Raw genomic sequence first — 68,349 nt, forward strand, 5'->3', positions numbered from 1 at the left:
TGAACAAAAACATAAATAAAACTAAATAAAAATTATTAAAGTAATTAAAATACTAAAAATTCCAATAAAAATTATATTAAAAATACTATAAAGTAACACCTATCAAATATCATAATCTCTACCATTTAGTGTTATATGCATCGTTAGTTATATATTGATTTTATATTTTAACTCTCTCTATTTTACAAATTAATAGCAAAGCTTTTACTTATATTTCTTGTAGGAAGATGAATGTGAAGGATTTCTCATATCAGCAGTTAGAGAAATCTTTATTTTAAAGGTATTTGGACCACCCAAACATTGTTAGGTGACTCTCTCAACTGAGGATGAATATTTTCGGCATATGCTGATTTATCCTTTTTTAATAAAATTTTTCTCGGCTATCTTCATGTTGAATTTGGATTCGTTAATTAGTTAACGGCTAACAAACAAAATTAAAGGAAAAGTGTCTTTTTTTTTTTATTAAAAGAAATTTAAAAAAAGTAAATTAATTTCACATGCAATCTTTATTTCGAGAAATAGAATTACTTAGTAAAATTAGAAGTAAACACAAGTACTTCTTTATCACCAATTAATACATCCAAGTAGATAAGATCAACTACATGCTTAAAAGATTGTCTTGGAAAAAAAATATAGTCTCAATTTAATTTTGATTGATAGAAAAATAGAGTAATTTAATTTTGATTGGTTATATTGATTTTCCTATTTAAATCTAATTTTTTTATTATTGTATGAATTCCTAAATTATTTTTGAGGGATTTTTTTTAATTGGTGGAAAAAATAAAGGTAATTTAATTTTAATTGTTTATAATAGTTTTCTATTTAAATCTAAATTCTTTGATTAGTATATTATTTGATGTAATTTAATTTTGATTGTTTATATTAATTTTTTATTTGAATTTAAATTCTTTGATTAGTATATTAATCGATTAGTTATATTAATTTTTCTATTTAAATTTAAATTTTTTGATTAGTATGTAAAATTCCTATCACATTTGTACTTCATTGCATATCACTATAAATTTACAATGTGTTGCATATCACGGTTATTATATTATTACTTTCATTGAATTTTCTTTGTTTTTATAAATTGATAGTTTATTATATTTATTACTAATATAAAATTATTTAATAAGAATTCACATGAACGCACGTTGCGAAATACTATATATATTGACTGATAAAACTAATTAGATGATATCAAGAGTATAAAAATATATATGAATGAGATGGAAACATTGAGATCACCAAAAACATCCCTATTAGTTTACGTTAAAGATTTTAATTTTATTTATTGAAAGTTAATGATAATTTAATTTTTATTAGTTATATTAATTTTCTATTTAAGTCTAAATTCTATTAGATAAATTAATAAATTATATTATACACCGAATAAAGTATATAATTATATTAGCAATTCATATAATAATGATATCAAAATTATAAACGTTGCTCTAAAATAATGATTAATATAATAATTATTATACTAGCTATCTATCTATAATATATAAATATAATAAGTTAAGTCAATCTAATCCTCGCTTTAAGAAATTTTATTATTTTGTTAGTTTATTATTTCATAAAATATTTTATTTTCTACTTTGTTAAGGTTGTTCATAATATTATAATTTATAACAAAAATTAATATAAAATTATATACAAATTAAATTATATATATAAATTAAATTACATCTATACTTGCAAGGAGTAAAAGTTAACGATTGCAAACGTGCAACGGACGTTGAGGAAAAACTAGTAAATCTAGATATACAATCATATTTCCGTATTTTTTTTTTCAAAATCTGTAATTTATTATTATTATTATTATTAAATATTTATTATTTCAATAATGAAAAATTGAAAATCTATATATGTATTTCCAATTACAATTTACAACCGTTGTCATAATTAATTGCTTTTTTATTTAATATTAAGTTTGGTTTTTTTATTCTTTTTAACAATTGTTTTTATTTATAAATCTTATATTTTTAATTGTGTTTAATAAACATATATAAAAATTCGACTCAACTATATTGAATCCGGTCAAATATTCCAAATTTAGTGAAATCATATTTTCACTAGTCAATAGCCAATTTGATTCTTAGAATATTAATTCTAACTACTTATGAGACGGGATAAAAGGTAGGTAGAGTACAGTAAGGTATGGTAATGGTCTCTTTCTTTTTCTTTTTCTTTTTCTTTTTATTTTTTTATTTTTTTATTTTTAGGGAGAAAGGCAAAGTAAATGAAAATTTCATAACTTAAGGATGTTTGGTGTGAAATATTGGAAGGAAATGTTAGATATTAAGACTATAAAAATATTCCACATAAAAGGTATTATTTTATTTAAATTAATTAGAATTATTTTTTTTAATGTTAAAACGGAAAAAAACTGCAGAATTTAGCCCATTCTTGAAATAAACAATTAACACATGCCCCTTTGCGAAAGAAAAAAAATATTTAGATAGTAATTATAATATAAAAATTTATTGAGAATTAATTAAAATTTATAATTGTTACAATATTTTATTTAAAAAAACTGTCTCGAATTTCTATCAAAGACGTTAATTCTTGTTTTGCTTGATTTCATTGGTTACTATATGAAATGTTGAACAAATTATCCATTAATGTGCTATTTTATCAAATAATAAAAATTTGGGGAGGAAATGAAGCACTTGATAGAACCTTCCACCTCAACGGACACTTCAAAATCATGACTAAAAACTCTAGGATCTTTTTCATGCTGCCCGGTCTTGTTCCAAACAGTGGCAAAAGAATCCTGGTTATTGGTCTTTCTTTATTAAAAAAATCATCCCGTCAACTGGTCTTTCTTTAGTTCTTAAATTATATATATATATATATATATATGATCTTCTCTCTCGATATACTCACATCAAATGGGCCTTTCCAACATGAATTTATCCTTTTCTTTCTCCACTTACGCTACCGTTGTCGTTCTCATATTCTTTGGCTCAATCATCGATTCTATTGGCAGTAGCAATACGAGTGACTTTCATGCCTTGCTCGAATTCAAAGCCAAAATAACCAATGACCCTTTTAGCGTTATGAGATCATGGAATAACACCATCCACTTTTGTCAATGGCGTGGTGTCACCTGCAATGCTAGACAAGGGAGGGTTGCTGTGTTGAAGCTGAATTCCCTAAACCTTGCAGGCTCTATATCACCTTCCATTGGCAACTTGAGCTTTCTAAAGGAATTAAACCTTCGAAACAATTATTTCACCGATGAAATCCCACAAGAAATCACCCATTTGAAAAGTTTAGAGAAACTCCTATTGACCAACAATTCAATATGTGGGAGAATTCCGACCAATATATCAAACTGCTCCAGTCTTATAGAGTTTGAACTTGGTCTTAACCAGATAGAAGGTGATATTCCTGTGGATATTGGCAAGTTGTCCAAGCTACAATATCTTCAAGTTTCTAGAAACAAACTAACAGGAAATATTCCTTATTCTATTGGGAACTTATCAAACTTGGATGCTTTATCGCTGGCCGACAATAAGTTGGTTGGAAAAGTACCTGAGACTATAGGACAGCTGCAGAAGCTTTTTTTCTTGAGTTTTGGTACAAATAGGCTTTCAGGTAGCATTCCTCTCTCTTTCTTCAATCTATCTTCCATTGTCACTTTAGACATTTCAGAAAACCAATTTGAAGGCAATTTCCCTTCGGATTTAAGCATTTCTTTTCCAAGCATAAAATACTTTGTTGTTGCTAATAACAGCTTCACTGGAAAATTTCCTTCTTCATTGTCCAATGCCTCAAACCTAGTGGAGCTTGAAATGCCTGTAAACAAACTTACTGGAACTGTGCCTTCTCTTGAGAAGTTGTCGAAACTCAAGTCATTATCCCTTACTAGAAACCATCTAGGAACTGGTGGCGAAGCCGATGACTTGAGCTTTCTCTACTCTTTGACCAACATCACTTCATTACAACTGTTGGCCATAAATGATAATAACTTCGGAGGTATTTTACCTGAAACTATAAGCAATTTTTCAACAGAGCTCAAAATGTTGTCAGTAGCTCAAAATCAGTTACTAGGAACCATACCAAGCAGAATAGGGAATCTTGTTAACTTGCAGAATTTTGATGTTTCAGTCAACCAACTTTCGGGTGTCATTCCGTACGATATAGGAAGGCTTCAAAATCTAGGGGAATTAGGCTTTGAAATAAACAAGTTCTGTGGGCACCTTCCACCCTCTTTAGGAAACTTAACAAAATTAGTTAAGCTCTATGCAGGGGCAAATAATTTTGTGGGTAAAATCCCTGCAAGTCTTGGAACTTTCAAATACTTGGCTTATTTGGACCTTTCTCAAAACAATCTCAGTGGTTCTATACCCCCACAACTTCTAAGTCTCTCTTCATTATCAATCCTCCTCGATCTATCTGAAAACAATTTGACTGGAACCCTACCCATGGAAGTTGGAAACCTAAAAAGCCTGGGCAGATTTTCTGTTTCTGGGAACAAGTTATCAGGAGAGATTCCAAGCACTCTTGGCAGTTGTTCAAGTATAGAAGCACTAGACATGAGAGGAAACATTTTTCAAGGGCACATACCTGCATCTTTGAGTAACTTAAAAGCTCTACAATTTTTAGATTTATCTCATAACAATTTGTCAGGTGAAGTTCCAGAATTTTTGTCACGCCTTCTCTTGTTGCTATATTTGAACTTGTCTTACAATAATTTTGAGGGTGTTGTGCCTAGTAAAGGTGTCTTTAGGAATATGAGTGTTACTTCAATTGAAGGAAACAATAAAATTTGCGGGGGCACGCCTGAACTCCATTTGCCTACATGTGTAACCAAACTGCCTAAGAAGAGTGGATTGGGTCTTAGATTGAAATTTTTGGTTGCTATCATCATATCTACCCTATGGGGAGTCATATTGGTTTTGTTTATTCTGCCTCTTTGTGTTTCCAAGTTTAGGCAGAAGAAGAGAAGGGTATCATCCACTTTGAACTTCTCAGAGGAGAAAATGTTAGAACTATCTTATGGCACTCTGTATAAAGCTACTAATAAATTTTCTGCAGCTAATTTGATTGGGATGGGTGGTTTTGGGTCTGTTTATAAGGGAACACTTGACATGGAAGAAAGTTTAATAGCTATCAAGGTGTTTAACCTTATGGACCGTGGAGCTTTAGAAAGTTTCTTAGCAGAGTGTGAAACTTTAAGAAACATCAGACACCGAAACCTTGTAAAGGTGCTAACTGTTTGCTCCAGTGTTGATTATCATGGCAATGATTTTAAGGCTTTAGTTTATCAGTTCATGGCTAATGGAAGTCTAGAGGAGTGGTTGCATCCAGTTGTTGGTGCAGATGAGATAAATGTAGCATCAAGGAGCTTAAACATTCTGCAAAGATTAAATATCGCCATTGATGTAGCTTGTGCACTTGATTATCTACATCATCATTGTGCAGAAAAACCAATCATTCATTGTGATCTCAAGCCAAGCAATATTCTTCTCGATGAAGAAATGATAGGGCATGTAGGAGACTTTGGTTTAGCTAAATTCTATATCGCGCCAAGCCATGCCGAAATGTCCAATCAATTGAGTTCTATTGGAATAAGAGGAACTATCGGCTATGCTCCTCCAGGTAATATTATTATTTTCAGTAGAGACAGTATTTCCATACGACTTTCCAATAAATCTAACACTTTCAAAGCCATTTTGTGCGTAAAGCAGAGTATGGCACGGGCAATGAGGTGTCAAGAACTGGTGATGTCTATAGTTATGGTATTCTGCTGTTGGAAATGTTCACTGGGAGGAGGCCTGTGGATGGAACTTTCAACCAAGGTTTTAACCTTCATGATTATGTCAAGACTGCTTTGCCAGAACAAGCAGAAGAAATATTAGATCCTAGTCTTCTAAAGGAAGCAGCAGAGGAAATAAGCATGAAGAATGCTCAGAGCGGTAGACTAATGGAATTCTTGATTTCAATATTTGAAATAGGAGTAGCTTGTTCTGCTGAATCACCAAGGGAAAGAATAAGCATTGAAAAAGCCACGAGTCAGCTAGTTTTGATTAGAGACGAACTTGTCAAGACTAGCGCATGGAGCTACGAATCAACTTCAAGTAACATAGACATTCATGAGGTAATACAATTAATTACACTTGCAGCCATGCTTTTTCTTTGCATAGCAATTAACGGTTCAAGGTGCACTGCTGGAGCCTAGGCACACATCTGAGTGGGGTGAGATGCAAAAATTAAAAAGACATATAATAACTTCAAATTTGAACAAAAAAGTTCTCATTAATAACGTGAAACATATTACCAACAAAAGTTAGTCCGAATGGAAAGGACTCGAGTCTCCTAAATAAGAGGTTGAGTATTTGATCCTTGGTTGGGCGACTCGAATAGAATAAAGCTTAAATCCATTGGCCCGGAGACACCTGTAATATCAATGAAAATAAAAAATAAAAAATATACAAAACCTTAAACAACAAATATAAATTATCAGTTCCTCCTAATAACTAGTTGCATTAATTATATTGCAAATATTATTTTCTATTTTTTTTAATTGCAATTTTGCAAATCCGAAAAACTTTTGGCCCATATAACCTTTATTTTTAAGGTATTGAATTTAAATAACAGAGAATAGAACAGAAGGGAGAGAAATAACAAAAAAAAAAAAAAGGTTGCATAACACCTTTGTTTGCACCTTGCGCCGACGCCTAAAAGCACTTGCCTCACTATTCTCACCCACCTTTGAGTGTTTAAAGGTTCCAGCCTTGCGTCCTAAGTAAGGCGCGCATTTAATAATTATGCTTTGTCAACTTTTTTTTTTTTTTTTTTCACTCATGTAGCGTTCCATGTTGTAGCTGTGTATTTACACAGAAAGTCTAGTTTTACTTACAGGTCAACACTCAGCATATCTTGACCATCGACCGAGACCGATCACTTAAGGACTGCAACATAGCTTCCTTTCATTGTTTTCCATTAAGCACTTCAATTATGTTAACAATGGTAAAATGATATCATACAAAATTAAAATGTTGTTCTTCGCCTAATATTCACTGCATGTATTAAGATCTTAATGCATTTTTAAGCATTTAAGGCGAAAAGAAGATCTAATACAACAATTAAATCATGAGCATTTAGAATTTTTGTGGGCATTTACACATAGTTTTGGGCCATTTAGGTAGATTTAATTACAATTTTTATAGTATATTGTGTAAACAATACTACATTTTGCCAACTGCACCATATTCTTGTAATCCTAGACTTGTTTATTATGAATAGGTAAAAAATGGAGCATTTAGGGCTAAAAAGAGGCAGAATAAAGCAAATCTCCTCACCTGCAGCGAAAGAGAACTTGACGGGTCGATTGGCGACCATTGGAGCACTAATAAATCGTCACTAAGAGGCCTGTCCTAAGGCACAAATTGACGACATAGCGGACGGGCACTGAAAGAACAAACTCACAGCCGGCATCTCAAGTGTACATTTCAACCTAGACGCTAAGGGTTAAAGAGCATATCAACGATACTCCTGACATGTATAGAAGAAATGAATCCACTCCAGTCCATTAAGTCGTTGAAGCATCTCTCTTTCTTCAAGCATTTCTACAATAATGTAGTTGTAAATATTTATTTTGATTTCAATGTATGGTTGGTAGCTCTTAATTAAACTGTAGTGAGTTCAATGCTTGTGAATGTAAATGTCAGACTTCTGCATGAATTTATATGAGCAAGTGAAGTATCAGAAGATGAAATATACCATTGGAAAGACTAAATATTTAACCAGAAGTTTAGACTTAGGAATACGCTAGATCCATTAAGGATTAAAGAGAATCAATAAACTTAGTGAACTATAATCATCATTAGACCATAAAAGTAGGTAATTTATATTTTAAGCACGCCTTCTTGGAAAAGAGTCTAGGATAGTGTTGGACTAATCCTCCTTCAAGTGTGCCAATATATGTTGAGAATGAGTAAACTTTATTAAGTTGCTAAAGTCAAAAGAGGTTAACTCGAATGACTTTGCAAGTTGCAACTCTTTTCTGCCCTTTTTCAATTTTAAGTTAAGATCTTTAAGTTTAAACTTTATTAAACTTTAGACAATTGCTAGTAATTTAATGCCCAATCCTACCATTCTTTGAGGAAAATAACTTTATCTATATTACTCGAATAACCAGTATACTTGCAAAGTTCTATCAAGTAGAAGACGACATTCACGCTTTAAATTCCATTTAGATTGACTCAAATTGTTAATAATATTTAAAATATACTCCTTAGATTGACCAACATGACAACTCCCATGTTGGCTCAAGGCCAATTTTCTTGTCCTAAAATTTTGATAATTATGCAAACCAAAATCAAGCTACTACAAACCAAGATTTTTTATTGAAGACCATGAAGTTTAACGAAGACATTTTTTTTTTGTTGGTATTTTATTAAGTTTTAGGAATTATTGTATGAAACGCCCCGGAAATTTACAATTAAATTTTTAAATGAAAAATTTTGAAAAGATTTTCCGGTTCGTTTCACTACTACTCTCTGCTCTTCAATCTTGCTAAGCTCTCTCATTTATAATTGTCCAAATTATTGTCAAATAATTTCTCTAAAGTCCAATGTCTGATTATAGTCCAAGCTCTTTCTTTTTTTTTTTTTTTTTAAAGTTCAAGCCATTTTTTAATTTTTTTTTTCTTAAAATTTTTTAAATTATTTCATAAATATTTAAATTTTAAATTTTCAACAAAAAAAATATTCCTTAATTTTTAATTTTATAATTATGCGATTCGCTGGAAAATCGATCAGCGAATCGGCAGAACTGTCATTTTGAAACTGTTAAGAAACTGTAACCGTTCGATTCCAAACTATATCCGGAACCGTCAATTTTCGATTTCACATTTTTTGAAACTAAAACCGTGGATTTTAGAATCAAAACCGTCAGTTTTGTAACGGAACCATGGACACCCCTACATGGCTGTGCTGTTACAAAATTTTCGTGTCTGGTTTCTCGTCCGTTGTGCTTGCTTTTCAATGGCCTTTATGTTTCTTTTTTCTTTTATCGATAATTTGTAATTCAAATTATTAAAATTTCTTTTCTCTTTATTTCTTTGATTAAGATGAGATCATTCAAAAATCTAAGCAAAGTTGAAGGTCTGCACATTTTTGTTTGTTTGATTGTTTTGTTTCTTTAATTCACTTTTGTAGAGAGAGAGAGAGTAAAGTGAAGAAGAAAAAAATAGGGAGGAGGGAGATAAACCCTAACTTGGTGACGTGGATTAAAAAATTTTCTGATAGGATTAACGTCAACTTTTTGGTAAGGATTGGACCGGATTCTGGTTCTAATAATTATAAAATTAAAAGTTGGATTATTTTAAAATTTAAAGAACGATAACTTATCCATCACAGTCTTAGGTGGGCAACCAACTACAACAATTATTATAACTTTTAATTAAAGTTTCAACAGGTATGATGTTCCATTCATCCCTTCGAAAAAAAAAAAAAAAAAAAAAAAACGTTCCATTCATGAAAAGGGACATTTGGCCCCTCTTCTATTAAAAAAAAAAAAAGGTTTAAAATTGCCATAAAGATTCAAAGTTGGAACATTGTTTTTATAACATTCAAATCACTTTCCCCCTTAATTTCCATCCTTTATAATTTACCCTACTCGTATTCTTTCTAATCCTGATTTCGTCCCTCAGTTTGAATAATATATACTAAAATAATTTTTATTTGTCACTTTTTTGTTTTTGAAATACTTTACTAGTTAAATTATAATAAAATATAGTAAAGTCAAAAGTATGTGACCCAAAACTTCTGTCACTCCTGCTCTCATTTATCTAATACTTGAAAAAAATATAATTTATTACTCATTAAAATATTCAAAATAATTTATATTTTTTGACAAAATAATCACCTTAAAATGACTTTTATTTTGAGACCGAAAGAGTTTGAGATGAAAATATGAAGTTATATTAAAATAATGCATTACATTTTGCAAAAAATTTTTAGGAGCTAATCAATATGACTTGCAATGCTCAGCTGACTCTGCCGTTTGTATTAATTTCAATAACTTGTAACCTTACGTAAATTTACTTAATCTACTTCAAGTTATAATAATAACCCACACAGCCCTTTTCTACGTCCATTACCTCCTATTTACCTTACCTCGGGTCAAAGTCAATAATATACACAACATTTCATATGTCCAAAGACCGTTAAAATTGAATCCAGTGTATCTTTAACCTAATATATAAATTTGACCTTAATGATCTATTTTATTATAACTCTCACAATTTTATAAGAGTTCAATCGGTTACGGAATTTTAAAATATTTTAAAATTTTAATTTCATTTGATAAACATATGATATTTAATTATTCAATAAATAGATTTAATATTATAATTCATGATTTTATTTTATATTTTTTAAAAAACAACATGAAATTAAATTGATTAAATTTTAAATTTATTCAAAGTTGTTTTTTTATCTTTTACTATAAATGATAGCGTATGATGTATTTTTATATTTTCATTTATTTTAGTAAATATTTAAAAATAGTATTTTAAAATTTTAAAAATTAAAGAAATAATTATTTTAATAATATTTAAATAAAATTATCAAACGACTTAAACACTATATAATTAAAATTAATATCTTTAAAAGTTATGGTAAATTATCACTTCATCTTGTTTTAATACAAGAAATGTTTTTTTCTATGGAAACTTATTATTTAAATCAAATATTTTTATTATCTTATAATTATTTATTTTATTTTTATTAAAAAGTATTGCCCATATCTAATATTACCTTTCTTCCATAATACTTGCATATTTGAAATTTTATATTTTTTAAGAAAATTATTAAATTTAATAAGTTACCATAAATTATTGAATAAATTGACTATATTATCCTTAATTAAAAACTAATTCTATAAAAAAAAATTATTAAATTGAAGCAATAATTATTAGTCATAAAGGGTAAACAAGAAAAAAAATGAATTTATTACTTTTTAAAACCATATATTTGATAAACATTTGGAATAAACTATTTTCTTAAATACGATAAGTATTATAAAACGGAGGTAATATATATTTGTTTATATATTTATTTATATAAATAAATATGTTTTTATTCTCCTAAAATAAATTTCTAACTTCTCACTCGTCATGTCATTTTACTTTTATATTCAATAAAAACTATGTTTCTATGATTGAAAAGTAAAAATGAAAAGTAGAAAATTTGGAACACCCGCAAAAAAAATTCAAAGGATTTATCTTTAGTTAGCTGAACTAACGGTAGTCTCGACAAAATTTAATTAAATAAAAGTGGGCCCATGTTCGCCCTTTGAAACTTTAACAGCCTTCATTTGTCCACTTTCAACGATGCTGACTTTGTTCCTACTCCTAATAATTTCCTCAAATGTGGGTCCCACATTATTCCAAACTTCAACGTTTTTCATGTGTAATATTGTTGTTAACTTTAGTCCTACGATGCATCGTTTTTTATATTTGTTGACTTGACACCGTCAAACAATTACGGCGAAAGGGATGCAAGAATTTTCAGTCTATCAATTAAACATTTAAAATGAATAAATGCGTGGACTTGATATTTTAACCCAATATTATTTTTTATTTATACGTCTGTTTCGTAAAATTAATTATTTTAATTGAGTAGTTAGAAACTATTTAAATAGCTTTTATAAAATTTAAAAAATTAAATATTATAAAATTAATTTTTTTATAAAATATTATTTTAACCTTTAAAAGTTACTTTAAATTTTATATTACTGCGCATCATAAAAAACAACATTTATTATTTTAATGGGTCAAAACATTAAAATTATAAATTGTTTTCGAATTGCTTAAGTAAATGCTTTAATGATTATTTAAAAAAAATAAAATGGACAGTATAAAAAATGTAACTTGTATGTAGGTGGAGATTAAAATTGACTCATATAATGAAAATAATAATGATAGAGAATAACAATGCTTAAAATGTAAAAAAGAGATGTGATAGGCTTTTTCTTAAGTGTATAAAACCCCAAACAAGTAATAAAGAGTGAGTATAATATCGTTCCTACAATAATTATTTATTAAGTATCAAAATTGTATTAACTGATAATAAGAAGAAAATAATCCAGAAATTTAAATTGAAGGAAATAAAAGAGAATAAAAAGAAATCAAGCAAGAATAATGAACAAAAGTAAAAAAATCCCACAAAGAAATCAAGTATGAGAGTTTAGTTCGATATAATAATTCAATCAAACTCAATTAAACTTGTAAATAATTTTATAAAGAATAATAAACAAAAAGAGAGTTTAGAAACAAAAACTAGTCAACGAAAAAATAAAAATTTAGCCACTACAGTGGAAAAAAAAATTTATAATTTTCTACCAAAAGCAACTAAAAGTTTTCTAACATGCGCCCACGGTAAATGGTGGAATTAGCTTAGAAATAAAATATAATATATACTTGATAGTACTAGAGGTTTGAACAACTTTAAGCAAAAAGTACGTTAGGTTGTATCGGGCAATTTGAGTAGTTTCTAGTGAAAACGCTAAACGTAAGGTGTTTGATAACATAACGTTTAAACTAACTTTTAGAGATTAAAAAGTAGCATTTTATAAAAAATTAACTCATATAACACTTAGTTTTTAACATTTCATAAAAAGCTACTCAAATAGCTAATACAGTTAAACGCTACTAAAATAAATAACAACTAGCAAAACATCTAATTTTGCCGAACAAGCCACTTAATCAACTACTACATCACATGATTTTAAGAGTTCTACTTTTTTACACCAAATGATTGATATATTTAATCATAGCTTAATTTAAACCAAAAATATCTAAGAGCTAAAAAAATAAATTGGTCCCTAATTCATAATCAAATAAGTTGTGGACATCATAATTAGATTTTAAAAATAGAAGTTTTCATGTATTAATTTGACTATAATTTAGGATCTAATTTCAATTTTTCTTAACTGAGAAATATATTATAGTAACATAGAAAAACCTTAGGACTCCTCCTTAAGACTCAAATTTGTTCTTGGAAAAAGCTTTAGCGGAAATATCACTTATGGCCAAAAAAATAAAAAATAAAAATTATGGCTTTCTAAATTTTGGAATGACCTGTTACGCCCACAAATTTAAAATTTTTGATAACATTACATACGTGCAATAAAAGTTTCTCAGTTTTTGACTTTTAGATTCAATTGAGCCTAGTTATGGTGGATTATATATGAATCTTTTATCATTACAATAGCTAGAATAAGCAAAACACTATATATATATATATATATATATATATATATATATATATATATATATTAGTTCTTTTTATGACGTGCAATGCATGCTAACTATACTCGTTATATATCGATTTTTTTTTTATACTCGTTTAACTTTTTTTATTTATATAATTAAAGTATAAATTCTTATTTATATTGCAATAAATAAAGTGATTTTTATATATACAGTAAAATATTTTTTTTAGTTACATGTCTTGCACTGTAATATCTCATTAAAAGAAATGATATATTTATTTCTCTCTTTAAAATATCAATTTAAATATGAAATATGTCATTTATATTCTTTTCAACATACACTACAAAAAAATTGTGTTTTTGCGACTGATAATTGCGACCGACACAAATCGATTGCAATTTTGCGACTGATTTGCGACCAATTGCGATGATTGTGATCGTGTATATATTGCGACCAAATTGTGACCAAACAGCGACAGAATTTGTGACCGATTTGCGACTGATACTCAAGCAGTTGCTAATTGTAGCGCTAATAATTTCCGCCAGTTTGTTTTCCATTTTGCGACTAGTTTAAGACAGATTTACGACCGATTTGCGACTATGTATTATTCCGTCGCAAAATTGCGCTCTTCAAATTCAGGACGAAATTTCTGCGAAGGATTTGCGACCGATTTGCTACTAATACGTTGCGACCGACCACTTTGGTCGCAAATCGGTCGCAATTTTGGTGCAAAGTAAAACTACGTTGTAGAGTTAAAAATTGATACCGATTTTAACAAAATTTGTGACCGATAGGTCGATCCCAAATATTAGGGCTTTAAACGCCAATGAGTGCCCTCCTTCTTCTTTCTTTTTCTTCTTTCTTCTCCTCTTCTCTTCTCCTCCTCCATTCGCAGCGCCGTCCCAACCTCTTGCCGCGCCGGTTGACACCTCCTTCTCCGCTCCATTGCAACGCCAGTCGCCAGAGGATCCCTTCTCCTCGTCGTTCGCGGTCATCAGTTCATGTACGTTTGTATTTTTTTTTTTTCCGTTTTCGTTTTTTTTTTTTTGGGAACTTCTATTTCTTTTGTTGTTCTTGTAGAAATAAGTTATTATTTAGTTGTTTTAGTTGTTGTAGTTGTGATTTAGTTGGTATTGTGCATTGTGTGTGTTATTGAAAAGAATGATAAAATTGGAAAAAAAAAGAAAATGTGATATTGTAATGATAATTTAGAATTTTTTATAATTTAGGCAAAATTATATATGTAATTTAATCAATGTAATTTTATGTAATGCAATTTTAAAAGTTTAGTTGGTGTTGAATTGATTGAAAAATAAAAAATTACATGTTATTAATTAATGTTAAAAAAAGAACTAATTCAATTAATATATGTGTAAGTAAATAAATATAATTGTGTAACTAAAATAAATGACAAATAAACATAATTGTGTAACTAAAATAAATGAGAAATAAACATAATTGTGAAACTAAAATAAATGACAAATAAACTTATTCATTTTTTTGTAATTATGAAATAATACATTTTATTCTATTTGTTATTATTGTTGTTATTATTCATATATATATATATTTTTTTGTTATGAAATGAATGATGCATTTGCGTTGGAGGCCTAGTAGTGGCTATTTTGCTTTTGGAGAATGTTGGTATAATATAGAAATATTTATTGAAGTGTGTTTTGATTTGAGATTTGATTGTGTTGTGCCGAAGTGCCGCCAATTTTTTTTTTTAAAATTTGAAATATATCTACATAATAAAAGAAACATAATAAAAAATTCTCATGTTATTTTCTACTTATTTCTAAACACTTTCCAAATTCTTAGTAAAATTAAAGTTGAAGAACATCCTTTTGTATCGTTAGTGAAAGTAAAGTGAAAAATTACATCTTATTAATTAATGTTCGAAAAAGAACTAAATCTATTAATATATGTGTAAGCAAATAAATATAATTGTGTAACTAAAATAAATGACAAATAAATATAATTGTGTAACTAAAATAAATGACAAATAAACATTAGTGAGTCAACTAGTCATAGTATGTGAAACTGATGTTTAATGAAAGGATACTATATTAATATATCATGCATAAAAATTAATTACAGGCTGAAAAATATGATCGTGAGCCCACACCGATTGAGGTGTTTACATCCACTCACACGAAGGACCACGATCTTAATACGTTTGTCGACAGACGTGCGGTGGGCGTCAATGTAAGTAACAATGAAGAATATTTACATTTACCCTCCAGTCGTTGCGAAGATGTACAAAGTTCAATATAATAATGCTTGCAACTGCATTGATTAATTAATTGGGTAAATTATTATTTAGTCCCTCAGGTTTTACATAATTAACCAACTAATCCCAAGTTTTGAGCAAATATCTAGCTAGTCCCTCAGGTTTAACTCCGTCTAATTAAAAGGTCCTTCCGTCCGAAAAGTTAGTTTTTTTCCGTTAATTGAAGACTAAAAGACTAAAATACCCCTCCCTAGCTGACGTGGACCATAAGGGAAAATTATTATCTAGTCCCTCAGGTTTTACATAATTATCTAACTAATCCCAAGTTTTGCACAAATATCTAACTAGTCCCTCAGGTTTAACTCCGTCTAATTGAAAGGTCCTTCCGTCTGAAAAGTTAGTTTTTTTCCGTTAATTGAAGACTAAAAGACTAAAACACCCCTCCCTAGCTGACGTGGACCAGTATGAAGCGATAATGATATACCTAGTTTGTTTCCCTTTTGTTCCTTCTATGCCATAATGATATACCTAGTTTATCTTTTGCACAGATAACCTTGCATTAAATATTAATATTTATATTCAAAGTTATGAAATTATAATAATATAGGTGGCAATAATAATTACTTTTTTTATCTATAAATAACTATTATTTTAGAGCCTGTGTTTTCTCCGCAAATATCTTTTTTTAGAATATTAATGAGTAATTAATTTTTTTTTTCAATTTTATCCTTATTTATATTAAATTTAATAATTATTTTTATAATTTTCCAAAATCATATAACATCTCCTTTCTTACTTAAGGTTACGTAATAAAATTAATTAATATTTTGTTATAATTTATAAGAATAAATTTATTTACTTAATTACCATAAAAACATTAAAAGTATTTATGAATAGATGGAATACTTTGTTTTTTTTTTTTAGATTTTATCAATGATAATAGTAATGTTTCTTGATAAAATTTGCATATTAAATATGAATAAAATAGAAAATTATGTTTATTTCTTTTTTTCTAAAAAAGAAACTATGATGATAATTTGGGGTAAAAAGAAAAATGAGGTATTTACTTTTTTGAAGAGGTATTTACTTTCATGATTCACTTAAATTTAATAATATTTAATTAGAATATCAAATTAATTTTTTTAATACTGTCTTTGTTCCATAATACTTGTCAGATTTGAGAAAATAGTTTATTCTAAAATATTTGTCTTTTAGGAAAAATTATTATTTAGTCTTTTAGTTTATACAATTCCCTCCCTTATTGCTTCATACTGGTCCACGTCAGCTAGGGAGGGGCTTTTTAGTTTTTTAGTCTTCAATTAACGGAAAAAAACTAACTTTTCAGACGGAAGGACCTTTCAATTAGACGGAGTTAAACCCGAGGGACTAGTTAGATATTTGTGCAAAACTTGAGATTAGTTAGATAATTATGTAAAACCTGAGGGACTAGCTAATAATTTTCCTTTATGGTCCACGTCAGCTAGGGAGGGGTGTTTTAGTCTTTTAGTCTTCAATTAACGGAAAAAAAACCAACTTTTCGAACGGAAGAACCTTTTAATTAGACGGAGTTAAACCTGAGGGACTAGCTAGATATTTGCTCAAAACTTGTGATTAGTTGGTTAATTATGTAAAACCTGAGGGACTAAATAATAATTTACCCTAATTAATTTTTTATTTTCAGGAGAACTATACTACAGCTCTTGAATGTCTTGTTTCTTCTCAGGCTGAATCTGAAGCTGAGTCAAGAATTGATGATGTAACACTTTATCTCGAGGCTGTAGGGGGCGAGAAGAAGAGGAAGATATATGGCATCGGGTCTCAGGCATCACAATTTTACTGCGGCTCAGCATCTCACGCTTCTGCAGCCAGCGCAGGATCACAGCCCGAGCACAGTGTCGAGGAGTTTACTGCATTACGGGCTCGTGTTGATGAGCAGGAGAGACAGATTGCAGAACTTAGAGTGCATGTCATGCGGCTGTCCGGTCAGCCCAGTGCTGGTACTTCTTCCTCTGATCCTGTGCTTGCTACAAATCGAAATGTTTTGACATCTCAGCAGCAGCCATTACCGTCTCCTGATCCCAATGCTGCAGACGATACCTTGGTCACCCCTGCCGACACTACAGCACATCCAGCAGGTACTCCTCCGGGCGATTCGATATTGGATCGTGCAGATGACCAACCGCGTAAATTTGATTTTGGACCTTTTTAGCTTTCCAGTTGTTTTTTGAAATTTTGTTCAATACATTAACTACATTAACAATTACATTTTTATATTGTTTTTGAATTGCGTTTGATATATATATATATATATATATATATATATATATATATATATATATATATATATATATATATATATATATATATGCGCCAATTTTCACAGGTGCAAAAAAATTATGGTTTTATAATAATATATATTTTTTTTAATTGTATTTTGCGATGAATTTGCGACCGAACTGCAATCAAAAATATAAACTTTACAACATATGGTTATCGGTCGCTAAGTTTGATTAGCGACCGATTTCTTGCGTTTTGCAATCGATTTGTTAGTCGCAAAATGACGGTTTTTTTTGTAGTGATACTAGTTCATATAGTTTTTATTACATGTCAATTGCTTTTATTTTTTATGTAAGTATCAAATTGATTTGTACAAATCGTCATATACCTTTTATTTTACATTTTATAATTAAATTACATATTTGTTAATAACTTTTACTATAATCTCTTTTAGTAAATAAATATACTTTAATAATAGAATGACAAAATAATCAAATAAATCAAATTAAATATTTATAAATAATAATAAATTTTATTTTTTAATTTTTTAGACAATCAAAATCATGAAATCATTTTAAAAATTTATTAATATAATTATATTCCTCAATAGAAAGAATATAATTTAAATTAAATAAGATATCAATATAATTAATTTAGTTCGAGATGTTTAAAAATAATATTTTTATCTTATTTTTGGCCAACCAAATTAGAGCGCAATTTGTAATTAAAGAAATTTATCCATACTCTTTTTAAATCAAAATATTAATTATCTAGATATATTTATTTAAAATAAATGTGAAAAAAATAAAAATTTTCAAATGCCTCACATTTACACATATTCATTTAAAATAATAATGTTGAAGATAAAGTACAATAATAGTAAATAAAAATAAAAATAATATAATAATAATAATAAATTATTAAAATTATTAAATTATTTTTAATACGTTATATAATAATATAATGAAATAAAACATAATTAGACATAATAAGATAATAATAGCAAAATTTTAAGTTTTCAAATACTTAATTATCTATATGCATTTATCTATTAAAAAAAGTTAAAAAAAATCCAATCAAATTATAGAGATATTATATATATTTTCATCTTAAAATTTTTTAATTGGCTATGATTAAAGTTATTTTAGAGTATCTTAAATTTTACAAGTACAATATAGGAAATTTCATTATTCCCCTCTCATTCCCGTTTATATATATATATATATAGTAGTTATTGTTGTCTGTTTTTATATGCAATATTTTAATATAACTTTTAAAACAATCAATTTTACAATTTTCAACTATTTAATAAGTCCTTAATGAATTTAATTTTTCAAATTGAAATTTTCAGTAAAATGATTTTGCGAGTTGAAGTGTTTAATTAGTGAAGTTTTATAAATTAAAGTATTCAATGAGTCAAAATAAAGTTAAGTTTCATAAATTGCATCCTTTGCCATTACAATCAACAACTAGAAAAATTAAATTCTGCATTTCCTAGGCAACCAAACGGAGCAAAAATGTTAAATTATTATTGAATTAACCAGAAAGAAAGCTTCACATTCAACATAGAAAATAAGAAATAAAAGCTCACTTGTGTTGAGATCTTTTAGTTGTCCATGACCATAAGTTAGTTCTCTACAAAATTTTTTATCCTGATGTAGCAGCTGCTCCATCAGATGGGAATCAGAAAAAAAAAAAAAAAAAAAGGATAGTGTTGGGTTTTAAAGAAATGAGATTAAATTTATTAAAAATTTCAATTTTTAAATAAAACCTATAATTCTTGAAACTATTGATATCAGTGGGCATCATAAACATGAAGCTGCTCTTTTCGAAGAAATGCGCCAAGTTTCTGAAGCAACTGTACATAAGTTTTGTTCTTAAGTGTGTGACTTTCTGTTATCTTGTTATATTAAATTGCTAATTAAAGTTAATCTTTTATATCTTCCAGAAACCGGATGTTGTTATATTTGTTATGGATAGCAGTATTGGTGGAGCTAAAGCATTCTCTATTCGTGCAATTAACACCAGAAGATATTTTCATATTTTGTTTCACTTAATTTTTGATATTTCGTAGTAGTCTCATTAGACTGTACATCTTTCTTGATATATCTATAGACTGAAACATCATGGAGCTACAAAATATATATGGTTATCAAATCGTTAGCGCATCATAAAAACATTCCATTGTACACTACTGGTAATTGATGAAGTCTCTATAAAAAACCTCTACACTAATTGTAAATTTATTGTGTTGTATGCAGTGTCGCGGCAACAGAAACTCCTCTTATATTTATTGAAAAAGGAGAGCAATTAGATGATTTTGAAGTCTTTGATGTTTTACCTTTTGTTAGTCGTCTTTTAGGTATTGATAAGTTTTCACATTTATTTTTGCTAAGATTATTTTGACACGTATAACGATTGTCTTCCAATTCCAAATAGGCATGGGTGATTTACTTGGATGCAAGGAGAAAGTTGATGTTAGTGTTCCATTGAATCAATGGCTGCCTGACTATAGGATATTTACACTATTTTACATGTATAATGAGTTCAGGAAGCTACCCCTTACAGCTGAAATGCTTCAGCTTCTTATCTTGAATTTTTTTACCAAAATTTCATGCTTGTTCCTTTGTCCTGCCTGTTGAGTTGGCTCGTGAGCTGTTGGAGTTCGACTTGAAAAGAATTTGAAAAAGTTCGGCTACAATCAACTTACAGTTCAAACCGTTGATGTTCAGCTTCAAAGCTTATTGAGCTTTTATATATATAATATTTATTGTAGACTCACTTGACGTCGAATTCAAAATGTTTCGAGTTGAATTTAAGTCTCAAGTCAAGCTCGAGCCTAAAATTTTCAGGCAGATCAAGTTTCGAGCTCGGTGGGTTGGAGCTCCGGTCGACTTGTTTACACCCCCATTTACTTTTCTTTCAAACTTAAACCAAATAGTCTAACATTGTTTTCAGCAGAGTTTACCTATGGTTCAAAAAGGAAAATGGCCTGGAATAACTATGGAGGAATTACTAACGCAACAAAGTGGTGCTGAACAGGAAAGTTTTGATGAAAAGTTGAAGCGTTATGCAACCATTTTGAAATCAATAACTGAAGGCAAGTCAATGTTATTTTTATCTTATAAATTGAAATTGCTAATTTTTTCCTAATTTGTAATTATTTATCAGTTAAACAGAGTTAGATGGTAGAAAACCAAGGTTTATGGAGTCTTCCAGTTCTAATTGTAACTTCAATCCAAAGCTTTTGAATTATTCCTGTCTTGTAAGGATAGCAAACAGTTGTGGCTGTGAAGTTAGATAAGTAATGGAAATAATTTATGGTTTTAGAACACTTTTGTAAAACACCTTTCACAGGAATTAATTTGTTGTCTTTAGGGTTTTTGGACTTGTGGTCAGTCCTAGCACAAACTCATTCAAAGCAAGAATAAATTGTCAAAGCAACCGTCCAATAAATAGTCTATCCGATTCTTTTCATAATTCTCTTAATTATGACCCTTTTTTTTTTTTTAACCCAATTCTGATTTTTGGATGTCATAACATGACTTTCTTATTCTCCTTAACAGGAGACTGAAAAAAAAAAAAAAAAAAAAAAACACGAAATAGAGAGTGTTTTTCATTTTTGCATGAAAATGACATTAGGCTATCATGTTTTATTTGTGTGTTTAGTGTTCTTATTTTACAATTTTTTTTTACTCATATCTTATACTCTAAATATTGTCCCAACATGTCGCTTTTTTTTTATATAGAAATCATATTTGATTGCTTCAAAATTAAAAATAAAATGCAATTGTTGAAGTACAATTTTGTTATTTTACTTTGCTTTATAAGGAATCTAATTTTTATATTTTTATATTTACATAACTTAAATTTATATTAAAATAATATCCATTTTTAAGTATAATGTATAGTTTTATTTAATTACATAAAAAATAATATAATGTATTTTTTAAAAAACTTATACCCTTATTTCTATTTCTTTTAATTTTTAAGATGAATCACACAATCCTCAATGATTTCATTAGTTTTTCAAATTGAATTTTTGATAACACGATGAAGTTATGAGAAATGATTGGCAAATTGTTTAAACAAATTAAGTGAATTCAATAACAACCACTAACACTTTGATTGTGCATTTTCTCTCAACGACGAACAGTTATTTTGACCTGATTGACTAGACTATATGTAGCTTAATGAATTCAACTGAATACTATGTTGAATTTGAGTTCGGGTTGAATTGAATTCTGATATTCAAATTTAGGTTTAACTCCAAAGAATGCTCGAATTATTTACACTCGACTTGATTACTATTTAAAAAAGAAATATCTTTTTTGTTAATACTGGAGTTGGAACTTAAATTAATAAATGTATGATTTAAGTATAACTTTATATCTAAAATCATTAATAGATTATTAATAATGTTCGAATTCAACTCAATTCACTACAAAGTTATTGCAGGTCGAACACTTATATAATAGAATATGATCCAAACCCGCTCCACGATGAAGCATATTTGATAGCCTAACTTTTCACATAAAGGAAAATAAAATAAAAAAAAGATTGCCCTTTTACATAAAAAGGTAAGGTAATTACCACGCACTGAATGAAGATTTTTCCTACGAAAGTCCTCTTCCAGTCTTCCTCTTGAATAAACTTTATGGTCATTGGCTCATTGCATATTGTGAGATACGATGAATTTGTTTCTTTGTACATCAAGAAATAAATAAATAATGGTTTAATAAATAAATAAATAATACTAGAGTAGTTTCACTTCCTTTGACTCCATGGAGAGTTGACCCAAATCTAATATATGGATTTTTTTCATATCACTTGTTGTGATGAACTTATTTATTCTTAAATTTGAGATTTCTTGCAATGGCATTCCAATTTTATTATAATAATTTTTTCTTTTATTTTTTAATTGATTTGCATACATACATGCTTAAGGGGTCCAAAGGAGTTGTGATATAATATTTGCATCAAGAAAAAACACGAAATAGAGAGTGTTTTTTATTTTTGCATGAAAATCATATTAAGCTATCATGCTTTAACTGTGTTTAGTATCCTCATTTTACAATTTTTTTTTTTTTACCCATATCTTATATTGAAAATTTTCAGTTAAAGTTAAACAAATTCATTGAGATATTGAAGTAAATTAATTCATAAATTTTCAAGCTAAACAATCAATCATAGAAAGATACAGCTTTCCCTGAACATAAAATTTGACCACTACTCTAAAAAATAAAAAGCAAATAAAATAGGAACCACCCTGACCAAAAAAATTTGATATCCTAACCATTCAACCAAACTTGAATAGCATTCACAATACTAAGCAACTAGAAATTTTTGAGTATCAATTTTATTCTTCCTCTAGTTCATCAACATTCTCTCCACCACCAGATGATTGCAACTTACGAGTTGGTGAAAAAAAGTACATGATATATGGCCATGACTTAGACCAGAGTCAACTCCATAGCTAATCTGTGAGACCAAGTGTAATTTTGTTTGAATTGAAAAATTAAAAAAAAATGTTCAAATCAATTAGAATTTAATTATTATTTTGTTCTTTTTGAGAAATCGATCATAAAAAGAATTTAGAAGAAATGAAATGTCTCAATTATAAGTTGAATAGCTTCAAAATTAAAAACAAAATGCAATTCTTGGATTACAATTTTGTTTTTTACTTTGCTTTATAAGAATTTATTTTTATATTTTTATATTTACATAACTTAAATTTATATTAAAATAACACACTCCTTCTGTTCCATTTTGTTTGCATGGTTTGACAAAATATGTATATTAAGAATTTAGTCAATAAAAATTATTTATAATTTATTAAGATATTAATAAAAAATCATTCATTTATGAACACTCATACAGGTTATTATAGGAAAAACAATTGTTTATGAAACAACCTGAATTTTTTATTTTCAAAGATTTTCCAATTAAATTTAATAAACCGACAGCCTGGAAATTTATTTCAATATTTTAATGCGAACACTGTGAGAAATCGAACTGAAAACCGATTGAAAAAGCCGAAAACCAAATGAAAACCAAAGATTTGGGTCGAATCAAACCGAATCGAACCGGTTTGACCCAAACCATCTAGAAAATTCCCTTTTTTTTTTTTTATCTCCAGCGCTGCACCTCAACTCCTCACCCTCACCAGCGCCTCAACTCCACTCCACCGACACAGCCACCGCGCCTCCTCCTCCCTTCTTCTTCTTGTTCTTTCTTTCTTTCTTTCTTTCTTTCTTTTCTTTTCTTTCTTCTTCCCTGCGTCTGTCTGCGTGTGACTGGCGAGAGACAGCAGATCTGTCGCGCGCCACCCAGCCCTCGCGGGCCACCTCGCCGCCACTCCACGCCGCCAGTCGCACCGCCTCACTGCTCCTTCGCGCGCCACTGCCAGTAGCTCCGCCCTCTGCCAGATTGCGCAGCGCACGGCAGCAGCACAGTCTCCGCCTTGTTGCGCCACCACCGTGCCCTGCTGCTCCGCCACAACAGATCGCGCCTCTGCCGCCGCTCCAGCGTGCCTCCGACCACCAACAGCCACTGCTCTCCGATCTGGCACGCGTGAAAATCCCCGATCTAGCGAAATTCGACAAAAGATTATATTTTGGGGTAATAAAATTAATGCTACTAATTTTAGTTACTTAAATTAATTTTATTATTGTAGTTAATTAATTTAGTTAATTTAATTTAGTAATTGTGAGTAGTTAAATTAAGTTCATTTAATTTTCAGTATTGATTTATAATATAAATGTTGATTCACTTAAAATCCTTTGATTAATTTATTGAGGAATTTTGATGATAATATCGTGAATGAAATGAAATGAAGAATTGAGAATTAAAGGTAATGTTGATATTGATTTTCAGATGGAGGATGAGAAAATTGAATTGATTGATTGATTGCCCGATGGATGGGCAGTGTGGTTTGGAGTTATTAGATAAATTGTTGATATTTTAACAGGTGGATAATCCAATTTTTAGGGGTGATGCTGCCGAAATTTCGGTAGAAATAAAATGAACTTCGGTAGCAAATAAAATTCATTATAGAAATTTAATTATTTACAGAGAGTAGAAAATAATAGAAAATAAAATAGATTTCAGAAGAAATAAATAAAATAGAGTTCGGTAGAGAAATAAAATTTATTATAGAAAAGAAATTAATATCGAGATTAGATTACGTAGAAAAATTAAGAGTTTAAAATAAAATTCTAAGAGTGGTAAAGAAATACTTTATCTGATATAGTTACTTTTGTTTTGTGTCATTCTTAAATTTCTTAGATCGCCCGGGTCCATCTAGTGCTCCTCCAGGACAGAATCAAAGCTAGAACTTCGCTCTCCATCACTGTGAGTAATAATAAATAATGCAGATCAACATGCATTTGCATAACATTTTTTTTTACAAACCTTATTTATGGTATAATTGTATATTTGGATGGATTTGGTGTAATACGTTGAAAGAATTGTTTGATTACTTGTGCTGTGCATATACTGTGCCTTGTTTGTGTGGAATTGGGATGAAGTGGGTCACCATGGGTTTGTGAGACTGTTTCTGTTATATGGATCCTGATTCTGATTTCTGTTATATTCTGATTCTGTTATATGGATCCTGATTCTGTTTCTGTTAGCCGGGTAAATGGGAGATCGGGCGCCCCCGTGTGCACCTGATAATTCTGTTTATTCTGAAACCACAGGATGGCCGCTTGTTGTTGCGCACCTGAAAATCTAGATTTGATTGCAGCCCGCAGGGTGGCCTCCTGTTGTGAGCGCTTGATGATCTAGATTGGATGGAGACCACCGGGTTGCCTTCTGTTGGTATGGAAAAGAAAAGAGAGAATGGAAAAATAATGAGAGAGCTGGTCAAGTGAGGATTAGACCGGTCGGCCAGTATGGGGGATCGGCTCCCTGGTGCACATGTGAGAGGATGAGCCATGTGGGAGGACGGCTCATCGGGGGTTCGGTGACTCCACTGACTAATTTCCACGTGATGTGATTATTTGAAGGTAATATTGTTTGTGGGTGCTGATGTAATGTCATATGATTGACCGTTGTGTGTTCATTCAGTATACTAGGGTGCATTTTGCTTGACTGTATGTGGTGTGTATTATTTATTATTATTTACTGAGTTGCAAAACTCACCCCCTTCTCTCCAAACCTCCCAGGTACTAGGAAGCAGCTGATTTGACTGAAGCTCTGCAATCTTCTCCGCAGAGTTATAAATGTAAATTTTATATTTCTGTTATTTAATTTTGGATGTATAAGTTACTCTATTATCAGATTATTATTGAACTCCGCAGTTATAGGGTTGTGTATTACTATTGGACTTATTGTTAACACTACACTCTAAATTAAATATTATGTAATTAGCTGCAGGTGAACCAGTAAGCCCATAGTGTGATTATAATTTATTGTGAATAGGCCCTGGTTAGATATTATGTGTTAATTGAGATTGAGGCTTACTGTTTTGATGAATTAATTGGGCAAGATAGGTAGACAGATAGGATAATTTAGGCTTACTATGGGCCTCGGGGGCCTTAAGTTTACCTGGGCCCTAGAGCCGGTCCGGCCCACGGAAACAGGTCGTGACAGTTTAATATACAAATTTAGAAACCTTGTCAACAAGAAAAAAATTATATATTTATGCATGGGAAAGATTTTCGGAGCTACATTATGAAGATTTTCAACATCAACTTTGATGATGAGGTAGTAAAATATGAATTTTCATTGTCATGTAATATATATATATATAATACACACAAATAATAAGTTGCGTATCTTCTACTGATTTTAGCTGCTCCGCAATAGCTTTTTAAGTAGGTTTTAGCATTTTGATAATAGCTATTTTGTTGGAAAATGGAAATGGAGGGGAGATATCAAAAGCATAAACATTCACAAGAACTCAAAGTTAAAAATTCAAAGCAAATGGCAACAGAAATTTAACCATCGAAGACAAAAATCCACAGCACAAAGGAATACAAATTTGTTTCTTTTTTTCTTCTTCATTTTTCTGCATAATACATTTACAACTCCTCTCTCTTTTTCTCTTTTCTCATACTCTTAAATCTGTCCTGGCAGCTATATTCATACAAAAACTCAACAATAACTTTTTCCAACTCTTCATCTAATGCCATACTTCTTTTCCTTAAAACAAAGACTTCCATCCCTTTTCAACTAACATATCTAGCAAAATCTCATTCTCCAACATATTTGTTATAGTGTTCGCTAACATAGCATTTGAACTAGTTTTAGAGGTTAAGATGGCGTTTTATAAAAAGTTAATCTATGTAACATTTAGCTTTTCACGAAAAGTTATTCAAACAGCTAACAGCTATACATTGTTTAAACAATTAACAGATATCAAAACACATAATTTTGCCAAACAGATATTTTGTAGTTACCTTTCCATTGAAGGCTTTTGCTGCCTCTTGAAATGTGGACATAAGCTTTTCTAAATCATCTTCAGGGGCAAAAAGCCATAACTGAAAAAAAAATTACACGCATTAAAATCATGAAGTCTGAAATTCCATAAATGTAGAAAACAAGTAACTTTGTTTTAATATCTTGCCTGTTTTATTGGATTACCAAGAATCTGGAAGTAATTATGTACATTGAAAGTGGTTACCAAAGGAAACTTGTTAATGGATACAAAGTTGGCCATTGCTAATCTAGTGAAAGGACCATCTGAAAAAATGAACATAATTAATTTTCTAAAATATCAAGTTCAAAAATGATTGCGATGATGTTTCAACGAACCAAATTGGATAAACTTTCCAGCATCTTTTCGCATCATGAACAGCGCTGGGCGTTTGACTTCTGGATTGATATGAAACATCTTTGCCACACATTTAATAGCAGTTTTATAGAAGATTAGATCATTTTCCAACTCTGAGACAGCAGCTAATGCCTTACTGTCTGGACCCTGTCAATTTTTGCATATATTACCCATGTTCATACCATAAGATTCTCCACCATAAATAGAATAAAATGATGGAGAAAAGACAATAATTTTAACCTCTGTTCAATATATTTTATGGGTTAAGGTAAACAATAATTACCCCTAGAGCGTCAAGGAATCCCAAAATAATCATAGATTCAGACATCAAAATATTGTGTGCCTGTAATACTTCTGTGACGCTGTGAACACCGCCATTCATCTTCTCCTTCACCCAACCCACAACAGCATCCCTGCAAATGTGAATGATAGTGTTTTAACAATACAGGCATAAAAGAAGCACAAGAAAAGCAAGAATTACAATATGTCAGTTGACACTATACATAATATGAGAGAAACTCATATTTTCAATGATTTCCAGATAAGGCTTTGAAGGACCAGAGGAGATCAGATTTGCTTATTGAGTCTAACATAATTTTTTAAATATATATTGTTAATATAGAATAAAATTCTTCGAATGCATGGTATACACATGTTTGTCCTTTATCTTCTCAACACTAAAGAACTTTCTTCCTATGTTTCACATTTTTCAGGAAAAAAAACATAGAATAGCCAATCAAAAATCAATCAAAAACCAACCAGACACTCACCTTGTACGGCAGTAATAACAAGTATGCATGTGAACTCCACCAATGAAAAAATATAAAGTAGGATCTCAAAAAATTTTGTCGTTCCTTGTCTAACTCTTTTTTCATTGTAGAATCATCTCTAGCAAAAATGTTGGATTTTTTGGAAGGAAGAATGGAAATGCACAAGATGATTAACAAAAGGATATGCTTATTTATAGGCTTATAAGTGAATCAAATAAGATTTAAAAATACTCCTAAAAATCATTAATCCTAATAACAAAAACATCAAATTCTATGCAGAAAATCTGCACTAACTAAAATTGAAATCTCAAAATATTTTTAATAATATTATTTTGAATTAATCCTAAAATTTCCTCTTAATTCAAACATAATATTTTTTTATTACAATAATTTTTTTTTTTAATCTAGCATTTGAAGCACCTCTCTCCAATTAACTTTGTTGAAGCACCTCTCTCCAACATCATTTCGATGCACTTCTCATCAAACTAGCAAATGAATTTTAATTATTTTTTTTTGAAGCACTTTTCTTTAAATATTGATGCACCTCTCATCACTTTCTTTATTTTGGAGCACATCTCTCCAATGTTCTCTTGGAGCACATCTCTCCAATACTCAAAAATGAGTTTTTTCCTCTGATACCAGGATACGACCCAGAACGAGAACTTCTCTCATGCAGGTTCTGATCCAAGGCTCTGATACCATGTTGAGTTTTTTGGAAGGAATAATGGAAATGCACAAGATGATTAACAATATTTTGCATTTCATTGAATTAACAAAAGGATATGCCTATTTATAGGCTTCCACGTGAATCAAATAAGACCTAAAAATATTCCTAAAAATCATTAATCCGAATAATAAAAGCATCAAATTCTATGCAGAAAAACTACACTAACTAAAATTGAAATCTCAAAATATTTTTAATAATATTATTTTGAATTAATCCTAACAAAAAAAACACCTTGCCTTTCAGCATATAGGCAGCTGCCGCATACTCTAAAGCCAGACTATTTCCCTGATGAGACCATGGCACATAGAATGTCACTACCACATATTTGTTCTCTAGAACAAAATCACTGAAGTTCTCCTAGCTCAAAACTATATCATCCATTTCATAGAGAGGCCTGTCCACCTCAGTTTCATCATAAAAATGTTCCATCTTAGGCATGTTCATTAAAGCTTCACCATGAAAATCTTCTTTTTTATCTTTAACACTGTCAGAAAGTTGAAAATCTTCCATCTCAGTAGAAGGCGTGTTCAGCACAGTTTCGTCATGAAAATCTCCCCTTTCACCTTCAACACTTCCAAACTGTTGGTTTTCATTGATGGAGAGAAATGATGACTCATCATGTATTTCAACATTATGATACGGCGGAACTTTGAAACTATCTTGATTGGAGGCTTTTTGATCAAGAACTTCTGCTGCTTCTAGGACTATGTGCAATGCGTTTTCCTTCTGCTCATAGACACCTTCAATAATGTTCAACTCTTGATTAGTTGATTCTTCATAGGCGTAGAGAGATGTTCCATTATCTGTTGATTCTAATTCTACGGATGGGAGCACCTCATGACTTTGAAACTCTTGATTGGCGTCCATTTTATTGTTTGCTAGTTTTGTGCGAGCCCTTAGTTCACCAATATCATATTGGATACCCATACTACCTTCAGCACCTGGAGGAGCTTTGAAACTATTCAAAGCTTTATCAGAGTACTGGTTGGGGCTGATACTTGTGGTATTTCTGTTTTCATGTACAAAGGATATAGCAGCTTCTGATAAATTGTTGGAATTATGTTCTTTTTCTGGAATTAGTGGCCATTTTGTATGATGAACTTCACTAATGACTCCTTCACCAAGGTAATACATATCACCAGCAGTGGGAGACATGACAAGGCCCTCCTTTTCCGGGGAAGAGTGAGCTTTGGAAGCATCATTCTCATTGTTGATTGGTTTATCTGAATTAAGAGGAGATTTTTCGAGGTTCAGGCTGTAATAATGTTTTTTGCAGAGTATGCAGCTTCAGATCTTCGGAAAACTTGACTAGAGTATTGAGTTTCAACAGTGATGCTTTTTTCATGTTGTAGCCATGAAAAAGCACTTTTAAGGCCATCAAAATGTATTGATGAAAACTGAAAGGGAGTCAAAAACCAAAACACAATGAACAGGAGCAGGACTGAAGTGAATAGAATTGCTAGATTTCTTGCTGGCAGCATTGGTAGGAGAGAAAAGGATGAGAAATTATTGGTTGAAATGATGAATTGGATTGAGCTTTCTCCCTTCCTAGTATGAACAATCCAATTCTTTAACCTGGTGTGTCAAATGGTAATGTCAAAGCAAAATATGGGTTATGTCGACAGAATTGTCCTACTTTTTGGCCATATCTGTAATTTTAGTTTAGGAGTCAATTTCAAAACAAGATAGTAGTCAATTTCGAAAAAGGAGTCAATTTCGCTTTAAAATATCTAAAACTAGCTACTGAAACTGAAAACAAGAGAAAATCCCCGCACAAGACAGTTCTATCATATAATTCATACTTGTCAATTTGATTGATATTTCTTGATAGTTCCTATCAGTGTTCACAAAATACTAACCAGAATCAACAATCTATGTCACTGGTCACACCAACTTCACCAATTAATTCTTTCCTGATCATATTCAAAATGTCTGAAACCTGCATAGCAGAGAAGAAACACCATCAATGATAACAAGCAAAATATAATGAGCAAGATCCTGGAACTTTCAGAAACAAAAGATAAAGATAAAACCATCTTACATCGGCATCTAACAGAAGATCAAGAAAAAAGAATTTGTCTAACCTCAAAATACTGTTCCAACACTGGTGAATATTGATGCAGTATATTGTATATCTTCTCAAGTAGACATAAAAGTACTTCTACTTTATCACCTAGCAGATCCACCTGCAATTTAAGAAGATATTCTGAAATGATGTATTAAGATGAACATTTTTATAGTCTATCCGAGAGAAACTATTGAAAGATAAATATAAAATAAAAAAAAATTTCAAATGCACACAACATTAAAAACAATAAAAATTTCCATCTTCATTTTTCCAACTTCACAAATGGTAAAAATAGTAGCTCAAGACCTCAGTTTCAGCTATTCTGAGATTCTCACATCGACTGAAAAAAGCCTTTCTTTATAGCCATTGTTTCCTCCTTTGTCTAGCAACAAGTTCAGCAAGTGGATTTAAATAATCCATTGCTTCTTCCAACCTGTAATAAGTAGCAACAGAATCTGCTCAATGTACAAACTACAACTAATTCTCAAAGACTGTCAATATGTTGGAATTAGAGAGGACAGGAAAACAAAATATAGAGAGAGATCAGAACACGAACTGAGCTATGAAATTAAAGAAGATTTTTATTTTTATTTTCTATATGAACATGAGTTTCTGACAAATTCTCTCCAATTTCCTCTTCACTTTTCTCTACATTTTCCATTAACAAAGGCTGCTATAAAACAGCAGATTACATAGACAAGAAGAACAACATTATTATTTACTACGCCTTAATTTCTGGAATCGAACTACAAAAGACCTCTCCAGATAAATCTCACAAATTCTAACGATTTCAAAATCCTAGTAATTTGTTGGAATATGTTTCTAGTCTTTCTAATGAATTGAATTGGAGAATAAATACTCTATAACATCAGAACAGGCGTCAATATCATTCTTATATAATTTGCAACATTTGTGAGCAATAGCATGCATGCAATAGAGGAAGAGTTCTTGAAACTATTATTCAGAAATAAATAAATAAACAAAAAGGAAATGAAAATGGAAAAGGAAAAAGAGCTTATGGAAGAATGAAATACCTCAATGTGTGCAGTTCTAACTTTTTTTCAACCCTGCACTTGAAGTCCGCGAATACTTGCAAAAATTCCATAATTGACTTAAACGCAGAATAATGTGAAATTACTTTTGTTGAAACAATGTATCTGCTAAATTAATGAGAGTTTCAGCAGAAACAAATTTAAAAGATTAAAAAATATGAGAGGAAAAAGATGTATTTTACTTTAATGTAATTGAGAATTTATATAAGTTGAAATAACAGATTCTCCTCAAATAATGGATTCCAAATAACACAAAATAATAAACTGAGATTCTAAGGCTGGAAATTAGGAACTCCAGCAATGTTATTAAAAACTGATAAAACAGAAAAATATTTGATGAAACAGAATGCCAGCACTTCAACACTCCTCCATGGCATTTTGACGACAAACACCAATATTTTTCCTCAGAGCTTCAAATCTTTCTTTTGGTAAGGACTTTGTGAAAATGTCAGATAATTATTCTTCAGATGAGCAGGTAACAAGTAACACTTCATTAGATTGTTGAACTTCTCTAATAAAATGAAACTTAATCTTGATGTGCTTGGTTCGCCCATGAAAAACAGGATTCTTTGCCATCGAAACAGCAGAGATATTATCACACATAATTCTGGTTGCTTCAGCTTGTTCATACCCCTTTTAGTCTTTGGCACTTGATAAAAACAAATGCTGCCAAATATGCGAATATGGCCAACAGAAGGTTTAACTCCAAACCAAGCTTCATATGGTGTCAAGTTCACTAATGCTCTTGTGGGAAGTCGGTTGAGCAAATAAACCGAGGTGTTAACAGCCTCTGCCCAAAACTTCATTGGCATTTCTTTCTCCATTAAAAGACATCTAGCCATCTCCATCACGGTCCTGTTCTTCCTTTCAGAGACACCGTTCTGCTGAGGTGTGTATGGAACAGTGAATTGATGTTCAATACCAGCTGCTTTGCAAAAATCAATAAATTGGCTTGAACTGTATTCAGCCCCATTATCAGATCTCAAGATTTTAATTGTGAGATTACATTGATTTTCCACAAGAGCTTTAAACTCTTTAAAAATAGTAAAAACTTCATTCTTAAGTTTGATAAAATATACCTAACACATCCTGGTATAATCATCAATAAAAAGAATAAAGTAATTGTTACCACTGAGGGAAGCAATTTTCATGGGTCCGCACACATCAGTGTGAATGAGATGAAGTTTTTGAGTGGCTCTTAAAGCTTGTTTTTTCGGAAACGGCATCCTCGCTTGTTTTCCAAATTGGCATGTCTCAAAATTTGATCGACGAGATTAATTGTAGGCATGTCTATGATTAAATCTTTTTGTTTCATCTCCAACAAACTTCTCTGATTGAAATGCCCAAACCTTTTGTGCCACAAGTTTGATTTACTCAAGGTGGTGCCAGTAAATGCATGCTCATCAGTTTCCTCCCAATTGATAAAGAAACTCCTGTTTTTCATTATTACAGAGAACATTTTTTCTCCTGCAGGATTAAAAATTGTGCACTTCCGCTTTCTAAATTCAAAAGAATAATCTTTTTCCAGCATCTGTCCAATACTCAAGAGATTTTGACTGATTTTAGGTATATATAAAACATCAAAAATTGTTTTTAGACCTGATTGAGTTTGGATAGTAACTGAACCACTGCCTTCAACTTTAATATATTGGCCGTTACCCACCTTCACTTTAGATTTATAAGTTTCATCAAGAGTGCTGAATACAAAATCATCTTTGCACATATGATGAGTGCACCCACTATCAATAAGCCACAAATCACCTGCACCATCAATAGAAAAACAAAAAGCAACAACAGCTCGTTCTTCATGTACCTCCGGTTCATCGTTGGAAAGACAGAAAGCCATAAAAGCTTGCTCCTCCTGCACATCTACATCATCCGCCACTTGTGCTTGTTGGGTTTGAACATCTTTCTTTGATTTGCAGACCTTGGCAACATGTCCAAGTTGTTTGCATTTGCCACATACTGCATCTGGTCTCCACCAACAGAATTTTTCAAGATGAGTAGTTTTTTTACAATGAGAACAAGGTTGATATTTTTCCTGTTTGGACCCTTCTTTATTGCCTTTATTCTTTTGGTTAGAACTCTTCTTGCTTTTTTCAGCATGCTGTTTATGCATAGAAAATGCCCCTTCTATGGTGTTGTCTTGCCTTAAAAGTCTTCGTTGCTCCTGTGCTTGACGAGCACTCATCAATTCAGCCAATGAAATGTTATTAAGATCCTTGGACTCTTCTAGAGAAGAGATTTTTGACTCAAACCTCTCAAGAAGGGTCACAAGTAACTTTTTGACAATTCGACTGTCGGGGAAATCTTCACCAAGTAGCCTAATATTGTTGACAATCAAAAAAATTCTATCAGTATACTTGGCAATAGTTTCATCTTCTTGCATGGTTAAGGCCTCGAAACTCCTCTTTAAATTCAACACTTGCATTTGTTTTGTTCTATCGCTGCCTTGATATTCTTGTTTCAGTCTATCCCAAGCTTCTTTTGCAGTTTTACAAGCCATAATTCTGTAAAAAACAGCTTCACCAACAGAATTTTGGATAAGTGTTTTTGCCTTCGATCGCTTGGCTTTTTCATCTGAATTGTGTTTAATTTGAGTTAGAGTTGGATCTCTAGGTAAAGGAGGAATTGGTTTGTCTTCAGTAACGATTTCCCAAAGATCAAAGGCTTCCAAATAGCATTGCATCTTTACTGACCAATTTTGATAGTTTTCACCTGTGAAAATTTCAGGAGGGTTGATAGAAAGGCTACCGGAGGCCACATTTTTGTGTGGCTGGTTTTAATTTAAAAGGTTGAGAGAAGAGGGATTGAGAGACGGTTTAAAAATTGGTTTAAAAGGTTTAAATGTTTAAAAGGCAGGTCCCGAAAGACCATGTGGCTCTGATACCACTGTTGAAACAATGTATCTGCTAAATTAATGAGAGTTTCAACAGAAACAAATTTAAAAGATTAAAAAAATATGAGAGGAAGAAGATGTATTTTACTTCAATGTAATTGAGAATTTATACAAGTTGAAATAACAAATTCTCCTCAAATAATGGAATCCAAATAACACAAAATAATAAACTGAGATTGTAAGGCTGGAAATTAGGAACTCCAGCAGTGTTATTGAAAACTGATAAAACAGAAAAATATTTGATGAAACAGAATGCCAGCACTTCAACAACTTTCAACTCCTTGCTTTCTTTTGGTTGTGACAAGGATGGCCTCTTGGCATCTGAAAAAGCTGTCCAATCATCAACCCTTTCTATACCTTCACCTGTCACACCTAGGCAAGTCCTTAGCTCGTCCAACAGTGCCTTACTCAAAGCAATTTGCTCCAGGTCTTTCTCAACTTTGCTGCTTACAGAACTGAAAGTGCTTCCCATCTCAGTAAACAACGCATGAGATATCTTTAGCTTATCCAAATTTTCATGCTTCTTTTGAATGGAGTGATAATGTGCATCATACTGCATAATTTCAGAACTTATGCTTTGAATCAAATCCTCCTCAAATTTAATACAAGTTAATAGTGAATCTTGTTTTTGGACCAAAATATCCTCTCCGCTGACCTCCTGACTTCTGTCTAACTTGTCATCAGATATGAAACCTTCTGAGGTTTTGAAATGATCCTGCGCAGCAGCTTCCCTATAAGAAGCACCAGCTTCTTTCATAGTCTCTACAATGGCAAGTAGGAAAATTTCTTCCCCAATGAGACACTCAAAGTTTTGAGCATCAATTTCCTTCTTCCACTCTTTAAACATTTCCCTAAGGAAAACCATACAGACATCATCCTTAGCTGAATGCTCTATAGCTTGAAAGGACTCATTACAATTGAAGAAACAGATACAATTCTCCAAATTTTTGACCTCATTGAGTTTACTTGCAAAGCAATTATCTATATTTGCCGTATCCCTCAGGTCTTCAATTTGAATCTCATGCATCTCTTCCCTAACATGGCTTTCAGTACCTGATCTTTCTATAACCTCATTCCACTCCTTCCACAGTTCAACAAAAAGTAATCCGGATATTTCCTCTATTAATTTTCCCTCTAAAATGCCTTCTTTGAATGTGCATATTATGTGATCAGTAGTATTAGCTATATCTCTGTGTGTCTCTTCCAAAGCAATCTGATATATATCTTCCCTAATAAGGTTTTCAATACCAGATCTTTCAATAAATTCATTCCATTCCTTGCATGTTTCCCCAAAAAAGACACTTGATATTTCCTCCCTTAATTTTCCCTCGATATTATAGTCTTCCAAAAAGATCTTTCATCTCTGGCATCTACATATTCTGCCAATGCAGAGTCAAGAGTAGAACCAAAATCCTTCGCTGCCTCACTAAACACGATGTAATTTATGTCTTCTCTAATCTGAACACCAAGCTGGTCACTTTCAATTTGTTCATTCCACTCATTTACCACTTTCTCCAACAAATCTTCATGCATACTTTCTCTTATCAGGATCTCCAAGTCATAACTATAAATATAATTGCTGGATTCATTTATGAAACCTTCAAAAAGAGCAGCATAAGTCTTCTCCAGTATCATCATCTGCAAACTTGCATCTTCTTTCTCTTCTTTCAGAATCTTTATTTCATTCTGTAATTCATTCACAGCATTGGTCATTGAAATTGTCTTCACTTTCTCCTGGCCATCTTCCGAATGTTCAATGTGAGATTTCTCCTGTCGTGTGAAGTAACTTTTTTCATGGTCAGTACCTTCATACTCACCAAAACTTTCACCAAGTTTTGCATTCCAGTTAATTAAATTTTCCATTCTTATAATAACAACTTAGATCTTTCTTCTAGGTTTAATAAGATCCTCTTCTCTCTTGGGGGATGAACAACCTTTTTCTCCAGTATTTTCCCGCTTTATCTTCTGCACCTCTTTGGATTTTTTCTTGATAAAGGACTCATGATTCTTTATCATTTTAGCAACAAAGGTAACAGCATCATCTTCTGTATTCTCTTCTCCAACCTCCTTCTGTTGTTATACTTTCTCAACCCTTAAGGTGGAATTTTCAGGTTTACCATGAATGTCTTCTTCTGATAAAGACCTTTCTCTTGGCCCCAGATAAATCTTACCCTCATGATTGCTTTGGGATAAGCAAAGAGCTTCTAGATCATCATTCAAGCACTTAATCTCTTTCATCAAATCCGACAGATGCTCACTCAGTCCAAAAGAAACTTGTTTTCTCTCCCTCTAACTTTTACGTTGAAATTCTCCTGAATATCCCTCACAAAACCATTGATCAAAATGCCTTATGCATCTTTCTCAATTGTCGATCTCCATTGCTGCTCTATGGGTTCCATATCAGAGAAGAACATAGAATTCTGCATCTTTCCAAAAGCAATATCCATAGTTTCTTTCAAGATGTCTATGTCAGAACCCATCTGCTCAATCTTTATACTGTCAAAACTCCTATTCTCCTCCTATCTTCAGGTTCTAGTTTATGTTTGATATTCCACACCTGCCGATCCAGCGAATTTTTCAACCCAGAGAACTCCTCATCTGCTACCCGATTTCCAAGAATAAGTTCATCACCAACTCCCTTATTGCCAAGCTAAGCGCCTCAACACTTTCTATTTTGGTTGGCTCAAGCTTGATCTTGGCGCATAAAGAATCCAGGTCTCTTTCTTTCATTTCCAATGCTTGTCTAAACTTCAACTCATTTTCTATTCTCTTGGTTAACTCTCTATCCTTTTCTGCAATGAACAGCTCCAACTCCTTGAGACGTCCTATAAGACGATCTCTAAAATCTGTCAAGTCCCATAATACTTCTTCATTGCTGATTTCAAAACTACGATCTGCTTCTTCTTGAACAAAACTCAAACACCCGTCCAACTGCATAACTGCCAACTCATAGAACTTGGATATTTCAGTCAGTCGCTCTATAACACCTTCCTTAGATTGTGCTCTTTCATGTGCTTTATCCATTGTAGAATGCACAATTCGCATCATTGTAGAATCTGTCAAGGATATTTTGAATCTACCACCCACCCTACCAACTAACTCATCCATTTCTCAGGAAACTAATGAACAAAAAAGAATTAAAACCAAGCCACACTATGTTATATAACCAAGATAGAGTGAAACAAGAACAGAAGCTGTAAAAGAATTTTGGCAGCAAACGAAATCTAAAGGCTTAGAACATTAAAGAATTTTTTAATAATGTATAAATCAATGAAGCGTGAAGAAATGTCAATATCTTTCAAGCAAACCAAAAATGAGAGCAAATTCTCTGTGTCACCTTTTTTTTCTTTTGATTGGCTTGAAAAGTGGATGATCCAACTAATTAATCTATACTTGCAATATATATATATAGAATAATCCACACTCCACAGGTCCACTTTCTCCAGTTGTCAGTGAAAGCAGCATTTGCACTATATATAATATAGCTGTCTGCTTAATTCTTGAAATTCAGTTATATATTTGAGCTCCATCTCAACAGAAAAGCTGATAACCCTCCATAGACCGTGGGCAAGGCACGAATAGCGAGCTTTATATACTGATATATCGTCAAATGAATTCTCTTTTGGGAAAATTACTATTATACCCCTGCATATATCAAAATACAATTAATGAATTGCTTTTCCAGAAATGTTTTTCTGAAATCCTCATATTTCAATGCGTCACAAAATTCAGTCCTTCGTCCCATTTTTTTTTCCACTTTTTCCATTAAGTCAATAAAAAAGCTAAGATCAAAAGAGAGAGAATATATTATAAAGGCAATAATACCCCCCCCCTTTGCTGACGTGTTATATTGTGGAATCAATAATATTTGTGTATTGAGAGCTTCTATTTGAAAGACAAAAGTGATTTGGAAAAAGAATGAGGCTAGGGTTTTGGATTGAAAGAAAATGATGTCATTGAGCATAGAGATAATGAATGGAAGGCAGGTTCCTGAATGCTCTTTGCAAATGTAGAAAGACGGCTAGCATTTGAATCTACTACCAAAAATAAGAACTGACTCTACTATTATCGTATGGATAATGAGTATGGTACCTTTTCGGAATGGTGCAAGTCCGCTAAGTCACTCTCTGAGACAAGTGTGAGGGATGGTGTCGAGCCGGTCAATAGAAAGAGAGGTAAATGATTTTGAAGCCGAACTCCAGAGAACCCTTGTCAAAGACGTTTTAAATATCAAAGATATGATATACAACTTGAAGGAGGAAAATAGATGCCTTTGGGGAAAATTGGAAGGATGGATGTAGTAGTTAGCCATCTGAAGCGTTACGCATGTTGTCTATTTTCATTACATTCATTGTGGTTTTGACTTTGATTGTTAACTAGAGGTTGGGATCGTGGTTTACCATGAATAGTTGTAGCCGATGGGTCTAAAGGCATTGAATAGATGTTGTTTTTTTTTTTTTTTTTTTTTTTTTTTCTTCCTTTAGTAGCATGCAGTAAATGGGCTACAGGTTAGCGTTTGTTTAAACCCTATTGTAATAAAATTTTCTGAACAGAAACGCAGAAAATAGATGAAGAACTTGTATCTTTCTTCAATTGATTTGAAAGCTGTACACTATGTTCTATTTATATTTACAAGAGTGTTGTATATTCTAATTCTAGGGACTATTGTATTGTACATTTCCTCATGTAACAGAATTACAGCTGTAAAATGGGTTTGTTATATGGGTTAATCGGTTAGTTGGGCTTATTAGATGGGTTTGGGTTAAGTAGAAATGAGTATGGTATGTGGGTTTGGTATAAATAGAAAATATTGTGTTTGAGTTTTAGGGTTTTCTTTGATTTAGAACGGCAGCTTCTTTGTTTTTGAGTTTTAGGGTTTTCTTTGTGTTTGGCTTTGTGTTTGGCTCATGTTCGTTCACGCCCCCCTCAAGTTGGAACTGTGGTAAGGAAACCAAGCCCAACTTGACAGTCATGAGACGAAAATGAGAAATGGGTAACATTTTGGTGAAAATATCAGCGAGTTGGGACGCGGAAGGTAGATGTTTTGTTTCAATGAGACCAGATTGAATGTGATGGCGGATGAGATGGCAGTCGATATCGATGTGCTTAGTGCGCTCGTGATAAACTGGGTTGGCGGCGATATGCAGCGCCGCTTGGTTGTCACAGAATAAAGGTATGGGCTTTTGTACTTTGACTTGTAGATCTGTGAGTATTTTGTCAATCCAAATGATTTCGCACACTGTATTAGCCATAGATCTGTATTCTGCTTCGGCGGAGGAACGACTAACCACTGTTTGTTTTTTTGTTTTCCATGAGATGAGCGAGGTACCCAGAAAAACATAGTAACCTGTAAGGGACTGGCGAGTCTCAATGCAAGCCCCCCAATCAGCATCACAGTACTCTTGGAGATCAAGCGCAGAAGAGGTAGGAAAAAATAACTTCAAATCTGTGGTGGAAGCTAAGTAGCGTAGAACATGAGAGGCGGCGACCATGTGACCCTGACAAGGATGTTGCATGTGCTGAGATAATTGTTGAACTGAGTAAGTAATGTTAGGTCGGGTAAAACTCAGGTAAAGTAGTCTCCCCACTAGTCTACGGTAATTGTCTGGTTCTGTGAGTAATGGTCCCATGTTTGCATGAATTTTTTGACCTTGCATTAATGGTGTGGATGCATGTTTGGCGTGCTGCATGTGTGAATCTAACAGCATATCTTGAATGAATTTCCTTTGTGATAAATATATGCCATCACTGGACCAAAGGATGTCAATACCCAAGAAAAATCTTGCATGGCCGAGGTCTTTTATAGTAAATTTGGAATGGAGAAATTCTTTGATGTTGCATATGAGTTGAATGTCAGGTCCAGCAACTAAAATATCATCCACGTAGACAATAAGTGCTAGAAATTCTTTGCCCTCTCCTTTGGTAAATAGACAGTGATCATTCATTGATTGTTGAAATCCATACTGTAGTAATGTATTAGTCAATTCTTGGTTCCACATTCTGCCAGCTTGTTTGATTCCGTAGAGGGATTTAGTCAGTTTGCATACTTGGCCCTTAGAAGCCTTAAAATAGCCAGCTAGGGGTTGCATGTAGATGTCGTCTTCATCAAGAAAACCATGTAGATAGGCATTGTTAATATCGAGTTGGTGGAGATTCCATTGGTATTTAGCAATTAGAGCAAATAAAATTCTCACAGTCACCATTTTAGCAACAGGAGAAAAACTGTCATTGTAATCAATGCCTAGTTTTTGATTGAACCCTTTAGCAACCAGGCGAGCTTTGTATCTGTCTACAGTTCCATCCTGTTTGTATTTGACCCTGTAGACCCATTTGCATCCAATGGCCCGTTTCCCTTTAGGCAACTCAGTTAAGACCCATGTACCATTGTCTTCCAAAGCCTACAGTTTAGTTTGCATTGCTCGCACCCAATTTTCATTAGAAATAGCATGATGATATTACATTGGCTCATGAATTTTGTTGACATTAGATGCAAAAGATACATATGCATGTGAATAGGGTGAATTGGGTGAAAAAGGTTTGTGATTGGAATTTGCACAATTTGTTACATAATCTATCATCCATGCAGGTGGTCTGGAATTTCTTGTACTTCTTCTAATTGGTGTAACTGGCTGGTCTATGTGTAATGTCTGATTATGGTCTGTCTGGATGGTTTGTTGGTTTTCTAGGTCATATGTAGGTGTAGTCTATTGGTCAATTTGGTCTTGGTTAGGCATATCTGTAGGTGGGATTGTATGGTCAAGGATTGGTGGGTCATTGTCTTCTAAACATGTTGGTATATTGAATGTACAAGACTCAAGAGGGGTGTTGTGATGGAAGGGGTAAACTGTTTCCTTGAATATAACATCCCTTGAGTAAAAACTCTGCTTAGTGTGCATGTCATAAATCTTGTAACCCTTCTGTTGAGCCCCATAACCCAACAATACACATGGTTTAGCTCTAGGATCAAACTTGTCTTTGTGTGGTTTAGTATTGGTTGCAAAACACAGGCAGCCTATAACTTTCAAGTGTGTCAAGTCTAGTTTTGTTTGGTGTAGTTTTTCAAAAGGGCTTAAACATTCTAAGAGTGCAGAAGGCACTCTATTGGTCAGGTAAACTGCAGATAGGAGAACTTCAGACCAAAAAATTTTAGGAAATTTAGCCTGAAAAAGTAGGGCTCTCCCAATATTCAAAATTTCTTTGTGTTTTCTCTCCACTCTCCCATTTTGCTGTGGGGAATAAAGACAAGATAGTTGATGTGTAATTCCTTTAGAAAGAAATAATGTCTTCACTACATTATTCACAAACTCAGTGCCATTATCAGTCCTTATTGTTTTGATTTTGGTATGAAATTGGGTGTCTATTAGGTTGGTAAAGTGGTCAAGGATTGAGTGGACTTGTTGTTTGTTTGGTAGCATGTAGGCCCACGTGTATCTGCTATAGTCATCCACAATAGTGAGCATATATCTGGCACCAGTTAAAGAAGTAATTGGATAAGGTCCTCATAGGTCAATGTGTACTAAATCAAATATGCCTTTAGCATTATTACAACTTGGATAAAATGGTAATCTTTGTTGTTTTGCAAGGGGGCAAACATTACAGGTAAGAGTATCACTGCTTGTATTAAAATTCATTACATGATTTTGTCTAGCCATAGAGATATGACCCAATCTAAGATGCCATAATAGTCTCAAATGATCATCATGTGTAGTACAAGTAAGTAGAGCTTTAGTACTAGTAACAGGCACAAAACACTTCTTATCAAGAAAATACAAGCCTCCATTCAACTTGCCAATAGCTACTACTTCATCAGTCTGCAAATCCTGTAATAAACAGTGGTCAGGTAGTGTTTTCACTGATAGTGCATTGTCTTTTGCAAGGGCTGATGCAGATAATAAATTGCATTTGAATGTTGGTATATATAACACATCCTTTAATACCAATCTGTCATGTATTTTGATCTTGCCAATATGTGTTATAGTTCTGGTGGAGTTATCAGGTAAGGTTACTATTCTAGGTTTGGGTAATTTGGTTAATGTATGAAATAGATGATGCATGTATGTCATATGATCAGTTGCACCATTGTCAACAATCCATGGAACTAATTCACATTTATCATGCACATTATAATGAAAAAGAGAGACAATACCTGCAAAACTGACTGCATTGGCTATAGGTGTGTCTCCTGCCTTATCATCATACTGCATTTTATCCTTGAATGCACGCTGGATCTCCATTCTCACCATTCTGGATACATCATTTTCATTGCCTCCTGAGTTAACATTCAGCTGTGCATCACTTGCTTGGCCATAATGTGCATGAATTTTCTTCTTCTTTTTGAGTTCGGTAAACCAATCTGGATAACCAGTTAGTTTAAAACAAGTTTCTCTAGTGTGACCAGTCCCATTGCAGTGATCACAATGCTTGTCAACCTTAGATCTGGAATTATGGCTTGTATTTTTGTTGTTGTAGCTTGATTTTTGCACATACATTGCACTGCTATTCTCGCTTGAATCATAGATCACAATATTTACCTCCCTCTATTTTTCAACACTCAGCACCATTGAATAAGCCTTACTCATACTTGGAAATGGATCCATAAGCAGGATTTGATTTTTAACATTGTCATATGTATCATTTAGTCCTAAGAGGAATTGCATGAGTTTTTCCTCTCCATCTAGATCTGAAACTGCTCTCATAACACCACAGGTACATCCTTCTACAATTCCACAGATACACTTGGGAATGGGCCTTAAACAAGCCAATTCATCCCAGAGTTTTTTTAGTTTTGTGTAGTAATTAGCTACTGTTTGGTTGCCTTGTACAGTTACTGAAATATCTTTTTTTATTTGGTAAATCATAGGTCCATTAGATTCACCATACCTAGTGGACAGTTCATTCCAAAGATCCTTGGAAGTTTGATAATACAGAAATGCTTCAACCAAATCTTTAGAAATAGAGTTTAAGATCCAGGATGTTACCAAATTGTCGATTCTCTGCCATCTCTTTCTCAATGGAGATCCAGCTACAGGTTCTTGTTCTTCACCAGTGACAAATTCATACTTGTCTCTGGCCTTTACGGCTATGGTCATAGATCTGCTCCATGATAAGAAATTCCGGCCATTCAAGGAGATATTAATGAGGTTTGAAGCTGAGTTTTCATATGCAGAAACTTGATAAGTTTCTGATTCAATATTTGTGTTTTCATTGTTTTGATTAGTATTGTCTGCCATTGATTTCAGGAGAAAAAGCTTGAATGAAGCTTTAGTATTTCAGATACCAGATCAGGCTCTGATACCATGAACAGAAACGCAGAAAATAGATGAAGAACTTGTATCTTTCTTCAATTGATTTGAAAGCTGTACACTATGTTCTATTTATATTTACAAGTGTGTTGTATATTCTAATTCTAGGGACTATTGTATTGTACATTTCCTCATGTAGCAAAATTACAGCTGTAAAATGGGTTTGTTATATGGGTTAATGGGTTAGTTGGGCTTATTAGATGGGTTTGGGTTAAGTAGAAATGGGTATGGTATGTGGGTTTGGTATAAATAGAAAATATTGTGTTTGAGTTTTAGGGTTTTCTTTGATTTAGAACGGCAGCTTCTTTGTTTTTGAGTTTTAGGGTTTTCTTTGTGTTTGGCTTTGTGTTTGGCTCATGTTTCTATCTATTAGTTAAATTCCTATTTATATGTTCATATTTGTTAGTTAAATTTATATTCAAGGTTCAATCCCCTATATATACAATTTCAATTGCCAGCCACAGAAAATGAAATTTGCAAATCCAACAAACAACTCTGCAAATCATTAACTTCACCTGTTGTATATCACAACTAATTACAATATATTTATAAGTAGGCAACACTTTGATGAAATGTACTTTGCATTTTTTACAGAAACCAAAATATTATTAGTGCTTGTAAATCAAACGTCCAATAAATTTACAAGTAGGCACAAGCAACACAGGAAATTATCATTTACCATTACATTTACTTCCTAATAAAAAAAAAAAAAAAAAAAAGATCATATATTGTTGCTCCTAGTTAAAAGTTTAGAGTAAATCAATATGGAACTGCTTGTGCCCCTTGCAAAACATATAGAAAATTTCCTAATCTGTCTCTGTCCAGCTTAACAGGTCCCACTCACTGATGTTGTTTCTGCAGGCCTGGAGCTGGTAATTGCAGATTGAGATTGTCCTCTATTCTGCCTCTTTCTCGTGCCCTGATATTAATAATAAATAGAAATTAATATACAGTTCACAAACACTAGTTCAGCAGTAAATATAAAAATAAAAAATAAACTATAAATAACATGTCACTGTAATGGAGGTTGGGATTGACATGTTCTCTTGTTGTGGCTAAACTGACAGCATTGTTTACACCTAACAGTGGTATATCTTATGCTCTTTGTTTTAGTAGGTCCTTCACCCTCCTATTTATTCCTCTTATTTTTATGTCTACCTACTTTCCTCTTTACATCAAGTGGCTTAATCTTGTCAGAGGGATCAAGTACTTGAAAATCACTCCTCCAAATGGACCTTTAAGGTGACATCTGTCCAGGCTTATAAAAGGCATGGAACCCATCTCTGGAAGCTTTGAAGCAAATAAATAACCTCCTAAAGACAATAAGTTGACCGGCCGACGACGCTCCGGCAAAGGCCCAAGAGACAAAATCACCTTCTTCTCATGCGGATCGTGGAACTGTAGTCCGATTTGCGATTGGTATGCTCTAAGACCTAGTTCCTCATTTTCGGTATAAATTCCAAAACTTGAATTAGTTATTTAATTAAAAATAAAATTAATCGAATTAGTCAAAATTGGAGTTTTCTAAATTTAACTACAGATAGTTGAGATATATGAGCATCGTATAAGGAATTGGACTTCAATGTGGCTAATGGACTATAAATATTGAGTTAGAATACCTTGTACAAGTGATCATGGTTAAGCAAATTGTGAAAGGAAACTAACAATTAAAATGCATTGGTGGTATAAATCACTTATATTGTAATGTGTGAATATAAGGACAATCCGATATATAGAGAGAATACTATCAGATTTTCGAAAAATGGGAATTGTTAAAGAACTAGACTAGCTATATTATTAAATGGAAATAACTCCTAAAATTGTTACTATAACTAATACCATCGATTAATGTTATTTTCATTTTTGATGTTGCTAATATTATTAATATTATCATTATTATGAAACATTAAATTTACCAAAGACACTTATATTAAAGATATAAAGAAAATAAACAAATAAACAAGGGTACTGTAATTATATAGTTTAATAAATTAAATAACGATATAAAGAAAATAAACAAATAAACAAGGGTACTGTAATTATATAGTTTAATAAATTAAATAACGACTTTAATTATCTAGCGAATAAGGATTAAATTTCTTGGATTAGAATTCTTACTTAGAATTTTCCTTCTAGATGCTTATAAATTTCCAGAACATCGATCAAGACAAAAGCTGAAAAGGGGGCAGTAATAAAGAGAGTCCTATTCAGGACAATAAGAAACTGTCAGTAGTGTTATATAATTCGCATCATCCACTTGCATTTGCATTCATACATACAGGGCTAAATGCTAAACATGCACTATTTAGTAAATTGTATTTTGTGTTGCATTATTTGTTGTTATTGAAATTGACTTGATGAGTTGTGATGTGATTCATGTTTGCTTTTGCTTGTGTGGAGTTGGGATGAAATGGGTCACCATTGAATTTGTAAGGGCGGTTTATGACACTATCGATCATAATACCATAGACCATGTATGAAGAGATCAGCACTCCCGTGTGTATCTGATGATATATGATATGGAAAATCACATGGTGGCCTCCTATTGGTATGGAAAAGAAAAGAGAGTATAAAAAAAAATGAGAGAGCTGGTCAAGTGAGGTTGAGAACGATAGACCATGTAAGGGGGATCGACTCCCTGGTGCACATGTGATGAGAGGGCGAGCCATGTGTGAGGACGTCTCGCTAGGGATTTTGGTGATGCCATTGACCAATTTCCACTTGATATGCTTATGGGAAGGTGTTAATATTTGTGATTGCTGTTGTTTTGTCATTGTGTGATAAACTGCATGATCATATAACTAGTTGGATGACTAGATTGATTTACTTACGCATTTGTGTGATTGTATGGGGTGAGAGGGTTAATTAACCTACTCACTGAGTTTAGGCAGTCATTCCTACCTTAATATTTTTTTTTCAGGTTACAAGTCTCTCGGTATCTCATGATTTTATGCCACCCGAATCTGGAGGAAATGTAGAAAATGAAACCTAGATTAATTTTTGTTTGTTGGTATACTGAGGTGAAATTTTAAATTCTTAGATGGTTTCGCAATTATAATAGTCATGTATAATAAATTTAAAAATTAATGATATATTATTTATTGAAGTGTCTATTATGCAATGTATTGATATGAGCCTAGAGAACGTATTGGAAATTGATTTATCATCGAGTATGATGATATGGGCCAAGCGAGTGCAAGACATATGATTTGTGAATATTGATGATATTGGGCGTGAGGCCATTTCTATTGAATATAGTATTTGTTTAATATATTTTTAGGCTTACTACAGGCTCTGGTGGCTTTAAACCTACTTAGGTTCTAGTGCCAGTCTGGCCCAAAGTAATGGGTCATGAGAATAAACCTCTTACCTATGTTTAAAACCTTAATTTTTAAACATAAAAGTTGAACTCTCATTCATAAGTTTCATACCCTTAGCATATATTGAATCGAAAACAAAAATAACAAGCCATTGCAAAGAAAATATAGAAAATTCATAAAAAATGTGCAAAAAGTCCACTGCTTTAAACAAAAAGCATTTGGTTATTAGAAATTACCTTTTATGCTTTGATTCAGTGCTAGTGTCGCTTCAAATTGTTTATGCTGCTCCAATATCACATTTTTAAGTAAACTAATGGAAAGAAAGCTTTCATAGAGGAAGAAGGTGACTGAGAGCAAGCGAAATTGTTGGAAACTATTTGTATTCTAAGTTAAAAGTGAGAGGGAGGGAGATGATTGTATTCTCCATTCGTTGTACTTTGTTTTTTGTCTTTTACTATTAAGATTATTTTTGTCTTTTTTTATTGACTTACGAAAAAATGTGCAAAAGCTAATATTGAAAAACACATCGGTAATCTTAGCCACGGACCATCAGTCCCAAAATCAGGGCGATCGGGAACCCCGATCCAATTTAATGGGAAAAATGGTGTATCATCATTGAACCTTTTAAGGGCAAAATTTAAGCGTCTACAGTTTGTCCCCACTTTGATAATATTTTGCTTTTCAAGCAAAATGTCATCAAAGTGTAAAGTAGACGCGTGAGTAAGAAAATACTTACTTGGTCTACGTGACATGCACGACTTTGATGGATGAAATGCGCGCCATTCTGGCTGCTTTATTGATGTGGATTTGAAAACCTGTCCCAGGGGACTTATGGCACATTACGTCATTTTTAGGCGGGCGAATTACGTCTGGGTGGCTGTTGAATTTAATATGGGACAAAGGGGGCACTTATAATAACTTTAAAAAAAAATCAGATCAATGCTACATGATAGAATTAAAGGGGCACAAGACAAGGATCTAAAGACTAAGTTAATAATTGAGAAAGTTAAGTAGAACCAGAGCACAGATTTTAAACTATGCAATAGTACTTTGATGGTAGGATAAAGAATCTGTGTACCTGATGTAAATGATCTAAGGAAGGAGATTCTTGAGGAAGCTCATATGGCGACCTATGTTATGCATCCTAGAACCACCAAGATATACCACACACTAAGGACTCATTTCCGGTGACCTAGGATGAAGAAGGATGTGGCTGAATTTGTCTCAAAATGTCTGACATGTCAACAAATCAAAGTTGAACACCAGGCACTTGCTGGTAAACTTCACCCATTATCAATACCTGTATGAAAGTGGGAAAGAATTACTATGGATTTTGTTATGGGTTTGCCTAGAACTCCAAAGGAAAATGATGTTTATGGGTTATAGTTGATAAATTGACTAAGTGAGCTCATTTTCTGCCCATCAAATAGGGTAGTTCACTGAAAAAGTTAGCCCAAAGATATATAGATGATATTTTGAAACTTCATAGTGTGTCAATATCAATTGTTTCTGACAGAGATCCACGGTTTACTTTTATATTTTGAGTTAGTTTATAGAATGCTTTGGGCACCAAATTGAGTTTTAGTACAACATTTCATCCTCAGATAAATGGAAAATCTAAAAGAACTATTTAGACTGTTGAGGGATGTCAAAGGCTTGTATACTTGAATTTCAAGGATCATGGGATCAATACATTGCCTTGATAGAATTTGCTTATAATAATCAGTAACACAGTAGTATTGGCATGGGACTGTATGAGCATTATATGGTAGAAAGTGCAAAGTCCTTTATATTGGGATGAAGAAGGAATTAGAATATTAGAGGGACCTACAATAGAATAGGAAATTGTGCATAAAGTTAAATTAATCAGAAGTAAGCTTAAAGCAGTCCATGATAAACAAAAGAGTTATGCAAATCAACAGAGAAGAGAAATGGAATATCAAGTAGACCAGAAATTTTTTCTCAGAGCATCGCCATGGAAAGGGATTATCAGGCTTGGTGAAAAGGGAAAATTGAGCCTTTGGCCCTTATGGAATTCTCGAAAGAATTGGCTACTTAGCATATACATCGGCATTGCCACAAGAGTTAGCTCAGATCTATGATGTATTCCATGTGAGCATGTTTAGAAAGTATCAATCAGACCCATCACATGTGTTACAAATTCAAGATATTCAAGTGTTTGATAGTTTGAGTTATGCTTAAGAACCAATTGCGATTATTGGTTATCAAACTAAAAAAAGCTAAGAAACAAGGAGATACCATTGGTAAAAGTTTTTTATCAAAACCAATCCAGAAAGAACATTACGTGGGAAAACAGAACAACATGTGAGACAAAATTGCTCCCATTTATTTCCTGAGTGAAGTAAAAATTTTGAGGATGAAATTTCTTAAGGGGGAAGGAATTATAACATCCTGGACATGAAACGTCATATTATGATCATACATCTGTATTTATAAACATGACATATGTGACATGAATGTATATACACATGCATTTGCAATTGATCTGTGATAAATAATAGACAATGATATGCTTAAATAGGGATGAAGTGTGAATTTTAAACTATTCGTATCTGTATCCGTTTAAAATTATACTAACTATACCCATTAAAAATCCGTTTAAATATCTGTTTAATTACCTGTATCCAAATCCGTTAATTATTTTATCATCCATATCCATTTAAATTGGATAGGTTACCCGCAAATTTTAATAACTCGAACCGAATCCGTTTAAATATCATTTAAATTACAGATTCAAACCACTAATATTTTTTTTTTTTTTTTGAAACTAAAACCAGTAATCATTAACGTTAGAATCTTAAGTAAAACTATTAAAACTCGTATAATCTTAAGTAAAAATAAAAAAGGAAGTTTAAGTTCTTCCAAAAAACAACCACATATTATTTAATTTTTAAATGGATTCAATTACTATACCTATATGCATATTTATTGAAAAGTTAAAATAGAAAATTGATCTATTATAATATATGGATAAATTGTATAACTTAGTATTAAAAGCATAATATATTCTTTGAGAAAACAATTAAAAAAAATACTATCCTAAAAAAATAAAATAAGAAATTATAATGAATAAAAATTCATGAATTATGGCTAATTAATATGTATGTATGGGCTTATATCCTTTAAGTTAACAAATATACTAATATGGTTTAGTGATAAATATCATCATTCTCATTTTTAAATAGGTCAAAGTTTCAAATCTCTAAACCAATATTTATATAATAAATATATTATTATTATGGATAAACGGGTAGGGTATCTGCAGGTAGCCCTAATCTAACGGATAGCGGGTAACGAATAACCATTGACTGAAATCTGTATCCTACCCGAATTCGTTGCGGTTAGTAATTTTACTATCCATACCTATTTTAAATCTGTTTACAACTACCCAAATCTATAATAAGCAGATCGGATCAGATCGAATACCTTTAAATACCCCTTCCGCTTCCATCTCTATGCACGACTTTGCACATAAGCATCTGATAAGAATGTGAATATGCAAATACATAATCTGAATAAGCTCTGAACCCGAAAAGTTTGGCACTCTGTCTTAGACACAAAGAGTGCATATATGTTCTTTAAAACCTTTCAGTACACCTATATATGGTGTTTATAAATGAGTTGACTCAAGAGAGAATAATGAGACTATTATGGAGAATTATGTCTATTTTGGTGATTAGATTATTAAAGCCGTCTTAATATATTAGTAAGAAATTCTTAATCACAAGATTATAAATTAATCAAAGTCAAAAATGATTATGGAGATTAATTAGGAGAAGGTTAAACGTGCTCAAATCATAGCGATGACATGCTAGCATGTGAAGCACCTCAATTAAAATTTTGATTAAGTACTTAATGATTTTGTGTTTAATCATCTAAGACGTGTAATTAAGGCCTAAATGAGATTAATTAAGTGTTAATGGAGGATCATGGACTTGTTTAGCATAAAAGAAAATTTATGATAATAAGTATAGGTTAAAGTACAAAAAGGTAAAACCTTAAGGAGCTATGAGGAATAAGTGGTCATGTAACTTGCACATGACCAACCAATTCATAAGAATTAAAAGGAAGATTAATTGCCCAAAGAACAAAAAGTTAGAAAAGATAGAAGGAGAGGTCGAAGCTAGAGAGGAGAAGAAGAAAACCTTAAGAACTTGGAAATCCTACTTGATTTTCAAAGCGTTTTTGCTAGAAACCAGCTAAGGTAAGTTAATTTTTGATTAGTTTGAGTTATTTTCATAATTTGGAGAAGTTTGGGTTAGGGTTTCAAAGTAGAGAAATTGAAGGGGAGATTGATTCTCATGTTAATAAATGATGTAAACATGATTTAAGTTATTAATTAGTTGTTATTGAATGAATAACATGTGACTTAAGCTTTAATTTGATTGAATTGAGAAAGTCATACTCAAGGTTAGGAATTGTAACACCCGCCACCTAGTCCCGAGAGACCCGACGGTGGAAGTCACATTCGGTGCCAGAGGCACCGTCTTAACTTAACATATAAATCATGAAATAGAAGTGATTTAGTATTCACAAGTTTAGCAAATAGTAATCTATATATATATATATATATTTTTTTTTTTTTTTTTTTGAAAATGATTTGGGAGAACCCTACAGAAAAACTGCAAGAGTTTCCCTTAAAAATAGAAGTCGCCAAACAGGTGAATACAAAACATTCCTAAATTCAAACTCCAAGAACAACACAATAACACTTTTCTAATTTCATAACTACAACATTTTCATATGCATCATTTAGATACATTTAGTTAAACTTATTGCTTTGAATGTTCTACATAATAAATAAGTTCCAAGTTTATCTTCCAATAACTACACCCAATTAATTTACAATAGTATACTTAAAGTGTAAATTACATAATAAAATCTCCAAAAAATGGTACTTATACATGTCATAATACTTAGTTACATAAAACACTAATCAACTACCAAAATATCGCTTCAGCTCTGATGCTACTCTTCTGGTCTTCAAACAGCAAATACAGACTTCAACCTACGCGTGATAAAATCAACGCGCTGAGTATAAAACTCAGTGGTGCTCATAAAACACAACAAACCAATGTTGCGATGGCAACACACTAAAATAGAAATTTTCAGCAAGAGATTTATAATTATTTTTACAAGGGCTCACATACACTTAGGAGAAAAAGAAGCAGATAGGTTTTCATAACATATTCATAATGGCCTTAGGTCGCCAACCTTTCATAACATATAGAGCGCGTCCGCCCTAACATAAGACACCCACGTGCCTAGCATATGATCATAGCTTCTTATCATAATGGCATCAAATGCCGAGCATGCTCATCATACATAATAAAATCAAATCACGCATCCAATTCACACCAAGTATATTAGAGCCCAAAATCATTTTTTTTTATTCTTATTTTTATTCTGACTTTCCATTACTCATAAAATTTATTTTCTGTAGTATTCATAAAATTACAATAAAAACTGAATTTCAACTGAATTCATTCATGAAACTTCTCATACTTAAACAAAATTACTTAACATAGGAAATTTCCAGCATAAAAGCAATCTTGACCTTTGCTGAGTTTTTGATACATAACTTGAGTTATATATCTCCAAATTGAATGAAATTAGATTTATTAGAAATATAAGACACAATTATATAATTTTTATGAAGGAACCATAACCCAGATCAACCTGTAAGATAGGCAAAATAAGCTAGGAACACAGACTAATAGTCCAGACCGGATTCAGCAGAACCAAGTCCAATGTTTATTGAATTTCTCCATAACCAGACACTCAAATTAAACCAATCCAAAACCAGGTAAATCTCAAGACACAGGGCAACAAATCTCATGAAGAGCTCAACACCTAATCTTGCCATTATGGTGGTCAAAATAGTCACTCAATCTATTGCTGCATGTGGTACGTTACAACAGAGTCAGTTTAGGTGTTTTAGTCATAAGTTGAGCTATATATATCAAAATTGGACACAAGAGGATGGGTTGGAAAGCTAAGAAGTATACCTACAACTTTCATGCAGGACTCAAATACAGAGGGAAAATAAAACGAATAGAAAAACAGTCCTTAAACACACCCATTAACATTTTCCCTTGGTAAAATTCTGCCACTTTTGGAAGAAGAAGAGAAAAATAATTTCTTCATAAATTCAACATATAAATAGGCTTAGAAAACACTCAAGAACACATTTATACAACCAAATTCCAGCAATCAAATCATTTCATACCAAATCCCAAATTTTCACAAAGTAGCACAAACTTCACAAATCCAAAAATTGAAGTAAGGTTAGTGTGTTTATGAACACAAACCTTTAAAACAACTTGAATCAAAGCTCCTTAAACTTTGGTCTTACCTTTATCTTTGTTAGAAGGCTCTCCACCCTCTACATGTAATAAGCTCAAGATCAAAACAAAGAAAACAAAGAAAAGAAGAAATTGGAGCATGATTAAGTATGTATATACTAAAAGAAAACTCTAAACCCAAAAATAATGAAGTTTCATCATGAACTCACTTACTTCACCTATGTAGAACTTCTCCAAATTCCTTGAAATTAATCACCAAAAACCACTTCTTAAGCTTTAATCTCTAGATTTTCTTACTTAATTCAAGGTAAATGTAGTGAATTTGGTGAATTATTGAAGTAGGAAGTGAAGAACATAAAGAGAAGAAAAGGAAGGCTAAAGGGAAAATGGGAAGAAGAAGAAGTAAACGTTGGATGGAAAAGCAAAGGAAGAAATGGACTTGAAGAAAAGGGTAGTTTGGTCTTTTCACCAAAATTGGATGGCTAGGATTGAATGTAAATTTAATCTAATGGCTACAAATATTCTCCAACTTAAATTCCTTCAAAATATTTTATAACACAACAAAATTCTTATTTTTACTCTATAAAAATAATTCCTCTAATTTTCTTAATTAATATACCACCATTTCAAATTTAATCCATACAACTATTGCCTCTAATTTCCTTAATTAATCTCACACCTTAAGTCACTACTCACTAATTCTCTAAAATTCTCCAAAAATATTCATTACTTACTTTCTACCCGTAAAAACCATGCATGCATGCTCCAAGAATGTGATATAAAATATTAATCATATATAATAATTTTTCCGGACTAAAATAATACCGACTCCCGGACCGATAGTACTATTCACAGACCGATAAACTACTATTTCAACACAGGAAAAATAGGGCGTTACATATAACATGATACTTTCATAATCTTACCTGATGTTCTTTATGCTGTATGAACTCTGCAACTTTGATTAAACTCAGTGAATATCGCAATGAATGAAGAAACATATAAGCACATACATATGTAGAAATAAACATTTACTCACATCTGGAATGTAAGCCCACATATCATGATACTTTCATTTTCCCTTAATGATCTTTCTTGTTGTTTAGTATACTGTATAATTATGCAATTTGTAGTCGATATAACTGTATAGCTCCATAAGGTTATAGTGAAACCGAAGTGATAAGAAAAACTGTATGAAACTGGATGAAACTGTATGCTTGGCTGCTATGGCCTGTATAATCATATCCACTCAACGGCCTGTAGCCGGAGTACTAAACTGTATGGGGTGCAGATCTGCTATTCTATGTCGCGACATAGCGTTATCTACATGGTTTCTACCTAACCTCAATGGAGCATATTAATGGAATGACAATAGATAAAACAAAAGCAAAGGAACTGTGTCATAATTTGCATGCTTGTGTCATGTTATTTTCACACCATTTGCATGCTTGCATTTTGTGTTTATACATGTGTTCATGTTGTCTTTTTGTTTTAAAATGGTTGAAGACATGCAAGTTGAGAAAGGAATACAATTGCATAGAATTCATAACTTCATACACCATTTCACATCATTTCACAATTGCATAGAATACAATTACAAGTTGTGTTTACCTCATTTCACATCATTTGCATGCTTGCATGTTGTTTTGATACATGATTTAATGTTGTATTTTTGTTGTAAAATGATTGGAGGCATACAAAGTGAGCAAAAGAATCCAATTGCATAGAAAAAGAAGTCCAAAAGTGCATGAAAACACAAGTCGCGAGCGCGCCTTGCAAGGTCGCGAGCGCGTAAAGCACCAAATGAGAGACAGTGAGTTATTGGGCACAAGTCGCGAGCGCGCACTTGAAAGTCGCGAGCGCGTAGAGTGCAAAATGAGAGACGGTGAGTTCCCAGGCCAAATTCGCGAGCGTGCGATGAAGGTCGCGAGTGCTTACAGGCCAAGGGCCAAGTACGCGAGCGCGCACTTGAAAGTCGCGAGCGCGTACAGTGCAAAATGAGAGTCAGTGAGTTTCAGGCACAAGTCGCGAGCTCTTCATGCAATTCGCGCGCGCGCGTCGCGTTTTCCAGCCTGCACTGTCTGTACTCTTTTGATCAAAGCTCTCAATATACAACTTCGATTTGAATGATTCAAAAACCCATGTAAAGCTAACACATAGAGGAACAAATAACTCTTCTATGACACTTCCTAATTCCATCATGAAATGGGGTCAAAATCAAGATGAAGTTACTGGTAAAATTTCCAGCAAGCCCTGTTTCAGCATAAACTCACTATTTACTTCACTTATTCAATACCTCCCCTGTTCTCCCCTGTTTCTCACCATTACCAGTCCTCCCACTCAACATGAAGCAATATTGTCTCATTAGCAACACACCACACAATTTCTCATGCAAAGAAAATGGTAAATGAAAAGAGATATCACACCTTTACGCCAATAAGCTTAAGCTCTTCTTTTAGCTTCCTTCTACCTTTGGCTCACCTCTCTTGGATAGAATAGAAGTTGAATTAATGCTTAACTCCCATTAAAATCTTCACCACCATTAAACGTGATGGAGAAAGAAAAGTGGAAGAGGAAAGTAGAGGAAGAAGAATGAAGATAAGGATGAAGAAATGAAAATGAAATGGAATCCACGGGTAGTCTCTAGAATGTCATTGATTTTTTATGTGAAAATTACCAAATGGTACCTCAAGTGTCAAAATGATACAACTCAATACCTCAACTTTACACTTTAGTGAAATCAAGTCCTAATCCTTATACTTTGATCTTTTTGTTTCCTTCAAGTAAGTCCACTTCTTTTCCTTATTTCAATTTCATCCCATTCTAGCCCACTCTAGAATCTAATGGATCGAACTGGGTTTTGGATCAGCCCGACTCGACTCGAAGCAACGACTCGATTCAATAGAAAAATGGGATGTTACAACGCAGCTCCAGATACATATCAAATTTATGAGTTGTTAATGATAGTCATAACTTTTATTTATCTCAGATGTAGAATTAACAGAATTGCACTCACAGATTAGGCTCACAAACCTCAAAGTAATACATACATTTTGCTTAATTTGTCACCTTTTAGTATCACATCATACTCCTTTCAAAGTAGATGTCAAATACAGTGTATTATTATAACAGATATCTCAAATAAACATCCATCACATGTTAGGCAATTTGGCCTTAAGATAGTACATACCTTTTTACTTAGCTTTCCTTTTTTCCATGATAAGAATCATGTTCATATCATTGCAGGATGGCATCAAATGTTAAAAGCATTCATTAATTACATACAATTAAATATTAGATGCTTTTTCTCACAGTACATAATGCAGTGGTATCAAGGCCTGGAAGAGTCTCCTCCTTCACTTCCTTCTAGGAACCTTTTACCTATATGAGTAAGCAAGCACCCCAATACTCATTTAGTCATTTAATCAAACACTTAGTGTGCATGACTTGAATGCTTAATATTTTTATTTCCCTTTGCATTTTGAACTCTCAAAAAATCCTGTATATTCTCTAACATTCACTTAACAATCTTGTAATCTCAACTCATTCAATTACTCAACAATTAATATCATTAAAAATTCATCAAATATTACATCAATAATGAATATTTTTTAAGTTCCTTAAACTTCCATAACCATATAAGTATGGAGATCTCAATTTAATCATAATTCCTTCCAAACCAACACTTAACAACATTATTAGAATGCTTAACTAACTAATTAAATTCGTTAATTCAAAATGAAATGATCATTTTCATGATCATCTCGTGTTGGCCGAACCTCCATCTTTAGCCTCAGATATGATTTTCTCTTTGAAATGATCATTTGAGCGATCATTTCGAATTGATGGAACCTCCATTCCTGTCATGGCCCTTGACATGACTGAATATTGTCCGCTTTGGGCCCTTCCGTACGAGGTCACCCTCACGGTTTTGTTCTTGGGGGAAATGGGAAACTTCCCAGGAGGTCACCCATCCTAGGATTTTCGTTAAGCGAGCACGCTTAACCCTGGAGTTCTTCCAACTCTCCAGCCATTTCACCACCAAAACGCGTCCAACCATTCAAGGCACCACCCCTCTTATGTACATCACTTACTCCTCGCACTTAACCGATGTGGGATTCGCCTAGGTGCACTGTAGGCTTAGATCCCTCACAGTCACCCCCCGTAGGGACTCAGCGTCCTCGCTGAGGTTTGCCCCACCACCGGCCAGAGGAACGAGGACTCGGCTCTGATACCAATTGTCATGGCCCTTGACATGGCTGAATATTATCCGCTTTGGGCCCTTCCGTACGAGGTCACCCTCACGGTTTTGTTCTTGGGGGAAATGGGAAACTTCCCAGGAGGTCACCCATCCTAGGATTTCCGTTAAGCGAGCACGCTTAACCCTGGAGTTCTTCCAACTCTCCAGCCATTTCACCACCAAAACGCGTCCAACCATTCAAGGCACCACCCCTCTTATGTACATCACTTACTCCTCGCACTTAACCGATGTGGCCTAGGTGCACTGTAGGCTTAGATCCCTCACATTATATATTCTTACAAGTTTATTTATTTAATTCTTAAGGAGCCATACAGTCATGAGATGTTATTAATCATAACTTATATGATGTGACTAAAAGTGCATAAGTCATACATCATAATGAATAGCAAGTAAGACAATGAACATATACTGTTATGTCTTCTTACTTGTTTATTGATTTCATTCATACAACACAATGAACAGCAGGTAAGATCATGATAGTATCATAATGTGTGATTAAAGGTTCATGTAAAGGAGTTATGAGATAATTAGAACTAAATTATTTATGGTATGAATTAGAAGTTTATTCTTTGGTATAAAGATACATTTGTGTTGAAAATTACTGATTCTATGAGTATCAATGCTTTATGAAATTTGTATTTTAAGTTAGTTGCCATCGCACTTTGTTTAGTATGTGAATTATGAGCACCACTGAGTTTTATACTCAGCGCGTCAATTTTTATCACGCGTAGGTTGAAGATAGTGGTTGGTACTTGAAGACTTGAGGAGTACGTTCAACGCAGAAGTGACTAACTTGGTCATAGTAGATTGAGAGTTGTAATATTAAGAATTATGGCATGTATTAAGATTTATGGCATGTATAATTATTATGTTTGTTAGAGCTTATGTGATTGTAAATATAATTGAAACATGTAATTATTTTGGTGTAAGTAGGTGGAGATAAGAATAATACTTATGAAATGATTGAAGATGAAATAGTTTACTATAGTAGGTATGATTAGGTCATGAAAAACTTGATATAGATTCTGAATGAAATTAATTGCTAGATATTAAATGCTATTGAGGATATATACAATTATGAAAAGATATATAAAGTGTTATTGTGTTATGATGATTCTTTGGAGACGTTGGAAGTTTAGAGTGTAATTGGGAGTAGTTTATATTCATATTTTTCATACAGTATGATATCCGTATGACAGGACATAGGTTCAATCAGATTGTAGCGTCTCGGCTCGGTTCATTCGGGTTAACGGGTGGACCGGGAAGGGATGTTACATGCGTGCTCATAATCTGTTATCTGGAGCTATAAGGTCAAATATGTATCTGAAGCAGCATGCTCATAAATTTGAAATCTGGAGCTACGTGCTCAAAATCTAATATGAAAGCTGGCAAGCTAAATCGATATCTGAAATTTATTATCTGATACTGCGAGGGCGAGCTTGGTTTGACATGTCATAACATAAATAATCTGAAAATCATCTGCATCATACTTCTGAATTATATCTCTGTAGCATCGTATCCATGACGCCTTGAATGACTATGATCTAAATTTTTATCAATGGAAATGATGTGATATCTACACACTATTGCTAAGAATGATTTTATGAATGGCTATTATTATGTGATAATTGTTGATGTCGGGAATTGGTGGCCCGAGGAGTTAGATATATTTTGATTATTGGGAGTGCACTATATGCTTTATTTGAGATGCTCATGATATGCTATGTTATTTCAAAAAATCATTTATGATAATTTTTACTCACTGAGTGGCATCTTATATAAAATGTTAATATTTTTCCAGATTTTTTCTCCAAGACGCATTAGCAGTCAGATTTTCAACTATTCAGACTGGCAGAAACGGAACTAAGATCAGGATCAGTTGTGTCTGCATATGTCACCTCCTCAGTTTTGTATACATGTATTAAGGGAGATTGTACTATATATGGTCAACCATATAAAAGATATATTTTTACTATGTGTTGTCTTGAATATGACTGTATGTAAAGAGTAAGAAATTTTTTTATGTTGGTTTCCACTTCTCAGAACATGGTGCGACCTATACCTCTGATAAGAACTCTGTATAATCTGTTATTTAGCATCTCGGTACTATTTATCCCTGGGTTATAGCCTAAGGGCGCAAACCATAGCAGGATCTTGCACACCCTCACTTAAGATTCCAGCCTCCGCAGCCACTTCCTCCTCATCATCTAAGTTCTGATATGCATCAATCTGGCTAACAAAGCTCCAATCCTTATCAAGAAACCTAGATTGAAGCTCAACCACAATGAGATCCGACTGATGCAATAACATATCATTAACCGAGCGAGTGATTACGGAGGCAGTATCGTCAACCCGGGCAAGGTCAGCTTGGAGTTGTTGGATGGTGACAATGCGTTCTTCCTCTTGCTTAATGAATTGCTCCACCCGAGCACTGAGCTTGAGGGAGGAGTCGAGATGTGTGTCCCTATCCTTGGAGATAGATTGGATCTTGTCCTTCTATTTTTCCACAAAGCGGCTATGCTCCAATGCTTAGGTTTGGACAGAGTTCTCCAACTTTTCAACTTTAGACTTTTCAACCTTTAAGTCCTTAGTCAGAGTAGTGACCAGCTCTCGTGATTCCTTTACGTAGCAACGGGTATCATTATAGGCACTCACCAATTGAAACAAACAGAACCACAAAAGATCGCAATACATAAGCGAAATGAGAAAAGGAAGAGAAAAGCATGAAAAATCAAGGAATGTAAGAGGAAACACCATTAGAAGCCCACTATCGATTTGATTAAGAAACGATTCCTCTTTCAGGCCCTCTAGTTGAACCAAGTCGGCAGGAAGAGCACACTGCGCAGCCAGAGCCCGGGCGACTTGGCCGCTACTGACCAAGGCATCCTTCCCATACTTCCTTCTCATCGCGATCCATAACTCAAGCCCTTTCTCAGAGATTGGAGAGTGAGGCTCATCGGCACCACCTCACTGCCTTTTCTTTTTTCTCTTTGGCACAATAGTTTTTTAGCCAGCAGGAAGAGCAACTGGTGGATCAAAAGCCGTCACACTCGAGGGATCAGCTGTAGGTAGCTCGACCATAGGAGGACACACGGGAGACACTATGACCGTCACCTCAGAGCGCCTTAGGCTAGAGCGCTGGGTTCCCTAGCCTCCCTAGGGCTCTACCCAGACTGAGTGGCAATTAATTGGTCTCTATTCTCTGCCAAACACGCTTTCATCTCCTTGGACAATCTTGGGCCCATTTCTACAAAAAATAAAGAAGCTAAAAGAGAAGTCAGTAATGGAATAAGAGGAGAACAATTAGGACCTAACTCACCCCCAGTTTCCTATAGGCCCCTTATCTTTGAAACACGAGTTTTTGGACCCAATGGGATATTAGCATCCAGCAAAGAAACAATGGGAGGAGGATTTAGGGCATAACGCTTCAAGGCCTTGACCTGCCTAGCCTCAACAGTGGTCAAGTCCTGAGGAAGCCTCAACTGAGGAGCCCATCAGCTCCAATTGGAAGGTATCCTAAAATCCAGATGATGACTAATAAGGAAGTACTCCTCCTTCCACCTTCTTTTTATGGACAAGCTCTTCAAGGGGAACAAATTGTAATTCTTTCGAGCAGTAAGGTAACGGTGGTCCTCAACCACTCTCCAAATAAAATTAAATATGGTGTGAAATTGATGTACGTTGAGCCCAAAACCTTCTTACTGAGTTAGAATTCCAGCCCCCAATATCATATGGATGTCGTTCCGAGCAATCTGGCTAACAGTTACCCCCCACTAATTGCAAAAGGAGGAGATAATCACCTAAAATAGGGAATCGCACGCCCGTTTTCTCCTTAACAGCAACGAAAGCCAAAACCAAAAAAAAATTACTTCTAGGCTATCTGGTAATGGTGGGGCTTCAATGTGCAGATGAATGGTTTTGGCTTTCGTTGCTGTTAAGGAGAAAACAGCGATTTGAAGGAATCTGGGGTGAGAAATAGCCTATGAGACAGTGGAAGGTTAACAAAAGCAGAACTAAAGCGTTAAAGGCAGTAGAGACCTCTTTTATTCAACATCATAGATAAAATTTAAAATTGAATATATGCTTGATTTATTAAAAATTGTTTGAGACAATGATGACTTATAATGGAACAAGTTTTTCATTTTTCCAAAAAAGTATTCAAAGTAATAACTTTTTACAAAAACAGAACATTATCTAGAAAATCCTTTATCCATTAAAAAATTACCTATTAACAAACACAGTATTGAAAGCAACAATTGATAAAAACAAATAAACCCATTTTACCCGCAAGGACACACTGTACCTTCTGAAAGCAAAAAAAATTCAAAAAAAAAAGTGACAGATTAGAAGCCAAAAAGAGAAAAATTTACCTCTGGGCTATCTGGCAATGGTGGGACTTCAATGTGCTGATGGTAGACAGCGGATGAATGGTTTTGGCTTTCTTTGCTGTTAAGGAGAAAACGGTGGTTTGAAGGAATCTGGGGTGAGAGATGGCCCGTGAGACAGTGGAAGGTTAACAAAAGCAGAACTAAAGCGTTAAAGCCAGCAGAGACCTCTTTTATCCAACATCATAGATAAAGTTTAAAATTGAATATATGCTTGATTTATTTAAAATTGTTTGAGCTTTTTATAAAAACAGAACATTATCTAGAAAATCATTTATCCATTAGAAACTTACCTATTAACAAACACAGCATTGAAAGCAACAATTGATAAAAACAAATAAACCCATTTTACCCAAAGGACACTGTACCTTCTGAAAGCAAAATAAAAATAAAAATAAAAATAAAAAAGTGACAGATTAGAAGCCAAAAAGAGCCAAATTTACCTTTGGGCTATCTGGCAATGGTGGGGCTTCAATGTGCGGATGGTAGACAGCGGATGAATGGTTTTGGCTTTCGTTGATATTAAGGAGAAAACGGCAATTTGAAAGAATCTGGGGTGAGAGATGGCCCGTGGGACGGTGGGAGGTTCACAAAAGCAGAATTGAAGCGCAAAGGCAGCAGAGAGCTATTTTATTCAACATTATAGATAACAGCCTCAATCAAAGTAAATGTGGATTCCCTATTCATATAATTTGCACATAATTATCTATATCAAAATAAATAAATAAGACTGAAGCCAATAATAACTAGATAATTGAAGGCAACAACATCATATTTGATATAATAATTAAAAGTTTATCCCAATTTGAAAAGTAACTAATCAACATAACAGGCAAATAGGATTCATAAAAACCAGAAATAATAATACATAAGCAATCAAATTTAGATTCTAATGTAAAACACATTATATAATCAAAGTACAAAATTGTCAAATAACTTGATATAATGAGTCATAGAAAAAATGTCCAAACCATTTTCTATCGAAATTTGAGATTGAAACAAAAGTTGATTCTTTGATTTTACAGCCATTTTCTAGTTATTATTGGCTTCAGATCTTATTTATTTATTTATTTTGATACAGATAATTATGTGCAAATTATATGAACAGGGCATCCACATTTACTTTGAACGAGGCTGTTATCTATAATGTTGAATAAAAGAGGTCTCTACTGTCGTTGCGCTTCAGTTCTGCTTTTGTTAACTTTCCACCGTCCCACGAGCCATCTCTCACCCCATATTCCTTCAAATCGCCGTTTTCTACTTAACAGCAATGAAAGCCAAAACCATTCATCTGCTGTCTACCATCTAAACATTGAAGCCCCACCATTGCCTGATAGCTCAGAGGAAAATTTAGCTCTTTTTGGCTTCTAAATGGGTTTATTTGTTTTTATCAATTGCTGCTTTCGATGCTGTGTTTGTTAATTGGTAAGTTTTTAATGGATAAAGGATTTTCTAGATAATGTTCTGTTTTTGTAAAAAGTTATTACATTGAACACTTTTTTGAAAAATAAAAAACTTATTCCATTATAAGTCATCATTTTCTCAAACAATTTTTAATGAATCAAGCATATATTCAATTTAAAATTTTATCTATGATGTTGAATAAAAGAGGTCTCTGCTGCCTTTAACGCTTTAGTTCTGCTTTTGTTAACCTTCTACTGTCTCATGGGCCATATCTCACCCCAGATTCTTTCAAACCGCTGTTTTCTCCTTAACAGCAACGAAAGCCAAAACCATTCATTCGCTGTCTACCATCCGTACATTGAAGCCCCACCATTGCCAGATAGCCCAAAGGTAAATTTTGCTCTTTTTTGCTTCTAGTCTGTCACTTTTTTTTAATTTTCTTTTGCTCTCAAAAGGTACAGTGTCCTTGCAGGTAAATTTTTATTTTTTAAAAAAGTATTCAAAGTAATAATTTTTTACAAAAACAGAACATTATCTAGGAAATCCTTTATCCATTAAAAACTTGCCTATTAACAAACACATCATCGAAAGCAGCAATTGATAAAAACAAATAAACCCATTTTACCCGAAAAAACACTGTACCTTCTGAAAGCAAAAAAAAAAAAAAAAAAAAAAAAAAAAAAAAAAAAGTGATAGATTAGAAGCCAAAAAGAGCCAAATTTACCTCTGGGCTATCTGGCAATGGTGGGGCTTTAATGTGTAGATGGTAGACAACGGATGAATGGTTTTGGTTTTCGTTGCTGTTAAGGAGAAAACGGCGATTTGAAGGAATCTGGGGTGAGAGATGGCCCATCAGACAGTAGAAGGTCAACAAAAGCAGAACTAAAGCGTTAAAGGCAGCAGAGACCTCTTTTATTCAACATCATAGATAAAATTTAAAATTGAATATATGCTTGATTCATTAAAAATTGTTTGAGACAATGATGACTTATAATGGAATAAGTTTTTTAGTTTTCAAAAAAGTGTTCAATGTAATAACTTTTTACAAAAACAGAACATTATCTAGAAAATCCTTTATCCATTAAAAACTTACCTATTAACAAACACAGCATCGAAAGCAGCAATTGATAAAAACAAATAAACCCATTTAGAAGCCAAAAAGAGCCAAATTTTCCTTTGAGCTATCAGGCAATGGTGGGGCTTCAATGTGTAGATGGTAGACAGCAAATGAATGGTTTTGGCTTTCATTGCTGTTAAGTAGAAAACGGCGATTTGAAGGAATATGGGGTGAGAGATGGCCCGTGGGACGGTGGAAAGTTAACAAAAGCAGAACTGAAGCGCAAAGACAGTAGAGACCTCTTTTATTCAACATTATAGATAACAGCCTCGTTCAAAGTAAATGTGCATGCCCTGTTCATATAATTTGCACATAATTATCTGTATCAAAATAAATAAATAAGATCTGAAGCCAACAATAACTAGATAATTGAAGGCAACAACATCATATTTGATATAATAATTAAAAGTTTATCCCAATTTGAAAAGTAACTAATCAACATAACAGGCAAATAGGATTCATAAAAACGAGAAATAATAATACAGAAGCAATCAGATTTAGATTCTAATGTAAAACACATTATATAATCAAAATACAAAATTGTCAAATAACTTGATATAATGAGTCATAGAAAAAATGTCCAAACCATTTTCTATCGAAATTTGAGATTGAAACAAAAGTTGATTCTTTGATTTTGCAGCTATTTGTATACAATCTGGAGAGAGATGGTTGTGTTGGTTATGGTTCAAAGAAAAGAAAAAAATATATATAATATACAATTTATTTTTAGATGCAAAACTAATTCAAAGGGGAAAAGAAAAAATTGAGACAATAGTGATGGCTGGTAGGGTTTCAGTCATTGAGGAGATGTTTCCGAGAGAAAAAAATAATATGACCGCTAGCCTGTTGATTGTTATTCACTAAGGAGAAGAGATGAGAATTGAACTTCTTTGTCAGAAGAATAGAGGAGTATGGAAGATTACTGTTATATATACGGAAAAAATTTTTGTCCAAAAAAAATTTATATTTTTATTATTTTAGTCTATAAATCGAGACATTGACTCAGTTCAAAAAAAATTTCTCCTCATATATTAAAAAGTTGCATTAGAATATTGCAATTTCACTTTTGCCTTTTTTTTTTTTTTTTTTTTTTTAAATTCTTTTGAGCTCTTGAATTTGCTGTTCTCACGACAGTTTTTTCTACCTAGCTCTTTTATTATTCTTTAGTTACTACTTTTCTCAATTAACCCATTTACTCTTCTCTTATTATATTTATGCCCAACAATGTTGTTACCACTTAACTCTTTTATTATCCTCTACTTAGATTTCTGTTATAACTTAGATTTTGTTTTCTATTTAAAAATTCGTTAAATTAAGTTTTTTTTTTTTTTGTTAATTTGATTTATTTCCATATTTTTCATTTTTTTTACACCCAGTTATTTAGTAAACGTCAATAATGTTTTTTTTAAGCAAATTCAAGTAAATTAAAGATTAAGATTTTAAACTTATGTAAAACTCAATTGATACCATTTTTATAACAATATCTTTTTCTTCTTTATTAGTTCTCAATAAAACAATAATATTTGACACTTTATTTAAATTCAAAAAACAATAATATCTATATGAGTTTAAATTTTTAAGATTTTTTTCTAAATCAACTCAAATTAAAAGTTTCAAAGATAAAAAAAATAAATACTTACTTAAATCAGGTTGATGGATCCATTTATGGGCCAAATTAATGAAATTAAAGATTCTTTAAAAATTATTCATATTTTTTTCTAAATATATGGCCAAAAATATTTTCATTTCAATAAAAATTTATATTTTCATTGATTTGGTCCATAGGTAGAATCATGAACCCGATCTAAATAATTTTTTTCTATATAATTTAATTTATATGTATAGTTTTTTATATATAATTTTCTATTAAGTTATATATATATATATAATTTTTTTATTTTATTATATGTTATAATATTATGAATAATTTATATTACTTCAATCTAATAGCATAAATAAAAAATTTATGAATTAATAAAATAGATAAATTTTCTCAAAGTGACTATAAATTTAACTTGGCCTATTAAAGGGAAGGAAGGGAGGGCTAAGTGAGGAAACACTATTGTGGGAATAAATCAAATGGGAACAAATTTATAAAATGATTTAGTGCCAATAATGTAATTAAGAAAGGAATGGAAGGGTCTAAACGAGGAAACATTATAAATGGGGCAAAATTGTAAAAGGATACTCCACTTTTATATATAATAATACTCATGCTTATATATATATATATATATATATATATATATATATATATATATATATATAATACTCAGTGATTAAGTAACTACTCATGCTTATATATAACAATAATACTTGTTCTATTTCAAAAAGATACTCCAATTTCTATTTTCATGCAAATTCAGAAGGTAATAATTATTATGGTTAAAAAATAATATTATTCGTATAACTCTATTATGGTTATCTTAAATAACATATGAACAATTATTATATTACAATAATAAGTAAGAATTAATGAGGGTTACTGAAAATAAGATAAAATTTAATAAGTATATAATAGATAATTTAAGGATTATCTATAATTTAAATAAAAAAAGTGGATTATATTTTGAGATAAATAAAAAAAAAAAGATGAACTATATTTTGATTGAAAAACATATTTGTATTTATATTGTGACAAATATTTTTACAAAACTCTATTAGATGACATTATCAAACTGTATAAATATTATTATAGTTTCTTATATAATTACATGTGAATGATAATGGCAACAAAATATTCATAATATTATCTACGAGTTAAATTATTATGTTCTAAAGTCAATAAATATAAAGAATCAAATATAAATTTTTATTATAAAATATTATATTTTATTATATCACGACACAACTTTAAAATTACATTTATTAACATACGATTTATAATAATTAACCGTGGTCATAGAATCAATGCTGCGAGATTAGCGTGTTCCTATCACGACTAATAATAATAATAATAATAATATAAATTATTTTTCCTACTATTCTTTCTCTCGTACAAAGTTGAAATTATTAACCCCTGGATCAACATGTGATCGGTATAGGAGAGGGAAAAGAAAAAAAACAAAAAAGTCGCGGAATCCAACTTATCTTCCGGTTCCACACATTTAAAAAATAAATGGACCCCACCTACTTTAGGTAAGACGGTATCCAAGACTTTGTTATTTGAAAAAGACTTATTAGGTCCAGGAGA

The 68,349-nt window shown here is 32.4% G+C and overlaps 2 protein-coding genes, 3 long non-coding RNA genes and 1 pseudogene across 5 annotated transcripts; 2 read left to right on the top strand and 4 right to left on the bottom strand.

Annotated features, from left to right (window-relative positions):
• Positions 1–2,587: 2,587 nt before the first annotated feature.
• LOC149495790 (receptor kinase-like protein Xa21) lies at positions 2,588–7,648 on the top strand. The gene is made up of 3 exons (XM_089722214.1): positions 2,588–5,613; positions 5,703–6,112; positions 7,261–7,648. Exons 1-3 carry the CDS (start codon positions 2,898–2,900, stop codon positions 7,393–7,395), a joined length of 3,261 nt encoding a protein of 1,086 aa, XP_089578340.1. The 5' UTR covers positions 2,588–2,897; the 3' UTR covers positions 7,396–7,648.
• On the bottom strand, positions 6,251–7,454 carry LOC149495791 (uncharacterized). Its single transcript, XR_016321100.1, has 2 exons — positions 7,317–7,454; positions 6,251–6,410 (listed from the first exon to the last, which is right to left on the bottom strand). It is a non-coding gene; the product is annotated as an uncharacterized LOC149495791 (long non-coding RNA).
• Positions 7,649–23,889: 16,241 nt separating the features above from the next.
• On the top strand, positions 23,890–26,138 carry LOC149495792 (uncharacterized). The gene is made up of 3 exons (XR_016321138.1): positions 23,890–24,368; positions 25,035–25,100; positions 25,916–26,138. It is a non-coding gene; the product is annotated as an uncharacterized LOC149495792 (long non-coding RNA).
• Positions 26,139–27,066: 928 nt separating this feature from the next.
• LOC149495793 (protein disulfide isomerase-like 1-3) lies at positions 27,067–28,406 on the bottom strand. Its single transcript, XM_089723257.1, has 6 exons — positions 28,296–28,406; positions 27,809–27,938; positions 27,507–27,672; positions 27,319–27,434; positions 27,152–27,232; positions 27,067–27,081 (listed from the first exon to the last, which is right to left on the bottom strand). Exons 1-6 carry the CDS (start codon positions 28,322–28,324, stop codon positions 27,067–27,069), a joined length of 537 nt encoding a protein of 178 aa, XP_089579383.1. The 5' UTR covers positions 28,325–28,406.
• Positions 28,407–35,138: 6,732 nt separating this feature from the next.
• LOC149495794 (uncharacterized) lies at positions 35,139–38,682 on the bottom strand (annotated as a pseudogene).
• A 13,786-nt stretch (positions 38,683–52,468) lies between these two features.
• On the bottom strand, positions 52,469–54,364 carry LOC149495795 (uncharacterized). The gene is made up of 3 exons (XR_016321447.1): positions 54,203–54,364; positions 53,996–54,069; positions 52,469–52,692 (listed from the first exon to the last, which is right to left on the bottom strand). It is a non-coding gene; the product is annotated as an uncharacterized LOC149495795 (long non-coding RNA).
• Between the last annotated feature and the right edge of the window lie 13,985 nt (positions 54,365–68,349).

This window comes from Jatropha curcas, chromosome 6 (genome assembly GCF_041381405.1).
Source record: "Jatropha curcas cultivar XTBG-Jc1 chromosome 6, XTBG_Jcur_1.0, whole genome shotgun sequence".
In the NCBI taxonomy this organism is placed as follows: domain Eukaryota; kingdom Viridiplantae; phylum Streptophyta; class Magnoliopsida; order Malpighiales; family Euphorbiaceae; genus Jatropha; species Jatropha curcas.

Excerpts from the sequence above, each read along its gene's own strand:
- LOC149495790 (XM_089722214.1), top strand. The coding sequence starts at position 2,898 with ATGGGCCTTTCCAACATGAATTTATCCTTTTCTTTCTCCACTTACGCT. Across the intron at positions 5,614-5,702 it reads TATCGGCTATGCTCCTCCAG|AGTATGGCACGGGCAATGAG; the intron begins GTAATATTATTA and ends TGCGTAAAGCAG. Across the intron at positions 6,113-7,260 it reads GTAACATAGACATTCATGAG|GTAAAAAATGGAGCATTTAG; the intron begins GTAATACAATTA and ends TATTATGAATAG.
- LOC149495793 (XM_089723257.1), bottom strand. The coding sequence starts at position 28,324 with ATGCATACTTGTTATTACTGCCGTACAAG. Across the intron at positions 27,673-27,808 it reads GATTCCTTGACGCTCTAGGG|GGTCCAGACAGTAAGGCATT; the intron begins GTAATTATTGTT and ends AAAAATTGACAG. Across the intron at positions 27,435-27,506 it reads TGGAAAGTTTATCCAATTTG|ATGGTCCTTTCACTAGATTA; the intron begins GTTCGTTGAAAC and ends TCATTTTTTCAG.